Consider the following 72,089-nt stretch of genomic DNA (forward strand, 5'->3'; position numbering starts at 1 on the left):
GTGCAGATATATAAGACTTATCCTGAGATTGAGCTTTGTTAATGAGTTCATACATCATATCTGTTACTTTTGACATAGCAGATACTACCACTAATTTTCTCTCAGAATCATCATTGATTATTACATCTGCAACATTATTTATTCTCACTGAACTTCCCACACATGTCCCTCCAAATTTGTGAACAGACCAAGTTGAGCAATCACTTTTCCTGTTTGACTCCATACAGGGCCTAATGCATGAAAGCTCTACAAGTACCTGATCATCACAATAAATGTAACGAAAGATCATTATCCTTCACTCCTGAAAGACCAGGCAATATGAGATAGGAAAGTGCAAGGAAAAGTCTAGGATGCTAGTGCAAGAGCCGTACACAGCATTCTGTACATAAAAAAGTTAGCATAAACAAATTGCAAATCACGTTTTCAAAATCACAATTATCGAGTCTAAGCATAGAAATATTAAGGTTGTTGATCGTCATTCATGTCTTCTTTCAGCCATTAAGCTGATGTAACTCAAGAAGGGGATAGACATGCATTTTGGAGTAATATGAAACTATTTTTGATGCAATATATAACAACACTTTTAAATTAATAAAAATGTCTAGGAAGAAAATCCATCAATTGCACAGAACTCCATCATGAAAGTTATCCAATACAAATCAACAAGCAAGTAGCATATATCAAGAGTACCTTGTTGCTATAAAACTCATCCATTTGCCAACTTTCTTCCACATGTGCAACAGGCATACTCATACCTTGAAAAAAATAAGTCATAAGACACCAAAAGATAAAGATTCATCTTAGAAAAAAGAATCAACATGCACCTACCACAACCCTTCCCAGTAAATGCAATCCATGCTAGAGCAGAAAGACTGTCAACAGCAGAGTGATTAAAAAAATCAGATCTCCTTCCTTCTGTCAATGCGGCAGCTTTCGTGATCACTTCATTCAATGGGAGAATCCTAGTACTGTTAGTCCAGCTACCTGCAGAACACTGCATTCTTGTTTTGAAAAGTGGTCAATGCAATAGGCATTTGGGAAAAAAACTTCAAAGTAAACTAAATATGTTCGGCTAATTTTCCGAAGCTGTAGAGTTGATTCTCCCAACTGAGAAGGATTTCCTATTTCTTTATTTCTGGTAGAAAATGAATTCTAGCAGCACCGTCCACTAGAATCATACAACTATATTTTACTACGTACTCTTTTAACACCTCATCACTGATTTATCTACAATGACCTCACAAACCCAATTTCAAAATCAAAGCAACATATATTTTTCTATAATCCGTATTTCTCTCCCCCCCTACAAACAAAGCCAAATGAAAGAACATAGTACATGCATTTAGAGAAACACAAACTTAACAGCAAAATAACTCAATTATGAAAGAAGACTAGGATTACTTCCTGAAAGATGGCAACCCCAAATCCTCAACTGCATCAAGACCTACGCTACATTAGTCCATTCTGCATTCTTTCTAACAACTAAATATATTTTTTCTTTTGTTCCTCTCTTATTCATCTATTTGACTTCCCCCAAATCATGTTACATCCAAAAATCATGTCCCTGAACTTCCCACACATGTTCCTCCAAATATAAGTTTTTAATTTGTATGAACAAATTTCAAGTCTTGAATCTCTCAAACCTAGCAAAAATGTCGACATGCTTTTCACCGAAACATTGCAAGAAAAAAGATCCCATCTTATAAGGCTATGTGGTGAAGCTGAAGGGTATTTGGAGAGACACTACTCAGCTATCTTAGGCTCATACCAAAACCCTCTTGACCATCTCCATATTTTCCCTTACTATTCTAACTACATCAAACTTGGTCACCTTGAGTTTTCACTCCTTAGCCAACACTGCACTCATGTCCCTAGTAAAATTGCAATTTGACTCATTTCTATCAGCTAATAATCATGTACAACCTATTCCATCAGTTTAGGTAATTTACATCTAAAGTTGTCCCTATTAAATAAGCTATAATGAGATTTAATCCATCTTACAGCAGAAGAAGCAGAACATCACAGACCCACACAAAAAGGAAAGAAAAAAAAAAAAAAAAAACACATAGGCACAGCAGCAACGACCCCAAAGAACAACACACAAAGGGCCATAAAAAACACACCACCACAGGTCTCTCGTAATCTCGAAAACGACGTGAATGAAAACGAATGAAAACCCAAGCGAATGAAAACGAATGAACAAGAATGAAAACGAATGAAAACGAAAACGAATGAAATTTGGGGGAAGTTTGATTTATTCATACCTTTACCGAATGAAAACGAAGAGATTTGGAGGCGATTAAGCGTTCTGCAGGGTCGTCGGCCGTCTAGGGTTTGGAGAATGAAACCGAATGAAATTGGAGATTGGAGAATGGAGAGATTGGAGAATGATTGGGATTTGGCGCAGGAGTGTTTGATTTGAAGAAATTGGGACGATTTGAGGAACTGGGATGATTGGGACGATCGGAGGTTTAGATCGTTGCAGCTTCTTCGCGTACGTATGAACAAATGAACAAAATTAGGGATAATTGGGAATGAATGATAATATGAAAAAATTAATAACACTAATAGGGATTTCACTACCGGTGAATCCCAGATCGGTAGTGAAATATAATTAAAACAAATTTTAATGTAATTACGACATTGCCACCGTGTTTACTTTTCACTACTGATTTAAGAAAGCCAGTAGTGAAATCTCTTGTCTATGAACTTTTCACTACCGGTATTAAAATATCAGTAGTGGAATCCTTTGGTCAAATGTATTTCACTACTGGTATTCACATACCAGTAGTGGTATCTCTAAACCAAAAGTCATTTTTCTACTAGTGTATTGCCAACGTTACGAGAACCTATAGGGTCACATACAAAGGACAGATAGATGAGAGAAATAAATAAGTAAGACTTATTTATAAAATAATAAGCAGGACTTATTAGTAATTAAATAATTAAGTATGACTTATTATTTAATTTATGAAAAATAGAGAAATGCGGTCCACCGTAAGGTACGGTGCAGTGTTTGGCTTGATGACCACACAAGTGGTTCTATAAATAGAACCCTTGAGATGAAGTTTAAAAAAAAGGTTTTTAACCAAATTCATAAAGTGAAACCTAGCCGCCGCTCTCTAAACCCTATTCTCTCTGAATCTCTGGTGGAATTGGCTAGCACCGGTCATCGGAGAAGTTTTGTTCGTGTGGACTGAGTAGATGCATCGCTACTTTGCTTTGCTCGTGATTAGAAACAGTTTCTACCTCAAAGGTTCTGCACTTCAAGAGGTAAACACATAAACTTGTGGTTTTGTGTTCTTTGATTTGTGATTAATGGTTTAATCAAGATCCGTTCATCGGGATTGTTCCGCTAAGAGGATTAATTATTTTGAAAAACCCCTCTTAAATCCCTTCACTCAGAAGGATCTGGTTAGCAGTAAAACAAATTCAAAGTGAATTGTGTGCTTAGTGTTTGCTCGAAATAAAAGATGAGGGAAGAGAGAATCAACACACAACAATTATACTGGTTCACCCGCTAATAGTATGGGTTACGTCCAGTCCCTCACGCTCCGTGAGTATCCACTATAATCTTGAGATACTAGTAATCTCAAATTACAAACCTCCTTGATCTAAACCAAGATCAATAACCTTAAGCCCTACAAGCTTAATATCTACCTCAGTCCTACAAACTAAGGTGTCACTCAATCAATAGTTACGTATTGACTTGAGCCAATCTTTCTTTTACAATAAGTTGTTCAGATCACAAGCTTTCAAATGAAGAGAAAATCAAGTTGAGAAGCTAATAGAAGAATACACTCAGTTCACTCAATGATATACTGATCCAAGTATGTGATGTTAGAGAGCTGGAGTGAGAGTGGAAGAGTTTGATGACTTGGTCGAAAAAGACAAGTGTAGATGTTGAAATTTGTAGTTGAAACTCTTGAGATATTTTCTTGTTGAAATACTCAAAGGTTAATTTGAGAAGCAAATCAAAACAATCAATATACTCAGAAGTACTGATGAGAATGGAGAGCTTGAGTATGAGTGATGAAAGAAGAGCTTGGTACCTTGTACGAAAAAGACAAGTATAGAATGAATGTTGTAGTGTGAGCTCTCAAGTCTTCAAAGCACCCAAGTGTGCTATTTATAGATGTTGTTTGTCCTTTGTTTCGTTGTCTCCAAGTAAGTTTGAGTGGAGCCAAAGACTAGCCGTTAGTCCTTTAAAAATCTGATCAAAATATTATTCAAATGATATTTGATGAGAGAGAAGATGCTTCTTGAGAACATTCTTAGAATGATGATGTCATGAGGAGCGTGAGGTTGAGCATCTTTGAGCTGTATGAACTTGTTCTCCAAGAACAAGCACTGTTGAAGCCTTGGAAGATCAATTACAACAGCTGGATACAGCTGGAGAGAATCTTTCGATCAAGAGCAGAAAGTCTGCTTGATTCTGGAACGTTCTTAGATCGTTCTCCCAGAGTATTTTATGATTCTTGGCCTAGATCAAATAGAGAGATGTGCATTGCTTGTTTTGATTTCGTGGGCCTCAAGATATTCATGATGATCTTATGATGATAGCTGGTCTTCTTATCCTTTTACTATTCATGTGTACTTGTAAAAAGTACAAGTAGCTTTCCATTGTAGATCAATATCATAGTGAAATATATTTTATGAAGTCCTTTGAGAAGTACCATTTCAAACTTGTTGTCTCCTTTTCATTGGTCCATAAATGTCTTCAAATAATCTCTGAATAGAGCATGTGAGCTTGAGAAATAAATTGTCAAAGACATGTTCATGTTTATTCCTTAAACATGACCAAATAGGAAGCTTTCTTTTGCTATAATTTAATCCTTGCTTTAAATGACTTATATCCTGTAGAGATTCTTTTCAATAAAGTCCTTTGCAAAAGTGCTTATTTGTCTCTTGTTCAGATGATATCAATTAAGTGCTTATTGTTGATGTATAGCTTTGCACGTGAGAAAAAGTGCAGACTGGAGAATGTTCTCTGATCATTCTCATAAACTTGCAGTTTTCAGTAACTTCAAGTAGAGTGATATATAATGAATGAGCTTTTGTTCCTGTCTATATTAATCACTCAAGAGCACTTGTTAGATCACAATAAGTGCTTGTGTTGAAGTACTAACCTGGAAGAGTTTATTTCTTGAACTGGAGAATGTTCTCGGATCATGCTTGAAGCAGTATTCAACACTTTTCTTTAGGAGTGGGACATATAATCTTGTTGCTGCAAAACTTCCCATAATTCTTTTTGATGTTTTCACACATTGTTGTATGTTCATTGAGTATCTTTGAGATTCTTCAGTAAAGGCGTGAGTGTACTCATAATGAGAATGATTAAAACTTTTATGCCTTGTGCATAAGCTCCTTTGTAAAACTCATGGAAAATCATTCTCAAACATTGTCATCTTGAGAAGCTTTGGTAGGATGATACTTTGACGTTAATTGCAGTAGTAAATCCTCAAAGCATGTAGTACAAAACTCAATGTGAGTTTTGTCACACAACATCGATCCTTTTGTAGCTTGTAATCCTTTTGTAACATCTATCCATAGTATATTCTTTTGTAGCTTGTGATGCAGGTTTTTCCATTATGATTCTTCAACTACGATCATCATAATTTTCCTTGAATATTTAATTCTCATTGTAAACCTTGTGATGAAGATGAAGACTATTAATCATGAAGTTTACTTTCTTTGCTTGAACCTTAAATCAATCCTCGTAAACAACAGTCTTTAAAAAATCTTCTTGATGCTTGTGATACTACTTGTGATTATCTGATGATACTCCAAATCTTTCACTGTTTGAGTATATAAATGCACTTGTTGATGTGAGTGGCTTCTAGCTCGTCCACTTTTGCTAATATCTATCTTTCAACAAAAACTCAAGTGCAAACATCAGTAGATCACCATTCATAAAACTTAACATTTATTCCATAAGGTTTGTTGTCATTAAAACACTAAAATGAATTTTGCCTCAACAGTTGCCACTTGTTAACCACCTCAGCAATGTACTTGTACACATCCACGTAAGATGTGTACCGAAGAATTCACCTTTATTTAATAATTGAAATAATATTTAATGACGTTACATTTTCTATTGAATATTGAAATAAAAAATATTTATATTTGTATGTTACAAATTAGTAATATAATTTCTTATGTTATAAGAAAAAATTAATTAGGCTTAAATTCAGTTTTACCCCCCCTATTTTGAAAAATGCGGAATTTTACCCCCCCTATTTTAAAATGCGGAATTTTACCCCCCTATTTTATAATTTGTTGGATTTTGCCCCCCACCAAAATTTTGCACAAAATCTGCTTCTGAGCCTCAAGTTCAAAGCTTCGCACATAACTCAATTTGGATCAATAATTCACCAAACTGGTACCGAAACGACCGCAATCGAGTTAGTTTTCCACATAATGAAACTCCACTAAATTCGGAGTTACAGAGAGAGATTAATTACTGTTTTAGTGAAGGTCTGTTCAAATTAATTATCGTATGAAACTACTACTGGTATTTTCGTCATTCCTCTCACCCTGTAGCTCATTTTTTAATACTATTTACATGTATGGAAATCTAACGAAATTACCCTTGTTGGCATTTCAATTTCGTCGAATTTGGAGTTACGATGTGTTCGTTAGACGATGTTGAATTTGAAGATCACAAGTAGATTTCTGCAGAATTAGTAATTGGACAGACCTTCACTAAAACGGTAATTAATCTCTCTCTGTAACTCCAAATTTATTGGGGTTTGATTATGTGGAAAGCTAACTCGATTACCGTCATTTCGGTAGCCGTTTGGTGAATTATGGATCCAAATTGAGTTGTATGCGAAGCTTTGAAGTTGTGACTCGAAAGCAGATATTTTGCAGAATTTTGGGGGACATACATTCACTAAAACGGTAATTAATCTCTCTTTGTAACTCCAAATTCAGCGGGGTTTGATTATGTGGAAAGATAATTCGATTACGGTCATTTCGGTAGCCGTTTGGTGAATTATGGATCCAAATTGAGTTGTATGCGAAGCTTTGAAGTTGTGACTCGAAAGCAGATTTTTTGCAAAATTTTGGGGGACATACCTTCACTAAAACGGTAATTAATCTCTCTTTGTAACTCCAAATTCAGTGGGGTTTAATTATGTGGAAAGATAACTCGATTACGGTCATTTTGGTATCCTTTTGGTAAATTATTGATCAAAATTGAGTTGTGTGCGAAGCTTTAAAGTTGTGACTCGAAAGCAGAATTTTAGGGGGGGCAAAATCCAACAAATTATAAAACAGGGGGGGGTAAAAGTCCGCGTTTTAAAACAGGGGGGGTAAAATTCCGATTTAATCAAAACAGGGGGGGCAAAACTGCATTTAAGCCAATTAATTAATATCTTAAATGTTTCAATAAGCAAATGACGACATATCAAATTAAATATTTGTATGTTACAACTTCAATTCATTTTGTAGGTTATAAGAAAAAAATAATTAATACTTTAACCGTTTTGATATTTTTTATAAATGTTTCATAAAAATTCTTCGATTACGAACAACTTCTAATGATTATAATAAATATTTTTACATAATTGTAAATGTTTTGATATATTAAATTTATAACGGATATATCATTAACAATTGCTAATAAATTATGATAAAATCGTTTTTTTATTTTTTTATTACCATGATATTGGTACGAAGTTTCCACCGCCGTAAGCGATTACTAATGTCCGTCGAGGAACCTGTGGGGCACACAAGGTGTGTTCTCCCCTCCCAACCGAATTTTCTCCATACGCATGAGTCGGGAATCGAACCCCTGACCACATGCTTAAGGGGGTCAAGACCCTTACCACTTGGACCAATTCATTGTTGGTAAAATCATATTTTTTATAGAGAAATGCTACTTATCGCGAATAGGAGCATCACGAACGTGTAGCGAATGACGTGGCATCTTTTAGTCCACCGATTTGCATCATTTCCATTAATTTATTTTGCTTTTGTTTATCTCTTCTCTCATCCTCGTCTTCCAAAATTTCTTATTCTAAAATTTTTAACTAGTCATTTTCATCTCTTCTCCATAATTTCTCTCTTAATCTCTTGTAACCAATTGAGGTCTTTTTCTATTACCTCTTAAGGCTGACCTCTTTTCTCAACTTGGTTTTTCTTTTTCTTATTTGAAAGAACTGTTAAGATGGGGTTTTGGAAAGTGAAGATTTTGATAACAAACTACTCTTAGAAAGTCTTTGTTTTGAGGGTGTATCGGTGGAGATGAACTGGTTGGCTATTGAAGAAATCGAATTTGTTAAGTGGTCAAAAAATTGGTGGTTGAAGGTTCCTATTTCCTACTCTTTTGTTCAATGTTTGCTAGGATGTTCAATAAATTAAGCCCAAAACTTGCAGGAGTGTAGTTGATGGTGTTCTGTTGAAACTTTCAGAGCATATTGAAATCATTTTTGGTTCATGATGTTGCTAGCAGAAGGTTTGATGCATTTTTCTTGTAAATGGAGTCATAATGATTTGCATAAATTTGATTTTGTTTACCTGTTAACAATGATCTATTTCACGAGGCTGTATTTCTTGACAAAACAATGATGGGTGTATTTCTTGACAAAACAATGATGGGTATTTGCATAGATTGATATAGTTACTAGTAATATATAGGAGTACAGTAAAAACGAAAAAAGAAAATATTTCCTTCGTGAAAATTCGCGAGAAGTTCATTCGCGTTATATAGCAATGCTCTTTTTTATATGTCTTACTAAAGATACTATAAATATAAGTATTTTTTGCCACAACCAACTCCAAAAAGTCATTTGCTAGGTTATTTTTTGCCACAACCAACTCACAAAGTCATTTGCTAAGGTACTCAAAAATGGCTCCCAAAACAAACTTAATATTCGAAATCAACAAAGTTAGTGAGAGTTTGAACGTTAATGTTGTTCATGTAATTCGGATGTGGTTGGTTCATTATGTTTCAAGCAACCATGACCTATTTTCTTTGTATAAGAATTTTTGTATAATAAGTTTAATTTTCATTCACACTACTTCTCGGGTTTTTTTTATGTATTATATTAACAAATTGTTGTATTGTTCAGGGTAAAAAAAAATACACAGCACAATGTGTCGCACTTTAATTTTTAAGTTTGAAAAGGACCTTAAGGAAGATAATGTTTACTCGATTACTAATTTCGAAATTGTTGCAGATGGTGGATCATACCCGTACTACTAGACATGAGCATAAACTAAACTTTCAGTTCCACATGAAGGTTAAACTTACAACTCGAAAAAAATTCCTTTTAATATATATTTAACTGAAAGTCATATTATTGTGTTCGCTCCTGATTACTATACAAACTATCTTTATGGTAAGAAATTTTAGTATGTTATGTATCCTTTTTTTTTGTCATTATAAAATGATTTTCGCTTTATATCGATATTTGTGTATATAATCATATTTTGTAGACATAGCATGCTAACTGGCATTAGAATTCAAGGCCAGAGAAAGACTTAGTTGGGCACTGCCCCAACACATCATATTTGGGCACATTTAATCAAAATTTGACAGCACATTACTTTTTTTAAAAAATAAAATAAAAAGTGTTTTTCTTCTCTCTCCGGTCTCCCACTCTTCCTTCTTCTTCCTCCCTAATTTCTGCAACAAAAAAAAATGTTTCCATTTCTTCTAAACTTATCAAAATACATATCTTCCTTCTTTGGAGCTATAATGTAAAAAAAAGAAAAAAAACTTCTCCTGGATCTATCACGATCTCTCCTATCTCACTAGGAAAAACAATAATTTCATAAAATCAACAAAACATTTGAACAACAACAACACACTTTAATGGAAAAAGTTTGGAAAAAATAAGATTAACTTGATTTCATTCACCATTATGGGAAGTTAAATTTAATTCACCACTCAATTTTTTCAATCAAAGCTCGATTAACTTGATTTTATTATGCCAACTTTGCATCATATAATCAAAATCAAGAGACAAGAAGAGAACGAGATGCGAGAAAATAGATCAATTTTTATCCCTTTCATAAATGAATCAAATCAAAATATTTCTAATTCTATTTATAATATTTTTTAATCATCCCTTTCCCATTTTTTCAATACATTTTATCCAATCCCTCTTTTTCAAGATGCAGACTCAGATCCTTATTCAATAGATCTTACTTTTCCAAAGTTTTTCCATTTAATTGTGTTGTTGTTGCTGTTCAAATTTTTTGTTGATTTTTTAAAATTGTAGTTTTTCCTAGTGCAATATGAGAAATTGGAGATAAATATCCTTTGATAAGTTTTGTTGTTGCAGAGATTGAGGTGAAATGGAAACGGAAGACTGGAGAAGACAAGAAAAAACACGTTTTATTTCATTTTTTAAAAAAGTATTATTCTTTATGTGATGTAAAATTTTGATTAGATGTGCCTAAATGTGATGTGTTGGGGCTGTGCCCAACTAAGTCTATATCGTATAGATCATCTATAAATTTTTTAATTTTTTTTGAAAATCATTTGATATGTTATTAAGATCCATCAAGATTTACGTTATTTAATAAACCGTTAATTTTGATGTGTCTCAATAACATATCAAATGGTTTTCAATTTTTCTAAATTTTTCTATGATGATCTATATGATCTAAACTTTCAATCCAACGGTGAATTTTGTAAAATTCGTATTTGTTATAATGTTATTCATGTCTGTTCTATCATAAACCACTTGATGAAGTGATCCATATTAGAATTTAACTAGAATTCAAAAGAGTAACCGTCATGTTCTTCACGTCATACGAAATGTATCAATTTATACTTTTTATATTTTTTTTAATATACAACACGTCAAAAATTAACATTCTTTACTAATTGGTGTACCCATTTTATATAGGCTCAAAATAAAATGTTGTGTATGTGATGATTCGGACGGTGCAATGTTTTCCATATTTGATCGAGATATTTCTTCATTGCTCATTAGTACACTCTACCTAAAGTTAGTCAAAGCGGTGACATCGTATATGATTCATGTAAATTCTAATATGGATCACTTTATCAAGTGGTCCATGGTGGACCAGTCATGAATAACATTATAACGAATACGAATTTTACGAAATTTACCGTTGGATTGAAAATTTATATCATATAGATCATCCATAGAAAAATTTAGAAAAATTGAAAATCATTTGATATGTTATTGAGACATATCAAGATTAACGGTTTATTAAATAACGTAAATCTTGATTGGTCTCAATAACATATCAAATGATTTTCAAAAAAATTTTAAAAATTTATGGATGATCTATACTATATAAACTTTCAATCTAACAGTGAATTTCGTAAAATTCATATTCGATAAATCACTTGTCCACGATAGACCACTTATAAAGGTGATCCACCATAACATTAGCCATATTCATGCGGAGCGAATGGCCTTGCATGAAAAATGGAATATATTGTTCAAAGTACTATGCAAAGAGTCTACAAGCATCTACTACTATTGGTATCCTAAATATAAAAGCTGAGATACAGTGCAGGGGGTGTCAATTGAAAATAATGGTTGGAAATTGGATAATAGTTATGTTGTCCCATTTAATAATGAGGTATGAAGGTCATGTTAATGTTTTGAGTATTGTAACAAAATCAATAAAGTATTTGTTCAAATATGTCAGCAAGGAACCTGATGAGCAACTATTGGTGTATCTACGAAGTGGAATATTGAGTTTTTTTCTTCAGTTTTTTTTTCTTTTATCTAATTTCTTCTATTCTTGGTTTTTCATCAAGTAACTTCATTTCTTAGATATTTTTCATGCTTTGTTTATCAAAATTCAAAACACTGCTAAAATAACTAAAAACTATCTAAAAATATCATAAAAATTCATGTCATCAACGATATACTCGTGCACTCACGAGTGTATAAAGTTTTTGGCGTCGTTGTCAGGGACTTGTTGAAGGTTGGGGATATCATTTTTTTTTCGTTATAGTCTTTTTATTGAAAAACGGAAAATATATATAATTGTGGCTAACTCTTTCCATAACTCTTTTTTTTCAATTATTCCAGTTTACACTTGTTACCGGAAAACATAGGGCAAGTGTTTCGAAAATGTTCAGGTTTGCCACGGTTAAACCGTGACTAAATGTCCAAAACTCTTTTTTTTTTTAAAAGGTGTAAAATAAGAATATTGGTTTGTTTGTAGGGGTAAAGGGTTAAATGTAAAGGTAGAAGAAAAAAAATTTCACATTTAAATTCGGACTTTTTCGAACCAAACTAAAAAGTCCTAAAAAAATCATGCTAATATTTTAACACTCAAACTCTACATTTATTTAGATTTGATGAGGCCGACATTTGGCTAGCCTATTTCAACGGTTCTACATGCAATTGAGGCAAAAACAAGTTAAACCAAACACAATCTAAAATATTTTTCTATATATCTAATTGATGCATATGTCACTGTTATAAACCAAAAAATCATTTTTTATGTTCGATAAATAATTTATGCATTTATTTATGTTATAAACCAAATATATACTCTCTCTGGTCTTATATATAAGAAACATTTCACTTTTTAGATTCATTGTAAAATTAATGTATTTAGACTATATTATTATCTAGATACATCAATTTTACAAAAAATCTAAAAAGTCAACTTTTTCTTATATATAGGACTGGAGGGAGTATTAAAATATTGTCAAAACTCAAAAGTTAACAAAGACATTGAACTCAATCACTCAAGTGTTTAGGACAATTTTTTATCGGACTTTACTTTTTAGACGGCTGAACTCCAGATTATTGTATCAGATTCTTTGATACAAAGAAGCAAAGGTTAAAAAAAAAATATTCACTTGGAGCAGCAGCTGTTATGAGCATCAGCAACACCTACAACTGTCTGTTACCCGTTATCCCACGCGCCTCCCATCAACGCGCCACCCTCTCCCTCTCTTCAACTCCATTTCTCTCTCTTCCAAAAACCCGCCAACGCCTCTCTCTATCCGCCATGTCTTCTTCTTCCTTCACTGAACTCATTGACGATTCTCACTTCGACTCTCTCCTCTCTCCCGACGATCTCATCTCCATTTGCGGCTTCGGTTCTCTCCTCTCCGGTATGATAACTACCTTCATTTTCCTCTCTGATTCTCTATCCTTCATCGCTTAACATTTTCTTTGAATCGCAGAGCGAAGCGCGCGAAGCACTTTCCCTGATTTGATCAATTTCAGAATCGCTAAGTTGAATCACTTCCGTCGTGTTTTCGCTCATGTTGCTCCTGTTTTCTTTGAACGCGGCATTGCTAAACCTGAAACTATGGTTTGTTCATAATTTCTTACTTTTATTCTAAAGAATGAATATTGAAGAACAAACATTTAAAAAATCTGTGATTCGGTTTTAATGTCTGTTTGGATTGGCTTATTTGAGTTTATCTATAGACATAAGACTAAGTTTGAAAGAACTTAAAAGAAAACATCTTATGAAAATTTTTGTAAGTGTTGTTCAGCTTATTTTTATAAGAGTCTGGTTGGATTAACTTATTTTTGAGCTTATGAAAATAACTTGTGTAAATAAATAAATTTTTATCTTAATTCATAAGTTCATTAGCGAAAATTGTATCTTCATAATTGTTTTATCATAAACTACATTGACAAGCTTATGAGTAATACATAAAAGCTTATTTATTTGCATAAGTTGTTTTGTATAAGTTCAAAAATAAGTTAATTCAAACGGGCTCAGTCTTCAGTATAGCTTATGAAAACAGCTCATAGCATATGTAAATATAATTTATCCGTATTTTATTTTTTCCCTAAAAATAGCTTATGCATAAGCGCTTATCATGATAAACATTTGTACTATAAGCTGCAAATAAGCTGTTTATCCAAACAGGTCCGTTTATGCCTTGCTCAAATTGAAGTTTTTGATTTTATTTTTTGTTGATTAAAATGTCAATAGGAAATCTCAAGCTTGAGTGTGGAGGCATGTGAAGGAGAAACTCTTGTAGTAACAGTTTTTGAGATAAGAAAATCTGAGGTATAGTGATAGCATTGAGTTTTTCAATTTTATATTCTAGTCATTTTTTTAAGTGATTTTTTTTTTTAATTAACTGAGAAATTGCGCTAATGTTTTATTGATTTGGTTATATCAGATTCCAGATTTTATTAAGAGGGAGGTTGAATTTCGGTTTCTTGCTGTAAGTTAAATGTTCGATTTTGAGTTTTGTGCTATTAGTCCATTTAAATTGGTAATAAACATTTGTGAGACTGTTTAAGAGAACTTATAATTTATGACATGTTCATAAGCTATTTTTAGTTTATTTTTATACACTCTCCATGATATCTTATGAAAACCGCTTATAGCTCATACAAAAGTATAGAATGAACAGTTGTTTATCCGTTCTGGACTTATTTCTTGGTTGTCTTAAAAATTTGATTTTTTATGTGGTTTGAGATGCTCAATTCTTTGTTTGTCTTAGGTTCTTCCTGAAACACTTGATGGCAAGTCTTTTGATTTTCCGGCGGTATGTGGTGATCATTTTGTAGTGACTTTAAGCATAGATTCTATGGTTATTGCATCATAAGAACTAAGAACATTGGTTGTTTAATTTAATTAGAAAATGTGTAATTTTTTCAGGTCCTTTGTGCACGTTATAGTGATGAGGAATTTTTCAACATTAGATGTAAAGGTATTTCCTGCAATTATAGTGCTGTGGTCTGTGGTTGATTATTTTGTTTTAAAGAAAAAAGTTATTGTGAAAATCTTTTCAAGCATGCCCTTTGATATTGTCTTTTGTTCTCAATTTATGTAAGCTTGCATTTTGATTCTGTTCAGGTAACAAGGAAATTTTATTTCAGCAATATGGACGGTGGAATATTGATAAAATTTGGAGAGATGATGTTTTTCCTTGCCGAGTATATCTACGACACTGGTAAGCATTTTCTAGCATGTTTGGATGAGTTTGACAACCTTTTCTCCCGTTGCAGTGTCATTTGACCGTGATTTTATAGAAGCTAAGATTTATAGATTCCAGTAAATGTGAGTTTCAACTGTGAAAACCAAAGTATATAATTACCATATTTCTTCTTGGATTTCTTTCTGGTTACCATTCTTTTCTGGTTGAATATATTCCTTGCTATTGAATGTAGAATCCATAATCATGTTTGCAACTGGAAGAAATTTCTTCACCACACAAGTTACACATTCACAAGCAACATTGCTCTTTCTAGTTTCTGTTTTATTTTCTTTTGTTTTTGAGATACTACTTATGCTATTTTCCTCTCATGTATCTTGTTACATTTTCACATACCCTTCTTTTCAATATATTTTCAATCTTATAATCAACAAAATCTTTCTAGTATCAGTTTCAATGAAACCAAACAGTACCATGACTGAGCAAACCAATTTTTTTGTGTAGTGTGCTTGCAGCAAAGAATCTTGGGGATACAGCCTACAACAACTTTCTAGATCATACCTACCTTGCTGACCGGAAAACAACCATTCGCGAGTACTTAGCAACCACAGGTTCTGGCATAATGGAAGAGGAGCCCCCTGAATCCCTCAAGTTCCGCTATGGTGGTTGATTACTTCAACGTTCAGTTTTTGCTGTCATTTGAGATCTCATTGTCAAGGAATGGAAGATAGGCTTAAACATTTTCATGTCAATAGTAAAATAAAATATATACATTAATAATACATTCATGCTATTTCCTCTAATTTGTTGTAAATTTTGAATATCAAGCTTAAGAATAACATTAAACAGAACCCATAGGGTGTGTACAACTTTCTTCTTTAAGAAAGAAATATTCATCTCAGCTTCTACCTATTATGGTGTACATAATCAATGCTTCAATAATTCGTTGTGTGTATATACAGAAGGAAATAAATATCCTTTAAGACTCTCGACGATGGAAGCATTGAGATTAATATTTAAATTTAAATATAAAAAAAAAAAAAAACTGAATTCTGTATTCACTAATAACTTTCCAAAAGAACTTGTTTGTCACATTAAACTATTAGAACTACTATCTTTCTCTAGATCTCGGATTAATAATTCCATCATCTTCTTATACATTGGCATGTAATGGTCATTTATCATTGTTTTTGAAAGTCTGAGTTTGCTGTACAGCTTTCTCGGTGTTTCATATAAGCGGACATGTTCTTCTATAGGATCATCAGAATTTGAATCTGAATTATCAGAAGGCATAGGCATAGACACGATATGCATGATTGTGCCTGGGGGATAAAATTGATGATTATCTAAGTTATCTGATGTTGTGATTGAATTACTGCATTCTGCAGCATCGGCAAGTTGATTTTCTTCTTCAGTTATCTCTTTTGCTGCTGCTGCCTCTTCTTCCTGATCATGAATGTCAATGGTATCATCCTGTTTTTGAAGCTCCTTCTCCAGTTCATACCATAACTGCCCTTCTGTTATATCATCTACGGTGGATGTGGTAATGTCTTGATTAGAAGCAATGAGCTGTTCCTCCTCATCTGTGTCATCATGGCCTGATCCTCCGCTTGAGGAATTGTGTTCATCTGTAAGCACCGACGTTGTTGCTGTCTCTTCAGTCAAAAGAGACCCTGATATTCTCTCAGATAATAGAGAAACTTCAGTTACGTCTTCTGCATCAGAGTTTGGTGACGGACCAACATTTCGGCGGCGTGCACTCATGCAAGACCACGATGACAGCGATGAGCGAGTTCTGACAACAGCTTCTGCAACACTTTGTGCACGCTTCATCATAACCTGCTAATATAAAACACAGCCTTCATAAGATCAACGATACATTATGTATCAAAGAATTGCAAGATGCAAGATGGATAACTACAAAATACAAATCCCATGTAAATATGTAAGCGTCATGATCAATCAATCATCTCTTGATATTATGCACAGATAGATAAAATCCCAATTCAAAGTTATATCCCAAAGACTACTATGTGATGCATGCCGTGAATGTCAATTAGAGATCAGGGAGTATAGAAGATGAAGCTACCTGAGTGCCAGTGGTTACTGGCCACAGAATAGCACCAGCACCAGCTACCCTAGCTTTTGCACTAGATATAGTCGGTAGGCGAGATCCAAGTGCAGTTGCAGAGCGGTAGACAACATTGAGGACCTTCGTATGTTCAACCTGATCCCGTAAATCATTCAACCAAGAGGAGGCAGTGACCTGATGAAAACCAACTTAAGTAAGAGAAAGACAAACTACATCATACATTAAGTGGGGTCGACTACATGGACCAAACCAGGCCATAATATTCTATTGTCATTCCTATTTAATTAAATTTATATAATTTTTCTAAATTATTACTAGTCTGATTAACAAAGGAGGCTGTTTTGAAAAAAAATTGTTGAATAGGAGTGACAATAGAAACAGGAGTGGCAATAAACACTGCCCAAAATTGGTTATGAACATCTACATTAATGTTTTGAGTAAAACCTCATTTTCATGAGGCAGCCTTGACAAGATTTTTTACACTAGTACCAACACTGGGGGAATAGCACGAATAAAGGTCCTCGACTATTTTCAATTCACATTTATAGTTAATCTATAACTTGGACGACCACATTAGTCCCTCTGCTAGAGACTAACATGAAAAACATATAATATATCGAAGATCTTTACTCGTGGTTCTGTAGTGTAGGGATTAATATATAAAATCATACAAGATTAGGGCTGAAAATGACAATTTAAATGTTAATCATTAATGTTCATTAAAACCATCTCAAGATGGAAGCACAGCTGCACTACCTCAGATCGGAGGTCATCAATAGAGGAAGTTGAAAATGTAGGCACCAAGTCAGAACCATTTATGATGGTAGTGATAAAATGCTTTCCCGATTCTGCTAACTCCCATGTCATACAAGCAGCTGCAAATATGACAATTATGATACAAGGAATTAGCAATGGTACTATGACAATAGAAGAAATGATATTAGAGAAAATTCAATGTTTTTTATAAATTAGAATCATGGAGAAATATCATGGTTGCCCAAAAGTTTAAAAAGTATCACAGCATGAACAACATTCTTCACTCATCTCCTCTACAGTATGTATTTGAAAAAGAAACTAGTGACTTCATTTAAAATTTACAACTACCAACAGTCCAAAGTAGACATCCTTGCTTTTAAGTGTTAAAAATGCAGCAGAAAATCATCACTTTTGTCATCAAACAAATAAGAATATAGATATCAACTGCATACATACAGTACATACATACATGTCATGCTTCACAATACAAATGTGATGAAGTATTTTGAAATCTACATCATCATTGAGAATCAGTCATAGAACTTGTACAAAGAAACAATTACATACACAAAGTACATCTCATGTTTCACAATAAGAATGTGTTAAAATAAGTTTAAATGCCGAGAAAAAGTCAAAGAACATGTACAAAGCACAATTAATCAAGATTGTGTGATAGTCATAAAAATAAAATAATTTTTTTAATGAATTATGTCTTAGTCAACTGAATAAAAAATTCATAGATAAAGCAGTATAATGGCATACCTGGCGCAAATGTGACACAAGTGCTTGAGGAGAACTCTTTCTGCTCTCTAAGAATATATGTTAAGAGTGCAGCAGTACCACCACCAAGTGAATGTCCAACAACCTACTTATACAGGCATATATATGTTAGACACAGGATGAAAAAAATAAAAGAAAAAATGCATTTTTGTATTGAAAATTAAATTTTGAAAGAAAATGGAATATAAAGTGACATGGCATAATGTAAGAAATAAGAGAAATTTCTTATTTAAAAAAAAGAATATAAGAGCAATACCTTGACACTGAAGTCTGGACATTCACCAAGAGCCTTAAGTAGGGTAGGAGTACAGAGCTTTGCAATCCACCGAGCAGCAGCAACCATACCACAGTGCGCATATCCTAAAACCAAGTTGCTTATCCCACCATCATTTAAAACCGAATGATGGAAGGGTACGACAGCACCAGTTGCAGCTGTCAGTGTGTCTTTTATGCTATGAGTGCCCCGGATCAATAAAAGTAAACATTTTGACTGTGTATCACGTATAATTGTGAAAGCTGGCTTCAGAAGCTGCAGAAAGATACCATACCATAGGATCAAATTGCAGAAAAACTGATGAAAACATGCTGATATACTTTAGCGGCTGAAAGTGGAATTTAACACGGTCAAACTTGAGAGAAAATTTAAACGTCATATAACTACCATATCATACAGGACTAAGTGCTGGGTCGGTATTGCACATATGAGGATGATACGATGAATGAGTGGTCACGTGTGACAAGTTAGGATTAAGAATTAAATCATTAGAGAAAAAGTAAGGATAGCTGCAATTGAGAAAATATGACAAAGTGCGGATGGATGGTAATGTGTAGAGACTAGAGAAGCCCCATAGAAACAACCAATGAGGAGGGCGAACCAGATGAAAAATTGTCCAATAGTAGGATCCGTTCAAGATTTTCCTTATTACAAACAGAATAGTGAACAAGATAGCAGAGACCCAAAAAAAAAAAGCTTCAGCAAAGGAAGTTGAAACAAGGTAAAGTCGTAAAGATAAGAAAACAGGGTAACCTTGTTTTGTATAAAAAACTACATCCTGTGGACTCAACTCTGTTAAACTATAACTAATACATATTCCATTCAAAACTCAGGCCCCGAAACCCCATTTCCTTGAAATTGTACGATGTTGCCAAGGTAGTTCCAACATTAATAAATTGACAAAACTATCCCTGAAGTTGTAACTTTTGATCATTTTAGTCACACCCTCCTAATAGTATTGAGTTTCATTTTAACAAACAAATATGAGAACTAACTTGACAACATTCATAGATACTTTTTTAGTTACCAATTTCATATAGTAATTATTTAACTTCCGAGACTAATTTAAAATATTGTCTTTTTTTATATTAACCCTATGGTTCCCAAGGGAAGGAGGCCCCGATAATCCAGAGTTCGGCCCCGAGGGTAAGTAAAGTCTAGCCAAGAATTGTTCCCACCAGGAATCGAACTCGGGTTCTCCCGAACGATCCAAATTTAAAACATTGTCTTGACTAAATAACCAACAATTTCGAAATACGTTTTTGATAATTTTAGGAACCAACTTGCCAGCACAGTAGAATTTAAGGGACCAACAAGGAAATTAGCTCATTATATTAGTACAAGAGCACACCTAATTCTACTATCAAACACCAAAAGCCATGATGATATGTACAATATTTTGTACTTTCCATAAAAGGAAGAGAAAAAAAATAGTAGTCAAAACTAAAAATGAAGAAGCAAATGTCATTTTCATTAGTACTTCCTTCTAAACCATGATGAAAATGAAACCACAATCTTAAAACCTATATCAATGGCTAAGTCTGAGTCTGCATGAACCTATGATTTGTCTTTACTCCTGTCTCCACCCCTAATCCTCCCAAAAACATAAACTAGACAAAATAAATAAATAAATGCATAAAAACAAAATCTTACCCCAGCTTTAGGCTTCTGCATAAGAACATCTTCAAGAGTGAATCCAGCTGAATCTAAAAACACAGGAAATGGCTTCTTCGAAAAAAACATACATAATGTCAAAAGCCTCAAAAGCTCATACAATTCTGCAATAATTTCATCTCCTTTAAGTTGCACACAATCGCTTCCAGCATACACACTAGCAACTGCTAAATTACCCTGCAATTCAACCAATCATCATCACTCTCATCACTTACACAAATTTCAACAATAACCCAAAATTAAAAAATCACTTTTTCTTCAACCCCAACATAAAAAAATCACTTTTTCTACAACCCCAAAATACAAAATCACAAAAAAAGGCTTAAATTTCAGAAATTGAACCTGTTTTCTCATGAAATAATTGATCCCAAAAGCTAAGTCACCAATAGGCCATTTTCCAAGGGTTTCAGAATAAGTAAACCTTAAAGTTTCAGACAAAGTCCCAATCGATTCAAGCAAAGTCGCCGGCGCCTGAGCAGGTCGCCGTGAAATCCTTCTCCGACGAATCGATCTACTCGATTTCGATACATCTCCATCGGAATGATCATCTTCTTCTTCATCCTTCTTTGTCAATCTCCGACTCACGTAGTACAACATCACCGCAGCTCCGGCCGCCGTCGCCATTGTACCCGTCGCCATAGAAAACACCAATCGGTGTTTCAGATCAAGAAATCAAAAATCAACCCCAATTGAATTTTCTTGGATAGAAAAAATGGGGTTTCGAAAAAAATTAGAAATTTAGGGTTTTGGAATTTTGGGTTTGTGTGTGTTTGTATGAAATCGGAAACGCAACAGAGAAGAAATAGAGAGAATGGTGTTTTAATTTTCTCTTTATGTGAAAAGATTATTACCAGTTTGGAAGGAACACGGCAATCTGAACAGAAGCTTGGTGGCAATAGTGGATTTATGTGATGACAAAAATACCCTTGGTTGTTTGTGTAATTTGGGGTTACGGTGGGGGTAAAATGAGAAGAAAATTGTTCATGATGAAGTGAGAGAGTGGGCACGATAGGGATGATGACAGTAGAATAACAAGTAAAGAATTTGTTTTTATGACAAAAAAAGTAAAGAATTTGTTAACCAAATATATTTGTTGGTACAACGTTTTTGTTTTTAGAAATGATGTTTGAAACCAACGAGTTTTATAAACGAAGTTTTCTCTCCTTACCTCTCCTGAATTTTTTATATCCTTAATATTCTAATTTTGTCTTTGTAGAAAAATTCGATTCGCAGAAACCGAATTTTTATTAGTGAAAATTCAGAGTAAATTTTGGTTTTTAGAAACCGGAATTTGTTTTCAAGGCAAAAAAAAAAATTTCGGTTTCTACAAACCGAAGTTTTTTCAAAGACAAAATTGGAAATTCAGAGGATAAAAGATTCACAGGGGGTGGGGAGAGAAAACATCTTTATAACCTGAACCGACTATGAATCCGTTAAAGTAATAAGGGCATGTTTGGATAGATAGTTTATTTGTAGTTTAAAAGACAAGCGTTCATTAAAACCCACTTGGGTTGGTCTGGTGGTATTGACTTGGGACTTGAGAGTGTGCTCCTTCTTAAGGTTTCGGGTTCGATTCTCTCTGGTGCCAATTTGAGTGGGTTAATTTAGCTTCTTCAAGAAAAAACAAGTGTTCATCATGGTAAGTCGTTATGTATAATCTTGTATAAGTTATTTTAGGGAAAAAAAATTAAAATAAGGTAAGTTATTTTTACATATGTTTTCATAAGCTATAGAGAAAACTGAGACCATTTAGGCCTTGTTTGGATTAGCTTATGCAAACAGCTTATGTATTTTTTATGTATTATTATAAGTTTGTCAAGGTAGTTTATGATAAAATAGCTTATAAAAATACAATTTTCACTATTGTGGACTTATAAAACAACATAAAACCTAATTTGTATTGCATAAGCTGTTTGCATAAGCTCAAAAATAAGCTAATCCAAACGGGACCTTAATTGACTTATTTTTCAACTTATACAAAACAACTTATGAAAATAAATAAACTTTTATGTATTATTCGTAAGATTGTCAATGTAGTTTATGAAAAAACAGTTATAAAGATACAATTTTCGCTAGTGAACTTATGAATAAACATAAAACTTTATTTATTTGCATAAATTATTTTTGATAAGCTCAAAAATAAACTAATACAAATAAATTGTAAGAATTTTAGACTACGAGAAGTTTGATTTTATTTATTTATTATTCTTATCTACTTAATAAGTTCGGTTGAGAGAAAGAAAAAAAAACTACTCTGTACTTTACAACAATACGCAGATTATGGTGTCACATGAAAATTTTAGACATAATTAACTCAAAAATTGAGGAAAATGAAGAACTTACACTAATATCAATAACGTAAGAGATCAAGATAAAAGCTTTTGTATGTAGAATATCAACTTAAAACCTAAAATATTTATAATGGATTAAACATGCAACAGACCATAAATTTTATAAAGTCTATCAATATTAGATTTCCATTCTTATTCATGATTTTAAGTTAAAATAAAAACATTGTTGTATTGGTTGGGGTTTGAAACATAGATTTCTCCACACTATTAAGTGTGTAAGTCTAACCATTAAAACTACTAAAAAAAAATATTTGGTGTTAATCTTCTAAATTTTAAGGTAGAGGCTCTCTAGTAAATTGAAGTTCTGTGGGATGGTAAATAAAATTTAGAATGAAGATCTATTTTGATCCTTCATAATCTGTTGACTATCAAATTTATCTTTAATATAAAAATATTAGGGATTAATTAAAATTTACTTTTGTTAGGGATAAAAATGAGTCGTTAGAAAATTGTGAAGGATTAAAATGGATATTCACTCGAATAAAAATAAATAAATAAAAAACAATATTTATTTTAATCTTTTTTGTTGTCAAATAAATTTAATTAGTTTAGTCAAAATAACTTAATTATTTCAATTAAATATATTTAATTCTTTTTGGTCAAATAATGAATGTAATTATTTTTTTTGGGATTAATGAATGTAATTATTTTGGTCAAATAGTAATTTAATTTTTTTTTTTGTGAAAGTAATTTAATTATTATTATGGTTAAATCCAAAATACTTCCAAACGACTAATTTTAATTAATAAAAAAATCGCATTCTCTAAATTTTAAAAAATAAATAAATAGTAATTTAATTATTATATTTTTGGTAAAAAAAGTACTAAATCTTTTAAAAAGATTCTGCAGTTATTAAGGACAAAAGCGGTGGTTCTGCAGTTCGACTCACACGGGGGATGTATGCAGTGCAGTGCAGGTGCAACCGTGCAAAACAAAAGGATCTATCGGTGACTTACTGGATCCAATTCATCTATCATTGACCAAAAGATCGATGATGTATGGTTTCAGTGACAGTGGGGAACACTTACTTAATTAGTACAGTACTATTTAGACCTGTAAATTTTGTCTTGTCCCATTACCAAATTTGTTGGTTAGTTACTTAGGTGTTTTTGACTGAACTCTGTACTCCTTAAATACAAAAATTAGGTGATTTTGATGTGATTTGTTGGAGAAAAATGTTAGTATTTGTAAAAAAAAAAAAAAATTGTCTTAAAATACAATTCAAACACTTGTTAAATAAGAAATATACATATTTTTATAAAAAATGTCTCTTTTTTTAAAAATTTATATTTAAATAATGCCTTAAGGCGATTTGTTAACGCTTTCTAAGAGAATGGATTTTCATTTTCTCATGAAATAGTAAAGTGTTATATCTTATCATTCATCTATAATATGTAATAAGCCAGACTTATTTCCCTTTCTCTCTCTTCTCCTCATTCAACCTCATTCCTCACATTTAATGTTGATATACATATATTTATAATAAAATGGAATATGCCTTATATTCTTTTTTTTTAAAACAGTAATATTCTAATATGCCTTATTTCAAAAAGGAATGAAATATGCCTTATATTAAATTGCCTACTTAAAAAGGAAATAATTCATAATGAAATAATTCTAATTAATTAAAATATTCGATTTAAAAATAATAATAAAAATATTTCATTTATTATTATTTCAACTTCAAATATTTTATTTTTTGACTAACTTAAAATAATTTTAAAAACCAATTTTTATTTATTTATTTTTGTGGATGAAATGATTTAAACAAAATGAAAAAACGTGAAAATAATATTTTATATTTTTTTAAAATGAATCATGGCTTGACCAAAAAAAAAAAGAATCATGGAATTTTCTTTTTTGAAAAAGATGTGATAATATATGAATGTTTTTGATTGTTGATGAATCATGTAATTTATTATTTTGACTAATTGGTCATATTTGTTATTAATGATTTTAATTTCATATTAAAGACAAAATTATTCATATCTCCATTTTTCTCTCTATATATACTAGAACTTTCACCCATGCGGTGCATGGGTCTAATTATGTGTAATATGTAACAATAAAAAATAAAATACAAAAATTCTAAGGGCATTTTCAATAAGAGTAGTATATGGAATTTCATAGACTAATTATTCTATATTTGTTTATGTGCTTATTTTATATTTTATATATTTTTTAAATAATTTTTGAACCCCATCGTTTTGTTTACTTATTAAAAAAAATTCCTGATAACTAAAGGTTAAAAAATTGATGATAATTAAAGGTTAAAAAAAATAAATTAAAGACATAATCAAGAACATAAACTTAAGTAGACATCCATAAATAAATAAAAATTGTGATTAATTCTGCCGTTCAAATTTATTGAAAACAGGGTTAACATATTAGGATTCCTAAATTCTTTCATAATTGAAGAACATGTTTTAGCGGTTGAAATGTTTTATTGTAAGTAAGAGATACAGGTTCGATGACAAATCTGTATATTTTTAATATAAAGCTGCAATAAAAAAAAAATGAGGGGAAAAAAATTTTGGTTTAGGGTTAGCTTATGTTAGCAAGCTTATAATATAAGAGATTATCGGTTTTTAATTGTTTAAATTGTGCAATGAAAATTGATGGTGCTTAATTATCGTATGAAATCTTTCCTATGAAAGTTGATGGAGCTTAACACTTTGTGGACATAATTTAAATCACAATTGGTCTGCTAGTGCATATTATATCAATTGATCATCGGTTAATATTAAATCTGCAATATTAAAAACAAAATAATGAATGTGATTAGTGACATGACTATGGTTGTGTTTGGTTGTATTGCAAAAAAAAATGATTTAGTAGAATTGAGTTTGATAATAACTTTCCAAATTACACGTGATAATAACTTTCCAAATCTCACATGATAATTATTCTCTAAATTTATGATCCGGTAGAAAAAAAAATCATTGATCAGGAAAGACATAAAAATATTTCGTGATGAATAATATAGTCAACAATAATTTTGATATGATATACTTTTAAAATTGATGGTGCTTATCAATTATTGCACATAATTTTAATCACAATTGGTATACTTGCCATAATGGTTGGAAATATTGTCTTGCATTGAAGGGTTGTGGGTTTGAACCCTAGTCAAGACAAAATTGTATTATTTTTTAATAAAAATTGCAAGATAAAATGGAGGGAAAACAGGAAAAACAAATTAGGGTTTAGAATTTGCTTGTGTATACAAGCTTATAATATAAAAGATATGATCTTTGTGTGAATATTACAACTCACAATTTTTCAAATCTTTTCTTTTAGTTATTTCTCTTAGTTATTTTCATTGTTATTTATTTACTTGAATTACTTGAATTTTTAATTTATTCTCTCTTTTATGAATCATATTTGTTATCTTTATAATTTTCTTCAACTTTTTCTTCTTTATTCTATAATTTTGTTGATCATTCTCTCTTTTTCTATTTTTCAGGAATGTGATCATAAAGAAAGATATGGAACACGAGAAACAAAGTTGTTTTCATGGGAGAATGCAAGAATATTGAGAACATTTTGTTATTAATAAAATAAAATAATAGTGAATTATTGACAAAATAAATAGTAATTTTTTTTATATTGTAATTATTATTATTTTATAATAAAATGGAATATGCCTTATATTCTTTTTTTTAAAACAGTAATATTCTAATATGCCTTATTTCAAAAAGGAATGAAATATGCCTTATGTTAAATTGCCTACTTAAAAAGAAAATAATTCATAATGAAATAATTCTAATTAATTAAAATATTCGATTTAAAAATAATAATAAAAATATTTCATTTATTATTATTTCAACTTCAAATATTTTATTTTTTGACTAACTTCAAATAATTTTAAAAACCAATTTTTATTTATTTATTTATATTTGTGGATGAAATGATTTAAACAAAATGAAAAAACGTGAAAATAATATTTTATATTTTTTTAAAAATGAATCATGGCTTGACCAAAAAAAAAAAAGAATCATGAAATTTTCTTTTTTGAAAAAGATGTGATAATATATGAATGTTTTTGATTGTTGATGAATCATGTAATTTATTATTTTGACTAATTGGTCATATTTGTTATTAATGATTTTAATTTCATATTAAAGACAAAATTATTCATATCTCCATTTTTTTCTCTATATATATATGATCTTTGTGTAAATACTACAACTCACAATTTTTCAAATCTTTTCTTTTAGTTATTTCTTTTAGTCATTTTCATTGTTATTTATTTACTTGAATTACTTGAATTTTTAATTTATTCTCTCTTTTATGAATCATATTTTGTTGTCTTTATAATTTTCTTCAACTTTTTCTTCTTTATTCTATAATTTTGTTGATCATTCTATCTTCTTCTATTTTTCAGGAATGTGATCATAAAGAAAGATATGGAACACGAGAAACAAAGTTGTTTTCATGGGAGAATGCAAGAATATTGAGAACATTTTGTGGGGCCTCAAATTAACTTCTTAATTTGGATGCTAATAGTGTTTATTCTTTTGTTTGATAGTGTAATAATCCTATTAGTTGTCTTCATTGTTAATCATTTGTTGTAATGGGTTGAAGTACCTCTTCCTGCATCTTATTTTGATTTTGTCTATAAAAAAAAATAAACCATATTTGTTGTCAAATATTAATTAATAAAATTATTTATGTGTACATCGATCAATTTCTGGCGTTTTTTTTCTTCTTTGGTGCCTTAAAAAAAGGTTTCCTCTTTAATATTTGATTGAAAGTTTTCTCTTTACATTCAACTACTCACTCCGTCCCATATTATAAGAAAAAAAATCACTTTTTTATGTCCAAAATTATAAGCAAAAAAAACTAACTTTTATCATTTTCAAAATTTACTTTTATTTATTCTCATAAAATTAAATGCAAATTGCATTTAATTTACTCTCTCTCTTCTTTTCTCAATAATAAATAACCAAATAAAAATTCTTTTTACATATTCCCATGAAACTTATTTCAAGAAAAACACAAAAAATCATACTTCAAATCATCATATTCCACTTTTCTTAATAAGTGTGAAATTATTTTTTTTGCTTATATTATGGAATGGAGGGAGTATGATAGAAATTTGCATTTATTTTTTTTGCAAAAATTTGCATGTATAACAAGTTTTTTTTGCTAAAAAAATAAGTTTATTTTTCGGTACCAAAATATTATCACATATAACAAGCTAATTATTACTGACCACCATCATCTATGCGACATTTAATAGACCGGACAAATATATTTCCCTAAATAAAAAATTCTTATAGTTTTTTTGGTACAAAAAAATCTTATACTTTTTTCAGTCAAAAAAATCTTATACTTAATAGCGTAAAATAATCTTTTATAAACAAAATAAAAATTTGAAAGTCACAAGATAATGCATCATCTCCATTGATTTTGGTGTAATGAAAACCCCTTTAAATTAATTTGAATTGCTGGTAATTCTGCCGATTCAATGCACCAAAAAAATCAAAAGTTATCAATACTTAGGTATATGAACAATGGTGACTGTGTAATTGAAATCGGCGAGGAGAAGATATATTTTCAAACTTTGCTACGTTATATATTGAACAAGGAAACCAGAGAATTCAGTTTTTGAATTATTGAAATTGAAATCAATAGGATTGATCGAGTGAAAAGGATACACCGTAATTAAATAGAATTGTGTTAATTTAGAAACTATTATGAGCCTCAGATTAAATAAAATATACGGTTGAGATTTGGTGTCAAACTATTATGAGCCTTAGATTAAATAAAATATACGGTGCTTATAAAAAAAATATACGGTTGAGATTTGGTATCAAACTAAACTTTGGCACCTGTTGTCGACGAATCCTTACTCATTTTATAATATTATTGACTTTCTTCAAAAGATTATGCAAAGTTAAATTGAAATAATAAAAAAATTACTTAATATTTCGGCACTAGCATTTTCGGCATTTCTGCCAGTTGAGTTAGGATTTGTGGACTGAGAGCTCATATTTTTACTCATATATATTAATACATAGACCTATTTTTTGTATTTTTTATGGGGTCTATATATGTTTTTTATTTTATTTTTTATTTATACGAGATCTATTTTTTTAATTTATACATGGACTATATTTATATTAATATATTAATACGTGGTCTATTTTTATTTTATAATTTATATCGGGCCGGTATTTTTACTCATGTATTTATATGAGTACTATATTTTTATTCAAATATTAATACATAGACCTATTATTTTAAAACTTTATACAATATACAAGGTTCTATATTTATTTTTGTTCATGCATTTATTTTAGGGAGTATATATTTAGCTTATCTAGAGATAATTCTAGGTCTCAGGATTAGAATAGATGAGTATATATAGAAAGTGACGATTCTTTAGAAATGTAGAGTGGCCTATATAGGCCTAGGAATAACAACTTGGGGCGAGATATCCTCACCACGATGTGAAGATGACCGTTCCACCTATTTAGGGACATATATCTCACATGGACTATAATTTTGGTCCTCAATCTCCTGAGGTTTGACGGAGTTCCTGCTGACCCCTTCTTCCATTTAGGGAAATATCTTCATCAGACCCTCTATCCCGACGGACCTTTCATCATTTTTAGGCGAACAACCCACTTAGGCGAGTTAGGTCTTAGGCGATGATGCCCCGATATTTTGTCCAGTACAATTTTATTTTGAGGGTATTGATGTGGAAATTAACTAATATAAGATAATTTTTTTAGGTTATTTTTGTTTCATATTTATTTTACTATAGATATTATGAGATTAATTTAACTCTTTTTTTTTGTTTGCTTAGAGACCTTCAAGAGTATATATTTTACTCATATATTAAGGGACATGCGTTATTTTTCTATAATTTATATGAGGGTCTACTTTTTTATTTACTTACATGGGGTTATATTTATATTCATATATTAATACGGGGTCTATTTTTATTTTGTAATTTATGTAGATTTTTTTTGTAATTTATATGAGACTTATATTTTTACTCATATTATCAGGAGTCGGGATGACAATTTGACACATCCCCAATGGGCACCCACAAAAAAACCCACGACGGATAGGGTAAAAACCTGTATGTTGGGTACGGGCCCGAGTATAGGTAATTACCCATAAAAATGAGCGGGTATTGGTGCGGGTACGGGTACCTTAGTACCCACCTCGCGCCATACCCACAAAATATTTATTTTTTTTATTTTATTTATATTATTATATAATAATATATATGTATATCAATTTTAAAAAGTTATACTCTTATACATTTTTAATAAAAATGTTTATTTATAAGATTATGCAAATCCAATGTGAATATGTCAACAAATATATGAATTTTAACTTGAGGTTAGTAATGATTTTGTTTATAATTTTCTATTAAAATGATATGATTTTTTATAATTGATCAATTTATTTTTCGCAAAAATGCGGGTAACGGGTACGGGTATGGGTACTTAGGTGCCCATATGGTATGGGCACAGGTACAAAGGTTGTTACCCATGCAGGGTTTGGGGACGAGTATATGTATTTTTTTCAAACTGCGGGTATGGGGATGAGTACTATAGTACCCTACTCATACTCTACCAATTGTCATGCCTAATCAAGAGGATATTGACATGTACAATTAAATGATATAAGTTATACATGGTTCTATATTTATTTAATATTTTGTTTCATATTTATTTTACTAATGATATTATGAGGAATTTTTTTGTAATTTATATGAGGCTTATTTTTTTTACACATATATTAATATAAGGCTTATATTTTTACTCATATAATAATACAAGGGACTATTTTTATTTTTGTTAATTAATATGGGGACTACTATTCGGTTCAAACTTTAAAAAGTAAATTTTCACTTGAAGTGTTGTCTACTTAAACTTTGGTTAGTCTCTTCTACTTCAAATTCTATTGTGTAATATTTTTTGAGTTTAATGAAGATGCACTGACAGTGTAAAATAATTTTACACTATCATGTAATAAAAAAATTTCAATTTGACATGTCATATCAACAAAATGGGGTAAAGTGACGGAAAACATGGTTGTTATTGGTTGACAATATAAAATTATTTTACACCATTAGTGCATATTCATTTTTCTCATATTTTTTATGTCGTTTTCGTTTTCTTTTAAATTATGATTTTTTTTTCCAGTTTTCTTATGAACTTAAATCAAGCGAGTTTTAAAATCGGACTAAACCGGTTGGTCCGATCAGTTGAACGGTGTCTATGTCTGATCCATATCGGGTTGAAAACTGATATACTACAAAATTTTAAAATTGGAAAAATCGAAGAAAAAAATCGCCGTTTCGGTTTACGTCCCTTAGTTTTAATCTATTTCTTTTTGTCTTAATAAAATTTTAGCATAAAATTAAACAAAAAAAATAGCATAAAAAAATTAATTTCAAAATAAAGAATAATAATATATAAATCACACGATAATTGTTAAATTTGTAAAAATCAATTAGGCCTTTCTAGCCCGTGCTTGGGAGTAATTACCGATAGAAAATCAAGTTTTTGGCCAATGTAAGACCTCTATAAACAACATAAAGTTTCGTAAGCATCATGTCAGACGACTCACGAATGAAACCAGAAAAGTCTGGTAAGTAAAAATATAAATTGTATCTGATAAGACCCTCATAACTAGCTCTAATCGGGGAACCTAAACAACTACCGTCAACGTTGAGGACCACCAAGAGAAGTTTTCATTGTTCCATTTGATGAACCTGTACCAACGTGATTAGAGGAGAAAAAAGACGTGAAAATCTCGATCAAGCTCTGGATGTTGAAGGATAGCTGATTTAAGGACAAGATTCATTGTTTAAATAAATTAAATTATGATATCTCCATACACCAAACATCAGCCGAGAAGGAATTAGCTTGGGGACACATGGAGCCAACCTTGAGCCAATCATGTGCGTCAATTATAGAGAAGAAAGTTCAGTCATTGAATTCAATGTGGTGCCAAAGGTTTCTAGAGAATGTATAGTCCTGAACATAATGAAGGAAAGTCGTTTCCTGGAGGCCACATCGAGTAAAAATAAAGGAAGTGTCCAACTTCCGATGATTGAGTAAGGATAAAGCAGGAACCGAATTATGTCAGGCTAACCGTAAGAAAAATATGATATTCGCATGTAACTAATTTACTTTAAATAAAATGCAGAAAGTCAAAAGTTTAGAAATAAAAAGATGATCTTCGAATGTAACTACTCTACTTTATTTTATGTGCGCAGCAAATTTGAATTGTGTTAAATTGTTTTTGTAATAAAAATAAATTTAAATGTATATTGGTCTTCATATTTTCATAAAAGTAAAATTTAGATCCCTTATTAAAAAAAATGATTTTTTTGGCTTATTTGTTTTTTCCAAAATTTTAGTCATTATTTAATTATTGGCATTTTAATTTTTGAAGTAGCAAAATTTGTTACACATATTTTTAAAGACAAAAAAATTTGGTGACTTATTAAACATATATATATATATATATATATATATTAGTGTAATTTATCATTTTTTGTGTTAGATAATTATGAAATTTGAAATATTAAAATCTTAATTTTTATAGTCACTTTTTAACCCGTGCTTGGCACGGGTCCGGATACTAGTTGTGAGAAAATAACTTATGAAAAATTTCATAAGGTAAAAATCAGATTTTACTCTTGTCCGTAAATCATGCATGACAAGATTCATTTATTTTTTCTCGTTTTTGTCAAATAATTTAATTACATAACATATAAAAAAGACATGTACCAATGAAAAGTTGCAATGAAACATCAAACAAGTACTAGGTATTTCCTCTTTTTGTATACTGCTATTGAAAGATGACTTTTTATTGGTAATAGGTAAACTGTGCAGACAGACAATAAAAGCATGCATGGGAAAGTTAAAAAGAAAATATGGAAAAAGTAATAACAAGGGTATTTTAGGAAGATCAACTAAAATTATACATTGATATTCTAAAACGACTTACATTTTGGTACAAATTTTTTTCCAAAATGACTTGCATTTTGGAATGGAAGGAGTATTAGATAAAGTTATACCCTTAAGATGAATAAGTAGAATGTTTAAAGTTCAAACTCCAACTCCTATATATATATATAAAATGTAATGTCCCTATCAACTGACCTAAATTTACGAGGATAAACACACTCCATTTCCCTTTTTTAAAGCCATTAAAATTGAAAAATCTTCATGCATTTAAAATTGTACAATTATATAAAAATATGTTAAGTTAATGCCTTAAAAATGAAATATTTAACATTTTTAAAAAAACAACTTTATTTAGAATTCTTAAAGAATGATCCGTTCAGAAACTACATTCCACTCGCTTGGTTTCATAATCTATGTTCCGAATCAGAGCTTTATACACACCAGAACCCTCTACCGCTGGTAACCAAGCTTTTTGGAAGGCTCTTTGAAAAGTCCAGGTACCTCAATGTGTTAAAAATTTTCTCTGGAGAGTGGCTAGACATATCCTACCTACTAGGGAAAGATTGGATTAATCAAAAGGCATCTATTTAGATCCAACTTGTCCTCTTTGTCATGTTGAGAAAGAATCTCAAGACCACTTGTTCATGCACTGCCAGGTGATTCAAAGGCTTTGGTTTGTTTCTCCGCTTGGTTTACATGTCCCTCCGTTAATGAGTCTGTCTGATTGGGTGCATAAGTGGCTCACCAACTCCAACCTTCAAGCAGCTCAATTATTTAGTCTCACCCTCTGGCGCATTTGGAAAGGACGAAATGATGTTGTTTTTAATAATTCTCAATTCTGTCCTGTGAAAATTGCATCTGAAATTTCTGGTTTTGCAGCTGAGTTTAATGAAGCCTGCAATGTTTTTACAGGTGAGGGCAGCTCTGGTCTAAGCACTACTGCAGTTGATGGTTGGGTTTCTCCTGCTGTGGGGGTCACAAAAATTAACATTGATGCCGGTTGTTTTGATGATAATTATACTTGTTGGGGACTGATTTCTAGGAACTCTGAAGGTGGTGTGTTAGCAGCGATTACAAAGAGGGAAACAATTAATTCTACACCTCTATGGCAGAAGCTTTGGGGTTGCGATGGTGTCTCAATTGGATTTTTGAACAAAAATTGCAGGATGTGGTTGTGGAATTAGACTCGGAAGTTGTAGTGAAGTGTGCTTATGGGTCTTTTTGTAATGCATAAATTGATTTGATAATTGCTGACTGTCTTGACTTGTTAGGTAGATTGCTTAATGTTAGTATAGTTGCTGTTAAGAGGTGTAAGAATAGGGTTGCTTATGGCCTTGTAGGAATGGCTAGAAATGTAGGATCTATGTTGTGGTGGGGAAATGTCCCTGAACCTGTTGCCTCTATCATTTGTAATGATATTTTATTATTGCAATGAATGAGAAGTTTCATGTAAAAAAAAATATATTATGGGCCCTGACAAAACGAATGAAAAGTAACTTATTTCATTTAACATATATAATAGGAGTTTTAAAAAATATCAAAAAACTTCTATTTACATGGAAATTCATATGAAACGTTTTTTTTTTTTTTTTAGCATTTTAAGATGCAAAATCATTTATAATCACATCATTATCAATGTTCTCTAACATATCCTTCTTGAAATCTGGCACGCAGTGAACACAATGCTGCACAAGATGCTATAGCATATGTTGCAGCAAGACAGGCGCTGAATAAAATAAAGCAATAAACGACAGAATAATAAATAACACAGATAGTTTGTTAACCCAGTTCAATGCAACGTCACCTACTCTGGGGGATACCAATCCAGGAATGAATCCACTATAATAGCTCTAGTTCAAAGCCCTCGACCAACACCCGGTACTTGACTTATCGTCTAGACACTACCCGTGCAATCCTATCTAAGAACCTCTTAGATAATGAGACCCCGTCCCAAATTCCCTCTAACAACACGTACCATGTTGCTGTCAATAATAATAATCAAGATGAAGACACTCTCCTAGAAACTAGACCACACTCTTGCTTAAAAGCTCTTGAGTGAATCACACACGCTAACTCCGTACTTCAAAAGCTTAGGAGTAGCTTAAAATTAACAATAAAAACACAATCCTAAACTTGCATCAAAGTGACACAAGAAAGGCTGACAAAAGATACAAACTCTAAACCTTAAAAACTCACACTTTGTAAAATACACGGTTTAGAATACATGAGTAGAATAGCTTGAGGCTTCACATATTTATAGTCTTCAATTGTCTTGATGTGCAAGCCAGGTCTTCAGACAAATACAGCTGTAGGAATTGTGGCCAACCCTATATTATTTTCAGAAATATAATTTGTTTTGTTTCATGTGTGACCAAACAAAAAAAACGCAAAAATATAATATAATTATATTTTTGTTTTAAATAATATTCCTTCAACCGACTTCATGAAAACTTGTTGAGCAAGACTCGTTTTGCCCAGGCGCACGTGCTTGCATATATAATTGAAGCAAATCTTGACTGAGATTTGAAATAAAAATTTTGCACGAAAACAGAGCATCAGGATGATGTACGATGATGCTACAACATCTCAGTCCAGCATCTGGCTGGTTGGCTTTTGCAAAATGTAGCCAATCTCAAAAACCCAACACTTCTCAATTGACAAAGTTGCCAAACTGTTTAATCTCTTGTGACATCGATGATTTCAAGTAGATTTCTTTTATAACACTATTAAAATAGAATTTGGGCCTCTAAAATTTGGGGCCCTAGGTCGTACACTCCTAGTCTAAGTCGATGTTTTCTCTCTAGGCCTCCCATGTATCTTTTATACCCCCAAATATTCCAATTTTGCCCTTGCTAAAAACTTCAGTTCGCAGAAACCAACATTTTTTCTAGTTCAAATTCAGGAAAAATTTGGTTAACAGAAACCAAATTTTTTTTTTCAAGGCAAAAAAAATTCGGTTCGTAGCAACCAAAATTTTTATTGAAGGGCAAAAAAGTAAATTCCAAGAGGAAAAAGAACCATGGGGGGCCTAAAGAGAAAACATCGTCTAAGTCTAGGGCCGACCCTCTGCTTAGCCCCATTTGCATTTTTCTAGTTCAGACTCGCTATATTCCAACCCGTAAAACCTGCTTTAAGTTCATCCCTCTTATTTCATTGAGTCAATTTCAAATAGACTAAATTTTAAACCTATAAGAAAATGTTAATCCCTCTTATGTTTTTGTTGATTGTTTGTGTATTTTATAGAGATGTTTTCTCTCCCCCCTGTGAATCTTTTACCAAGGCCCAACAAGAGGTGGCCCAATATGATCCAATCCACAATTTCAAACAATGCAAGGCGGGACAAACTGTGATGGCGCCAATATTTTGAAATTGTGGCGTTAAGCAGAGGAAAATATCTCCTCCCCATGATCTTCCACTCTGACGACTCTTGAGGAAGAAGATAGCAACCACCCACCATGATCCACCGTGATAGAGGATAAGGAGAAAAATAACCACCCCCAATAGCTCCATTCACGGAGGAAGAAGGAGGTGGCCGAAAAACAGGGTAATGGAGCTTTTAGAAGAAGGAATGAAACTCTATAAATAGCATTGGTCATTCATGGTCAAAGGAGACACTTTTTTTTTATTCTCAAGCATATGGACCTTTCTTTGGTCTAAGCTTATGTAACATTATTCAATCAAATATCAATAATATAACCCCATTTGAGTGTTTACCAGAACATTATTGGGGAGTATAAAAGATTCACGGGGGATGGGGAGAGAAAACATCTTTTATAGATGGGTTAATATAATTATGGAAATTTGGGCCTTGTGGCCCAGTGCTATGGGCCTAGTTGCACACCCTTATCGCGGGCCATGATGCTATTCTTTAAAAAATACAAAAATTATATATATATATATATATATATATATATATATATATATATATATATATATATATATATATATATAGATTTAACCTTCCAAAAAAATTTCCTTCAAAATGCTTTCAAATTCAACTTGTAAACACACTAAGGAAAATAATTCACTACTAAACATGTATATTTTGATCATATGATTAATTTATAAACTATAAAATATTCATTGTAACTCAAAAATTAGTCTTGCGAAATAAAGCTTCAAATTAAGTTGTGCACGGTTCGCGACATGATTACACATCATAGACCGCACTGTAAAAGTATGCATTCACATCAACAATGTTAGAGCAACTCTTCTATGAACATAACCCCAAATATAGTTATCTTTCGCTCTGTGCATTTCCGAGCATCAACGAAAGAAGTTAAGTAAATTGGCTAGAAGTGTTAATAGTCATTACAACACTCGCTTAAAAGGTGTTCTTACATATCTAATTTTCAATGAAGTTTCTTTTATCAAAACTTTAGGGATTCTCTTTTATCTTCTTCTTGTTTTTTATGGGTATGGGGTGCGTCCTCCCATGTAGACATAACGTTTTTCCTTTTGGAGTATATTATTATGAGATTATGGTAGATGGTGATTGTCTTTGAAGTGTCAATGTATTTGAGATGTTTAAAAACCCTTTGATACCCTTTATTTTCTTAGCTTATCCAAAAAATAATATGATTTTGCTCGGAATGCATTTATTTTCTGGAAATTTATTAGCGTATACATTTCTTTCTACAGTCACGCAATTAGACACCACGAGTAGTTTAATCAAGATTGGACAATCCAAATTCAAGCTTGATATTCTAAATTATAAATGACAAAAAAAATCAAATATGTCTTTTTTTGAACCGCCCAATCAAGATCAGATGACCCATGTCGTCATGCCTACATGACTGTGGATTCTTGCTGATTGCAGGAAATCCGAGTTTGTGTATATCTATTCAAGTTGCACCAGATGTCTAGATCTGTTATGAGGTGATAAGTAAGCGAAATACTTGATTTGCATCCCATTCTTGTCCCAACTTTAGAATTCTAAGGAAAAAAGGATTTTTGATTCAGTGTTGTAATTATTGAGATATTGTTATGCTTAACCTGTCAATATAAGAATATGCAGAACCAAAATATTTTAGGTTTAACAAAAAGTGCTATCAAAGAACCATAAAAGTGCAATTAAAAGTTTAACGGGTTGGTCCTATATAATATGGCCATTATCATGACTTGCAAAATAGCATTATGGCAACTAATGCGAACACTACTGTAACGACCCAAATTTATTATTCATTATTTAAGTGTTTAATTATTTGGTGACGTGGTTTTTAAGTAAGATAGTAACTTTAAGTTATTTATCGAGTACTTTAGTTATTAAGCGAGTAGAGTAAGTTAACGTGTTATTGGGCCAAGCCAATTGGGCTTGAGGCCCAATGGGCCTTGTGAGCTTAGTGGGGGGGCGCCATATGGCCATGAGAGGGAGAGAGAATTCATTATTTTCTCTTTTGTTCTTGTGGGAGCTAGAGAGGAGGAAGAGAGTTTGGGAGCTAGGGCAAAGGAAAAGGGAGAGATTCAAGATCAATCTTCGAGTTTTCTTCGAATCCAGGTAAGAGAGTAGATTTCATATTCGTGGGTGACTCGAGGAAGGGGAGAATGTCGATTTCTCCTCACCCGAACTTCCTCCACCCCATTTTCGTTTTAGTTGTGAATGGATTTTCTTAATGGAAATCGATTCTAAGGTTCATAACATGTTTAATATGCTCTTATCATGATGTATGAACGAATTTAATGGTTAAAAACGAAGTTTATGAATGATTAAACTCAAGAACTTTGTGTTCTTGAGAGTTTTGAGTAAAAGTGTTAAATCATTACTTTTTCGTAGTAAAAATATTAGATCGGTGAAATGAACCGTCCTTTTGTGTTTAGATATGTTTGTTGCACTTGAATACAAACTCATTTGGGGTTTATAACATGAAAAATGGGATTTTTGGGTGATTTGGAGTGAAAAACGTGAGTTTTGAGCATTCTTGACAGGAGCTGTTCGCTACGGCTCGCTACAGCTCGCCACGAGCATGAGTTCCACTGGTGTGGTTCGCTACAGCTCGCTAAGCCTTCGCTCAGCGAACAGGGCAGGTTCGCTACGGCTCGCTAAGCCCTCGCTCAGCCACCGTGACAGCACAGCACTTTGCTGTTTTGAAATTTGAATGGCTTTGAGGGTTCTAATATGTTATATTATGTATTTTACCCAGTTTTTCACGCAGATTCCGATTCCGGAGTTTGTTTTATGATAAAATGTATGATTAATACACTTTACTTATATTTTTAGTATTATGTTAAAAATGTGAGTAAATGCATGTTATATGTTGATGATTGTTGATGATGTTTGTTTAAATATCAAAGAAGTATATTAAGGTGTTAACCAACTTAATAAAGAAGGATATTAGAATTATGTTATTCTAATAAAGACTATATTAAGGTATAGTGTTATCTTAATAAAGACGAAATGTTGGATAGTGTTCCACATTTATAAATGACGAGCTTAATGCTAAATGTGATTGTTGATGTGAGAATATTCATGAAAACATACATGCATTCATGAATTGTTGTTGTATATTGGATATTCCAATAAAGACGGATATCAGATTATATTTATCCGATAAAGACGAATATTAGAGGTGAGATACTCTAATAAAGACGATGGTACCACATGCATTAGATATGTCTAGGGGACATAGCATGAAGATTGTGGCATTAGATTGCATTAGGATATGTGTACATTATTTGATATTTGATATGTGACACATATGTTTGGAGTTTGTGATAATTGTCTATGTGTGTTAGACTTGATGTATGTGTTGATTGTCCGATGATTTTTAAATGTAATTGGCTTCAATATCTTGTGAATTATGATTGATATTTGGTTATAACCTTTCGTAGCTTATAATTGAATGAGGTTAATGATGTATGCTTATAAATGAAGTGCGAGAACAATTAGGTTGTAACTCCTAATTAGATGTGATAAATGAAGTATATGCATGATATATGAATATGCATGAATGATGGTGATGTATATGTATAATGTATGATTATGCATGTTTTTATGAAGAAGTGTTTAAGTACCATTTACTTACACTTGTATATTTTGAGTATGTTGTCTAACTCTCTTTTATGTGTTATGTGCTGGACCGTTGGGGGTCCAGATTCACAGGTTTTGTGATATTCGATGTCGAGTCGTCGGTGAAGCTCGGCTCTGATTGTGACACGGGAAAAGGGGTTTTATATTGTATATAGAGTCTCCTTATCTAGGTTGTTTTGTATAATCAATAAATATATTATTTGATTCAAAGATTTGTATAAACAAGCATTTTACTAATTAACTACATTAGTGTTATTTTGATTGAAGAGTGTAATGCTCGAACCATGACTTTTATAATAATAAACTTTGATTTTCCGCCGCGTATTTTGAAAAAGATTTTTACTAAAAGTAGAATTATATAAATAATGGGTTTGGGTGTTACAACTACCAACTAAAAAAAATTTTGATCATGGTTATCTTGTGAGAGATAAATGGTGAATAGGCATTTTAGAACCAAATGAAAATGAATATAAAATAATAAAGAAAATTTTGGCATATTCAGGGCCGGTTCACAGCTTGTCCTACCAACTCTATTTAGTCGGACCCATGCAGATTGAACCATTACTATGCCATTGAACCATTACAACATATATGATACTACTTTGTATCTCTCTAACAATGTTGTCACAATTTAGATGATACTACTTTCAACATGTTTCCTTCTGTTTTGCATTTTGTTCATGATGTTCTTGATAATTCATCTATTGAGAACATCAACAACAATTCCCCTATTCAGTTTTTACATGATTGTTGTTGGATTGTTGGAATGACCTATTGAGTCCTTATGTATTCATGGACAATATTATAGAGAAACTCTGTTGTATTTAGATGTGGCTTAACACATATTTGGGGATAGTTTTTACATGATTGTTGTTGGATTGTTGGAATGACCTATTGAGTCCTTATGTATTCATGGACAATATTATAGAGAAACTATGTTGTATTTAGATGTGGCTTACTACAAAATTATTATAAATTGTACAAAATTCTTTGTAGGAACACCATACAAGGGTGACGTTTTTCCTAGACGACATTTCAAAATGATTATCATTTTCAAGCCTAAGCATGTGGTCAGGTGTAACATCAGCTTCTTATGTTGGTAACAAAGGTTTTTCATCTGGAGACCAAGATTTTATTAAACCTGAGAAAAGAATTCAAAGGAAAATATAATAGAAAACAAAGTTATATTTCCTCATTATATTTTCAGATTGAAAAACTTAACAAATCTTTGGAGCTTCAGCTCTTGCACTAACGCATTGTTGGTTTAACGAACACAAAAACACACACACACAATGACACATTATACATAGATATTTATTTCTAATTGAAATATGCAAAGATAGAAATTGATGTAATGAGGTAATAAATCAGCGGGTCGAGGTCGAATGGTCCAATTGTGATCTAACGACTACCAATATGCTCATTGTGCGAATGCGTGGATTTGTGATGGCATGGAATCAAAATCCAATAAATAGTTAAGAGTATTATATGAAATGACAAATAATTTCATCAAAAATAACAAAATTTATTAGTTTTCTTAGTATATGACAACTAAAAAGTCACAGAAACCTGAACAAGAATGCTGAAGATCCATCTTAAAAGGAAACAAAGAGTGATCATTTTATAGTTTAACTAATCACCATATGAAGGAAGCATGGGAGAATCATGGAAAAAGCAAACACATGAACAAAAAATAAGCAGCTTACCAAAACTTGTTTTCCCTTTAACCATAATCTCCAAATATTTTCCTAATAGAATAAATGATATCAGCATAGAGCTGGTCTCAAAGAAATCTTTTCCATGAAATGTAGCTGAAGTCAAAGAGTACTTTCGCTTCCTCTAAGGCTAAACCAACTACTGCCTTTTTGACTCCTTCAGCCATTTGCAAAGACTTCTTCTTAAGATCATCGATGCCATTCGCGTCTATTTTTTCATCTTGAGACGAATGGTCCGTCAAATTTTTTAAAGAAACATAGTTTAGAAAACAAAATTCTAATTCCTCATTTTTTAAGATTAACAACTTAACAAACCTTTGAAACAAGTCATTGTAGTTCAACAACAATAACAAAACCTTAGCGAACACAAAACACACAATATATATACACACCAAATCTAAAATTTGAAGGTATATGTTTCATTTATTTCAATTTGAAATCTATCTTGAGAGAATAATAATAAGAGTTAATTAATGACCGATGTGGATAACATAAGTTGACAAAAGAAAAGGTATACTCACAACTTAGATATTAATTTGCGAAATTTCAAAATGATTTCACGCCGCAACAACTGTATTAGGCGTTGCAGCAACCACAATGACAACGATTGCAACAACCGCAACATTCACAATTTAAAACCATATCCACTATAAGACTAATGTTCGAGTTGGTAATGAGACATTTGCGTCTCTTTTATAATGATTTAGCTACCTTCTAAATAGGTGACTCGATCCAAGAATCAATTATTGAGAGAGGGTCATATCGACATTATTGCAGTTTTGGTCCCCCAAGTTTCACAATTGTGCGATTTTGGCCCCTCAGGTTTCAATTGTGCGATTTTAACCCCATAAGTTTGACAATTATGCGATTTTGGCCCTCCAAGTTTCAACTGTGCAATTTTGGCCCCCCAAGTTTATCCCCTTTTGCATTTGCTAGCCCCCCATTGACTTTTTTAACTAAAAATAGCTCACGTGGCATTTAAAAATTTAAAAAATAACATTAGTTTTAAAATAGAAAAAATGTATTAATTTATTTTTTATTAAACGTTTGAATAATTGTGTTTTTCTTTTTTTTTTTATTTTTTAAAAAAAACAATTTACAAAGTTTTAAAAATTAATTAAAAAATTAGTTCATTAAAAAAATAAGAATAATGCTAGCAACACACTCTTTAACAAACACACTCCAACACACTCTCTTTTATTGGTTGAAATTCACATGGGTCCCATAAAAAAATATGGACCCATATAAATTTTATGGGACCCATATAAATTTTAACCAATAGAAAGAGAGTGTGTTAGAGTGTGTTGCTAGCACTCCTCAATAAATAATTATTTTTAAATTTTTTTTTAAAAAATAATTATGCAACCTTTTATTAAAAAAATTAATACATTTTTAAAATTTTGAAACATATTTTAAATTTTATTTTTAAAATTATTTAATTTTAAAAATTTTATAACCTGTTTTTTTAAAAAACAATAATAATTAAACCTTTTAAAAATTAATACTTTTTTTTTTTAAAAAAATTCCACATAAGCAATATTTTGTCAAAAAAATCAACGGGGGCTAGCAAACTCAAAACGGGGTAAACTTGAGGGGCTAAAATGGCACAATTGGAACTTGGGGGCCAAAATGGCACAATTGGCAAACTTAAGGGGTTAAAATCGCACAATTGAAACCTGGGGGCCAAAATCGCACAATTGTGAAACTCAGACGGATTCTTTATAAGTTTGGATATTCCCATTTCCGTCCACTCTTTTCAAATAGAGAAAACACAAACCCAGACTCATACTCAATCGATTCAAATTATTACGATCAAAGAGACAAAGACGTTGGGGATAACCCATTTGGGTTGGTCTAGTGGTATTGACTTGAGATCTTAGAGTGTGCTTCTCTCATGGTCGTAGGTTCGATTTTTTCTGATGTCATTCGATGGACTAGTTCATACAAAACAAAAAAAAATTGACTTTAAATAGGCCTCCGTAAATGAGCCGTGGGATTAGTCTACTCAAATTAGTTAGTCATTGCGCCGAATACCTAATTGTTTTAAATAAATAAAAAAAATAATAAAAAAAGAAAAGAGACGTTGGGGCTAGTTGGTAAGTCTCGCGCCGTTACGCGTGTTTTATTTCTTTCTTGCTTTGATAATCAGTCACTTCAACTTCTTCACTCACTCACTCTCTCGTTCTCGCGCCGTTGCAACGTTTCTTTCTTTGAAATCTCAAACCCTAATTTCTTGTTTGTTCCACAATTTCTCAATCAATTGCTCATCAATTTCTCAATCTATTCCACAATTCAAACCCTAATTCACAACACCATGATCGATTTTGCTTCTCATCATCATCCAACCCTGTTTTTCAACAAGGGTGATCATCATCTCGATGATCTTCAAACTGATAAGAAGAAAACATTCAACTCTGCCAAAGCACACACAACCTCCAAACCTGTTCTTCAACCACCTCAAACAAACGATCAAAATCGCATCTTGAAGATCACCTTTTTCTCCTCTTCTGTTCGTAACAAGGAGAAACAACAACAGGAGAAACCTTATTTGTGTCGTGTTTGCGAAAGGGCTTTTACATCCAACCGAGCTTTGAATGGACATATGAGATGTCACAGTTCCAAGAAGGGTACTTCTCCATTTTTGACTTGTCAAGATGCTATTGACTTGTCAAGGTTTTTGCCCCCAAAAACCTACAAGACCCGTAAGCGTTCCAAGAGATTTGTCATTGATGATGATGTCCGTGAGGTTGCTCAATCATTGTTAGATATGTCTTGTGGGAAATCGTTATATTTTGATGCGGATAATCACGATAACAACGGTAAAAGATTGAAGCTTTCCGATGAAAAAGCAAGGTGTTGATGATCCTTTGTCTATTTGTGTTAATTGAATTGAATGAACAGGATTTTATCATCTTAATATTGTTATAAATTGTGCTGTTTCGATGTTTTGGTAGTGGAATTTATTCTTGTATATGAAGTATAGAATTGAAACACTTGAGTTTTTGTATGATGTTTTTATGTTTGAATTCATATTCTTACACTTGTTATTGTTTATTTCATGTGTCATTCTTTCATGAATTGATGAGCATAAAAGCAAAACCAATGATCCTTTGCCAAAGTCATCTAGATTGGTAATAATGGTTTCATTAAGGTAAGTTAATATTTTTGGATTATCACAAAAATCTACTGATGATCTCTCTGCTACTTTATTGATCATTTGGATTATAAGGTAAGTTAGCTTTCCATTAAGTTTTCTTATCCGATTCCGTCTAAGTAATTGATTGCTAACTATTCATATTTGCTGTTCATTTTGGTTTTAATCTTTAACACTTCTTGATGTATTCTATTCAACCATCACTATGTCATTTGTTAGTACGAATCAGTTATACTCTTTTCTAACTTCAACGTTATCCATCGTTCTCTCTTTATCCTTGGTGTTTTCTTTTTTCAAAGCACTTGTAACTATACTTGTGAAATTTCACCAGTGAAACATTACAGAGATGGAACCGTCAAATAGATAGGAAAGAGGGGAAAAATTGTGTGTAAAAATGTTTATATATTCTCTCTTTTTTTCATCAAATCTGGCGTGTTGAGTAAATCTAACTGTAAAATTTTACTGCAACACCGGTGAGGGACTTAGTTGAGCCCTCACCCTAGAAGCCACCTTGTTTTCGTGTGGGTGATGTTGTCAATTTTTTTGAATTACCTTTTAGTCTCTAAACCAGTTATTTTGTGCATGTGGCTTATCCTTTTTTTTCCATTTATATATTCAATCTGCTTAGATTTTTATTTTCCTTTTTTTTCTATATTAAGTCTTTTATTTTTGGTGCAATGCTTAATACACTCACATTTATATCAATATTCGAGATGAAAACGATATTTTCTGCAGTTTCTTAAAATTTTTAATAGGGTTGTCGATTTCTTTTCACTTTTTTGTTATTCTGGATTTAAAATCTCCCTTTCAAATATTATTGTTTGTATCTTTTTGTATGTAATGGTGGGTGTCTCATAAACAGATTTTGAAGCACGAGTGGCCAGCAAGATGGCGAAGCTTCATTCCTGATGTTGTCTCAGCAGCTAAAACTAGTGAAACAATCTGCGAGAATTGCATGGCTATACTGAAAGTAGGTTTATCCCTGTTTTCATTAGATTTTATTTCTTATGTCTATGACTAAGTTAAAAAATGTCTGTTCTGCTTTTGAGTGAAGAGGTTTTTGATTTTTCAAGAGGAGAAATGACACAGCAGAAGATAAAAGAGCTTAAACAAAACATTCATTGAACAGGTAGCTGTTAACTGCTTAATGTATTCTTTCCTGCTTTCCATTTCACCTATCTTTCTTTTAAGTTGAGTGTCTGAAAGATTATAAGGTAAGTTAATAATGGTTTCATTAAGGTAAGTTAATATTTTTGGATTATCACAAAATCTACTGATGATCTCTCTGCTACTTTATTGATCATTTGGATTATAAGGTAAGTTAGCTTTCCATTAAGTTTTCTTATCCGATTCCATCTAAGTAATTGATTGCTAACTATTCATTTTTGCTGGTCATTTTAGATTTAATCTTTAACACTTCTTGATGCATTCTATTCCACCATCACTATATGTCATTTGTTAGACACAAAATTTGCAAAGTTTTGTTCTGCCAAAGACAGGTTGGTATGGTTATTGAGCAAGCTTCAAGGACGCCACTAGCACCGTTCAGGAAAAACCCCTAGATTTTGACATTCAGTTCTTGCCATACCTCTCCAGGTTCCTCCATCTTCTCATTTCACTTGTTGTGTTTCTTCGTCTTCTTTAATTGTTATTGCTGTGTCGATTCAAACTTATTTATTTACTGAGCTTAGGTTAATCACTGTAATATGTTCAATTTACGCGCGTGGGTGAATATGAAGCCTTTCTTTGCTTTTAGGTACGCCAAATTTATAATGTTGCCCAACCTTTCATTTCAATTTTATCGATTATTAAGTCAATGATCCTCATTGGTGGAGTGGAAGTAAAAACTGACATGAAGAAAATTGAGGAACAAGGAGCAAACATCTTGATCAGCAGGCCTGGTCGATTACACGACATGATGAATTGGACGGATGTTTTGGATTTCAAAAGTTGAGGTATATCTTTCACTATTTATACAACATACATGCAGATACATGCTGTAAAAGAATTTTCTGGATTTATTATGCGATCATATTGTACAAATTAATTAATTCATGTTGTAGCTTCATGCTTTAAGATCCCTTATTTTCTACTGCATTTGTGTATTAGTAGAAGTAGGGTTTAATTGTAATTGTGCCTACAAATGTTGATTTTGGATGAGGTTGTTAGATTCTTAGATATGGGGTTCATGACGCAGATAAATGCTTATTCTCTGCTACTCAAACTAAGGTTGCTGAAGAGCGTGATAAAACAGGATTGAGGTACTCTCTGAGGGTTGGAGTTTGAGTAGAAACAAAAACAACAAATGGGCAATGGCATGCAACATCAAAACAAAGAGTCTTCAAAGACACTTTCGTGTCTTCACATTGAGGTATTGCATATAAAGCATGTCATTGAACTGGAGATTAGATTTGTGACTTTTATGGCTAGTGATTTCATTCTTTCATTTTAGTAGTAGAATCACTACAATTTTTTTGCAACACTCATAATTCAATTCATATTATTGTAGTTATTTCAATAAAAAAAGGGTTAATGATGCAGTGCCAATTTCTACAAGTCATGGGCGTGAAGAGATTTAGTTTAGGCTTTTCCTTTGTTTGTTTTCATATTTGATAACTATTTGAGTGGTTTGTTTATTCTATTGTATGGTTGTAATGGACTAAATTCGATTGCTAATTCAAAATAAATTCACCAATTTCAGAAAATGGAAGCGAAGTGATTGGTATTTCATGTTTTAATCACCTTGTATGCATTCACATTGTTGACATGCTAAGCATATTAGGCTATGAGTTGTATGATATTAAGGCTAGTGGAGTGAAAGGTAAGTCCACATCTCCATTCCATTTCTTACCTGGAGCTCCTTAGTTCTTTGCAACCTAGAGCTGTAAATTGGGGTCTTGTAACAAAGGGAGTAACTTGTATGTTTTTCTTTTACTTGTTCAATTTTGGCTTGAATTTAATCCCTGTTTCCAGACTGAACATGTTTCCTCCAGAACTTAATTTGGATTATTTATAATAGCATTTATGCCTTGTATTTTTGGCTTCATACTTCAGCATTACATTAAAGTTTTTTGATGTGACTTCCTTGTAAAGCTTGTTAGTGTGAGTGAGGTAAAAAGAATTTGAAACATACACCTTGAGCTGAGCTACTAATAATAGTTTTATAAGGGCAATTTTGCATGTAGAAAAATACACTAGAATTGGTTATTGTGATAGAAAGACTGTTCTTTTGCTCTCTACCATGCATTCTTGCTATTCAGATTAAGCGTATTGTCATGCTGTATTTGTAATTTATGAGTATGTAATGAATTTTATTATTTTCTTTTTAGGAATGGTAGAGATTAAGATGTTAACTGATTATGCAAGTGAAGAGCCTAATTTGTGCGAATGGATGCAAGAGGATAAAGAACTGTCTACTCATGGCCATTATTATCTTTACTACGAGATTGGAGAAATTGATAAATAGCTTTATTTGGTCAGGGGATATCACTCAAAGGAAGCTGGCAGTTGTTAGTTGGAAGAACGTGTGCAAGCCTTTTAATCATGGTGGTTGTGGCCACAAGTCTTTATTTACTCTCAATGAAGCCTCAAATTTAAAGCTTTGTTAGGACATGTTACATTCACAGGAACATTGGGCTATATTACTGAGAAGCTCGGTCTGTAGAGATAAACAATGCATCAATCACCACATTTTTTCATCCTTATGGAGTAGCTTCAAGTCGGAGTTCTAGCTTTTTACTATAAATTTCTGGAATGACAGATGGTGTGATAAACAATCTTTGGCTCAAACATTACACATACCTGTCAATCTTCATCAGTTTCTTTCTGCTACTGTTGCAGACTTTATTCATGATCACCATTATTGATAGACTTTATTCCTTTTTGATCTGGAAGTTATGTTCCCTAATCTCAGACACATTATTGATAGGGTTTCAATCCCAATGGAGCATAAGCCTGATGTATTCCCCAAATACTTCTTTCCCTCTCATCGCATCTCAGTTTTCCTTCCTCTCTCTCAAATCACAACCAAACACTCATTTTCCCTCTCTTTTCTCTCCGATCAAAATGGCACGTACAAAACAAACCGCTCGCAAATCCACCGGAGGAAAAGCACCAAGGAAACAACTAGCAACAAAAGCTGCACGGAAATCTGCTCCGGGGACCGGAGGAGTGAAGAAACCTCACAGATTTCGTCCAGGAACAGTTGCTTTAAGAGAGATCAGAAAGTATCAAAAGAGCACAGAGCTTCTCATTAGGAAACTTCCATTCCAAAGATTGGTCAGAGAAATCGCTCAGGATTTCAAAACTGATCTACGATTCCAAAGTAGTGTTGTTTCTGCTCTTCAAGAAGCTGTTGAAGCTTATCTTGTTGGTTTGTTTGAAGATACTAATCTTAGTTCTATTCATGCTAAGAGAGTTACTATTATGCCTAAGGATATTCAACTTGCTCGTAGGATTAGAGGCGAGAGGGCTTAGATTTGATTTGTTAGGGTTTGGTTCTTGATTAGATTTCTGTTACAGTTCTGTTCTTGATTAGATTTCTGTTAGGGTTTGAATCTTGGCTAATCATGTTCTTGTAAGAAAGTTTCGATCTAATTTAGAATGTAATCAGGTTTTAATTTGAATTGAATGGGTTAACAGTCTTTGTTTCAGAAATTATAATTTTTGAAGTTCATGTTTTCTCTTATCTTTGTTTAATTACTTTTGTTTTAATTGTTTATGATTTTTTCAAGTTCTTATTTTGCTGTATTTGTGCAATCTACTAGTTTCTTGTTTTAATTTGCTTCTGGACATAATCAATACAAACCAGTTTATTGCTCAAATTTTACACTTCATGGTTGATAGTGGAATCGTGCATTTCCAGAATCTAAGACAAGTTTTGAACTTATTATTTCATGAAAATAATGTAACTTGAGCAGTCGTGAACTATGAAACATATACACCCATTGGATCAGGTGTGTCTTGGTACTGGACACACAATATCTCACATTGACACATACGATTATATTGAATTACTGGTATATCATTTTCTCAAATTATTATCTATGTCGACATATAAGTGTTTGTGTCATATCTGTTGTTAGTGTTTATGCTTCCAAGGTCTTGAACAATACAAACAATTGTAGCTCATAGTTGGTCATTCTACTTCGACTTAAATTTCTTTCTAGTGAAAATAATGATTTTTAAAAAGGTAATGGAGTAAGAATTTTCGGCTGATATGCACTAACTGATAAAAGGTTGATGTGAAAATCAGGGATATGCATAACATTGTGCATAAAAATGTCATGAGCTAGCTTTGCAGTTCCAATAGCAACAACAGGAATGATACTTTTATTTGTTGGAAGGGTAACATTCCTATTTGAAACAAGATTATAGGAAGTAGAAGAATCAAGTGTACATGCTATCCTATATGAGCATTGGCACCAGAATTAATAATCCAGATGTCGAAGACATGTTGAACATTTTAAGAATAACAGCAAAAAACTTACCAGCAAAAGAATCAACAGCTGAAGTAGGTGCTACAAGATGTAAGTGATTCACCAACTGAGTGTGTTGGTGAGCATTTGAGCTGAAAAGGTGTTATGGGATCCATAGAAACCTGATTGACATTATCAGATGCAGACATCCTGCAGGTGTCTTCTTGTAATTTGGTGGAAAACCATGAAGTTTGTAGCATTTGATTATAGGATGACAAAGAAGTCCACAATGTGAGCAAAGAGATCTATATTTAACAGCAAAGGTGCATGAGAATCCTGCAATTCAACTATAACAAGATTACAAGAGCAGAGGAGGCACCAAATTGCCATTGTGTTTCATCTTGAAGCACAAGAGAAAATTTTGGTCATGGGAGGGAAAGGGTCCAAGGAAAGAATCTGACCCCGAATCGCAACAAAACAGTGGAGCAATGAAGAAAAGTGGATTGCATTTCCCGCGAAAGGGAATTTAGAAGCCAAGAGGCAACTATATTGTTGTTGCGTTGCCATGCGATGTATAATAATTATTGACATATTATTATGCTTACCTGTCAATATAAGATTATGCAGAACCGTAATATTTTAGTTTTAACAAAAAATGCTATCAATGAACCATACAAGTGCAATTAAAAATTTAAGGGGTTTGTGTGTTAAGACTTGAAGCATTTGGTTCATAAGATAGAATTAGGCTTCAACGTTGGTCCTATATAATATGGCCATTATCATGAGTTGCAAAATATATAGCATTATGGCAACTAATTACGAACACTACAACGAAAAAAATTCGGATCATGGTTATCTTGTGAGAGATAAATGGTGGGTAACCATTTTAGAACCAAATGAAAATGAATATAAAACAATAAAGAAAATTTTGGCATATTCAGGGCCGGTCCAACCAACTCTATGTAGTCAGACTTAGGGACAGAGCTAGAAGGGGGACCAACAGAGGCCACAGTACCCCCTAAATATTTTTGAATATTTTTTTATACTACAATGGCATAATTTTACTTTTGGTCCTCCTATTCTATTAAACTCATAAAAATGGTCACTTTTTTTAGTCAAACATTTGGCTCTATTTTCATACTTGGTGTATATTTGATCCGAAAACATATGTTTTTCCAACTAAAAATAGTATTTTTGTACAAGAAAAGGTGATTTATTTCCCCAATAATGAATTCAATAAAAAAAAAAATCTTTTTTGAGATTAAAACTCGCCTTTTTTGATGTAAAAAGTTACAATTTTTTTTCCATCTGGTAAGGTAAAGTTGGAATTTTAAAGACAAAGTGCATAGATTAAGACCAAAATTACAAACATATAAAAATAAAGGCCAAAAAGTTCTACTTAAAAAAATGGTCTATAAAATGTGATTCACAATATTAGCTTTAAACTTATCTTATAACTTCTTATATATATTGTGCTTTCAAAATTTAGTGTTTTCTTTACTAACTTTTATTTTTAAAAACTCGGCCCCTTTAAGCTAAAATCGTGGCTCCGTCCCCGGTCGGACCCATGCAGATGAGTAAAAAACACCACTATGTCATTGAACCATTACAATATATATGATATATGATACTATTTTGTATCTCTCTAACAATGTTGTCACAAATTAGATGTTACTCCTTTCAACATGTTTCTTTCTGTTAAGCATTCTGTTCATGATGTTCCTCACAATTCATCTATTGACAACATTAACACCAATTCCCATAATCCAAAATTTCAAAGCTCCTACTAGGAATTCAACTAGTATTAAACATTCTCATACTTAAACAAGTTGTTAAACACAAATGTCAGCTGGTTGTGGCGGATTACCTAGAAATTCGGATGGCCGGTGTAGTGCGTATCTAGCGAAACTTTGGGATTTTATGATGGTTTTTGTCTTGCGCGTAACAGAGGTGCCACAAAGGTGCAAATTCATATTTTTTTAGTGAAGAATTTAAAATTTGTTTACCAAAAAAACCAAGAAGTTGATATTTGATCAAAGAAATACCTAGTAATTAATTTGTTAGTAGCCATAAAAATTGGGCGGGGATGAGTTTTGTCTTTTCCGTTCCTTGAATCCGATGGGGGTTTAGATATTCCTGTATCCATCCTCAACTTTAACGGTGTTGAAAAATAGAACATCATTCATGCAGAGGCCAAGGAGTTGTCGAGTTGGGTTGGTATGGTGGGACCAAGGAGTGTGCTCCTTCTTAAAGTCTCAAGTTCGACTCTCTCTGGGGTCAATTTGGATGAACTAATTTAACTTCTTCAAAATAAAGAACATCATTCCTCCATGAACTTGAACTATATTTTGATAAAAAAATTATTAATAAAATATAAAAATAAAAAACTACAAATTATATCTTTTTAAGCAAAAACTAGTTAAAAGATCCATGCATTCGCACAAGTCTTTTGACTTTTATTCGATATTTAAGTTTTACATTATATTAAGGCAAATATTTATTTAGAATGAAATATTTAAAATTTAAGTGAAACTTGTGTTGTGTTATTTCTTGTAAAATTTATTGAATGGAAAAATTAACAATGACAAATAATGATCCCGTGTATATTTTTTAATAAAAATAATTAGAAATTTAATTAGGAATATTTAGGATAATTTAGTAAATTTGATAGTAATTAACTTTATTATATTTGTTTATAATAACTTTTATATTATTTTATAATAACTTTATTATTATATTGCTCAAAAGAAAAACTTTATTATTATATTTTTTTTATAATAACTTTATTATATTATTATTAAAAATTAAGAGTAAATTTGGTGGTAATATTGTTTATTTATGAGAAATATAGTTTTTTTTTTTTTTTTCAAAAATATTGTTTATGTTTCAATTTTTTATATATCTATTTATGCATATTCATCTTATTCCTATTTTTAAGCATAAATATATTATTCTATTTTGTTCCTATTTATAATTTGTTTTATTCATATTTTTAAGCATATTATTTTTTTATTGTATTTATCGTATATATATATATATAGGGGGCTGCTAACTTAGACCTAGTTGGGTCTAAGTTAGCAAGGTGCACCTTTTCAGTTGGACAAAAATACCCATTCTTTTTAATTAATAAACCAAATTACCATCAATGGACGCGGATCCAGTGTCGCGCGCGTACCGAAGGACCATGGTTACTGTTCTGGTAAAAAACGAGGGGGTTTGTATTATTGATCAAATGGTGTGATTACACTCAGTTCAATCCCAACAACCCTGGGAGTTTAATAAGTCAGAATTTGATCTCTTTACAAATGAGAGTATGGAGCTATTTATAGAGCTTCTAGTCTTCTTCTCCAAGCAAGGGTTCCTAAAAATCCGGTCCTTAGCATCCTCTTCGGCGGTATAGCGTGAAAATAGGGATGAGAACCTTGGTCTCCAAGCTGTGGCAGTTGCGGGAAGTTTATTTCTTCCTTCTTAAGTTAGCGGTTGATACAAGGAAGGAGAAGATATTTACAGTAACACAGAATCCACCCTTTTTGGCGTTGCCTTAGAGTTGCAGGTCACGCCCTAGCTTCTAATCGCCTATTGGGTATTTTAGGGCTTACTTGATTTGGGCTTATCATCCTTTTTACTCTAATTGGGCTTACTGGATATTTTCTTAAGCCCATTGCCCAGTCCACAGCCCCCCAAGCACGAGGTCCAGAGGAATGAAGTGCTTGAGTAGGATTCGAATTTTCCCTCTAAAACCTGTAGCGCGGGAAGAATTTCATCACGTTCCTCCCCACTTTCTGGCGCACGTTCTTGTACTCCTGGACCATATCTATCAACCGCTTCTCCATTCACTGATACCACGATGGGATATTTTCTCTATAAAATGGAGCATTTGATAGAATCAACTCGTCACATTCTCACCTGCTCTCTTGAAAGTTTTCCTTCTGCAGTATGTCTCCTAAAAGCCTTCCCTTTGAATGTGGTCAGTCTCCCGCTTCCCCCGTCATTAAACGACTCCGCCGTATGCTGAACCTGAGTACGGAGGACTTAATGGACGATTTTGGTGAATTCTCGGAGTTTGTCAAAGAACTTAATGATTATTGCTGGAGGTTGACCAAGGAAGAGAAACGTTTTCTTGACAGTGTGCTGCGTCTGGAGAAGGAACTGAAGGATAGTGCATCCTTTGTGATCGCTGTGGAAAATGTGAAGGAGTGCCACGCCGAAGTCACTGAAGCTGTTGACAGCCAGATAGAAATTACGAAAGAGACTATGGGTGTGCAGGAGGAAATCTTGGGGATATGCTTCAATGAGGAGCGCAGAGTGGATGATCGTCTGGCGATGCTGAATAAGGAGATGAAGCCGCTGGTGAAGAGGAAGAGGGCTCTTCAAGGCGAGATTAGGGATGACATTGCTAAGTTGATTACCCGGCGCCATTCTTTGGTGGACCTTCTGGACAAACAAGGCGAACTAAGAGAGGATCTGAAGCCCATTGACGAAAATATGGTGAAGGCGAAGAGGGTGAAACGGGCATTGGAGGAAATGCACCGTATCGCCGTTGCCGATGCTGGTGAATTGGGGAGCTCTACCATGCCATGAAGTCTTTTATTTGCTCATCTTTCCGTTTTGTGCTTTTCTTCCTAGTATTTGTAATTTGCTTCCGCATTTTGGGATCTTTGTTATTTTCATTCTGTTTCGTTGCTTCCGTTGTATTTATAAGAATTTGAATATTTAAGCAATTTCCTTTCCTTATGTGTTGCTCTTCTGTTCTTATTAGTACCGCCTTCCTTTGCAGTCTTCAATAACTAAAATGGGTCAAATTTTGACTTCTTGGAAACGTAAAAGTGACATTTTTCGAGATGGTCAAAACTCGGTGGTTGCAACCGTTCAAGCATTTATTACTACCGTTAATAACGATGTTAAGGTTAAACATTGACTATAAATATCACCTGCTAAAAACTCGAATTTTTATCATCTTGTTTTGAATTTTTAAGATGGAAAATAATAATGCGAAAAAACCTGTTGCCAGAAGTACTCCGCCTCAGCGGAGGAAGAAAAGAGTTGAGGTTTCAACCTCTAACTCCACTCGCTCCCGAAGGTCTAAGGATGTCAAAAAGGTGGAGGTTATCGTTCTTTCCTCGGATACCTCCGATTCTGGTAGTGGTGATGAGGATTACGTTTCGTTTCTGGAGACCTATGTTCCTCCTGAGCTTCATGCTTCTTCGTCCAGTGAAGAAGAGGGATCTCGGATTACCGTGGAATCAAAGATGACGCTTCCTGAGCCTATGCAGAAGGATTCGGAGTCTGATTGATAGGATTTTAGGATTTTTCCATGTAGCCTTGATTTCTCCTCGTTGTACTTTTTATTTGCTGCTAATAATAAAGATTGTCTTTCTTGCTTTGAGTATAATGCTTTACTTTTATTTTTTCTTGACCTTTTGGCTTCTCCTCGTTGGGCCTTGTTTTGGATATCTTCGCTGCGCCCTACGGGCGAATCAAACTTTTCCGGCGAGATAATTTGTCCTGGCGTGGCCCCTCCTTTAAAGGCGTTATAGTTAGTTATCTCGCCTGTAGGCGTTGTAATAAAACATCTGACGATAAATCTTCTATGATTTACTCTTGGGATGTGCGCTTTGACACGTACGCGATCCGACGACTCGTATGACAACTACTCGTTCGAACCTTACAACTTCAAATTGACTGTTCGGAATAAAGTCTTATAAATAAGGGTTTAGCTCTTTCTTTTTCCTTTACTTCTTCTGCAAAATTTTCTACTCCCATTCCGATCCAGTTTACGCTCTCTTCTCCATTCTCTTGATAAAGGTTTTCAACGGTCTTCGTTTTAGGACGGCTTATCTCCCTGCTTCGAGGTCTTCATCCGTTTCATAAGGTATTTCACTTCATACCTTTCCTCTTTTCGTTAGTTAGGTCTGTTCTGAGTAGGAACCCTAATTTCTCTAATTAGGTTTAGAACAGATGGTTATTTTAAGGGAGTTAGATGAGGATGAGGGGAGAGTTCCTATTTCTTCTCCTAGTTATCTCGAGTGGGCGCAACAAGTTCACGCCCACTATACTAGGGCTAACGGCGTTCTTAATAGCCGGGGGTTTTATTCGGAATTGTGGGGCTTTGATGTTGGGAGTAGTAGTAGTGACAGCGATAGCAGTAGTGATAGTAGTAATGACAGTGATTGTGTCATAATCTCCCCTTCCTCTTTCACAGGAAAGCGGAAGAATCCCTGCCGAGATCTGGTCGTTGCTGACTACATTCCAGTCACCATGGAAGTTTCTTCAAAGTATACTAGTGTGGAAATGGTGAGGAGCTTTAGGAAAGCTGTCAAACTCTCTGACTCCCTTCCTCGTGAAGATTTGATTATAACCGAGCCTGTCAAGGAGGGCGAGTTCGTGTTTTCCAAGAATGATACCCCGCCAGATTATTTCTACCTTTATACTGGCGTGATCCAGCCCCTCAATATTTGGTTGCCTTTCTCTTCTTTCGAGGCGGAGATGTTGAAGGTTCTTAACGTCGCCCCCACCCAGCTTCATCCTAATAGTTGGGCCTTTATAAAAGCTTTTGAGGTAATGTGTTCAGGTTTTAACCTGGATCCCTCTGTTGGCGTTTTCTTCTCTTTTTACCAAATAAAGAACCTAAAACCTCAATCTCTAGTTTCTCTTAGTAGCCAACCCAACCGTCGTCTTCTAAGTTTATATGCCTCCAATTTCAAAAACTTTAAAGACTCTTTTCTTCGGGTTCGCAATGATGAGAAATTTTCTGACTTGATGTATGATGAGGTTGATGATCCTCTATTCCCTTTCTACTGGACTGATAACCCTAGGCTTATCAAGGGTGCTATCTTTGAAGCCTTATGCTCCTTGACTCCTATGCTCTTATGGATACCGCCGATATTCTTAGGTGTGAGGGTAATAGTGAAGCCCTGACAGAGTATTTACGTAAGTAACGCATTTGGTATTTTTCTACTTCTGTTTAATGTTGATCTCGCCTTATTATTAACTTGCCTTTTTTTTTTTTTTTTTTTTTTTTTTTACTTTGCAGAGAGGATGAGGACTATCTCTAATGAAGAGAGATTGGCGTTTTTGGCAAAAGTTCGCCAGCAGAAGGCCAATCCCGCCCTTGCCGTGGTTGACCCGTTGAAGCAGCTACAGGTGGAGGAAGCTGCTGCCAAAGAAGGGCGAAGTAAGAAGAAGCACGAAGGGCGGATCCGTGTCGAGATCCCGGGGAAAGCAACTCCTGGAGCCAAGGAAACCGAGGGTGTCGCTCCTCCTCCTCCCAAAAAACAGAGGGTCGAGAGTACTACTCAAACGGTTAAGGACGCCTCCAAAGGCAAAGGCGTGGCTTCTAGTTCTTCTCAGCCTCCCTCTCAAGACGCCGATGCCGATGCTTCTCTTACCTGGAGTTCTTTTGATCCCTTCGATTTCATTGAAAGGGGAGTGACTATGGTTGGCGATATGACTCGCTTCACCAACACTCCTACTGAGGATTTGAGGAAGAAAGCTTTGGAGTACGAGGTTAAGGGCACTCTTCTCAACTACTTGCTGACAAATCGCCAAGAACAAGAGGTCCAAGAGGCGAAGCAGAAGGTGAAGCTGGTTGATGATAATCTCGCTGACATTGAGAAGAGGTATTCCGAAACTAAGGCAAAGATGGAAGGCGACATTAAGAAGCTGAAAGAAGAACGGGAGGGCGAGGCAGAGAGGCTGAGGAAAGAGTATGAGGAGAAGCTGGCCAAGATTAAAGAGAGCTATGCCGCTTCTGAGACCAAGCTTAAAGAGAATGCTGTTGCTCAGGACGAGAAACTTTCTAAGCTTTCCAAAGAGAAGGATGAGGCGGTACTGTCTGTTGGGACCTTAGCTGATGAGAAGGTAAGGTTGGAGAACGACATCAATGAGCTTCAACTCTGTGCAGCCAACCAATATGATGAAGGCTTCGCCTTTGCGATCGAGCAGGTTAAGTTGCTCTTTCCTGATTTGGATGCTGAGCGCCTGGGCGAGGCCGATGCAATGAAGCAGATAGTTGACGGAAAGCTCGTCCCTTATGTTCCTCCTCAGTGAATGACCTTTTTTTTTTTGTTGTAATAGATTAAATTTTGCCCTTATGTGGCTTTTGTGACTATTCTGTATGCCCCTTTGTGGCCTGAACAATTTACCCTTTATTGGGTTTCTATTAATCCCTTTATTTGCAATGCTCTTCTTTCTTCATAATTTTGCGGATGAATTTTGCATTACGTTGTGAGGTAACGCCTTCTGTTATTCTCACCTAGGAAACTTTGTCCCTACACCAGTTATATCTTCAACATTCTATAATAATTGTGAATCGATAAAAAATACTTTATACCTGTTGTCATTTGGCGTTATAATGAATCGCCTTGCCTTGGTTGTGTGTAAGCTTCTTCTGGCGGTGTTGATAATTTCGCCTTTCTTTGCTGTATCTTTTTCTGACGCACCCAACTCGTAAGACTTACAGGTAACGCCAAGGCTTTGCAACCTTTTTAACTTTTCTTTTTCTGACGTACCCAACTCGTAAGACTTACAGGTAACGCCAAGGCTTTGCAACCTTTTTAACTTTTCTTTTTCTGACGTACCCAACTCGTAAGACTTACAGGTAACGCCAAGGCCTTTCAACCTTGTTTAATTTTGCTTTTTCTGACGTACCCAACTCGTAAGACTTACAGGTGACGCCAAGGCCTTTCAACCTTGTTTAATTTTTCTTTTTCTGACGTACCCAACTCGTAAGACTTACAGGTAACGCCAAGGCCTTTCAACCTTGTTTAATTTTGCTTTTTCTGACGTACCCAACTCGTAAGACTTACAGGTAACGCCAAGGCCTTTCACCCTTGTTTAATTTTGCTTTTTCTGACGTACCCAACTCGTAAGACTTACAGGTAACGCCAAGGCCTTTCAACCTTGTTTAATTTTTCTTTTTCTGACGTACCCAACTCGTAAGACTTACAGGTAACGCCAAGGCCTTTCAACCTTGTTTAATTTTGCTTTTTCTGACGTACCCAACTCGTAAGACTTACAGGTAACGCCAAGGCCTTTCAACCTTGTTTAATTTTGCTTTTTCTGACGTACCCAACTCGTAAGACTTACAGGTGACGCCAAGGCCTTTCAACCTTGTTTAATTTTGCTTTTTCTGACGTACCCAACTCGTAAGACTTACAGGTGACGCCAAGGCCTTTCAACCTTGTTTAATTTTGCTTTTTCTGACGTACCCAACTCGTAAGACTTACAGGTAACGCCAAGGCCTTTCAACCTTGTTTAATTTTGCTTTTTCTGACGTACCCAACTCGTAAGACTTCCAGGTAACGCCAAGGCCTTTCAACCTTGTTTAATTTTGCTTTTTCTGACGTACCCAACTCGTAAGACTTACAGGTAACGCCAAGGCCTTTCAACCTTGTTTAATTTTGCTTTTTCTGACGTACCCAACTCGTAAGACTTACAGGTAACGCCAAGGCCTTTCAACCTTGTTTAATTTTGCTTTTTCTGACGTACCCAACTCGTAAGACTTACAGGTAACGCCAAGGCCTTTCAACCTTGTTTTTGGTTCAGCGCTCACATCTGAGTTGATCTTTAATAAAGATTCAGAGCTCAAGTTTGAGATAACCATTTTTTGTTGGTTCAGAGCCCGTAACTTAATCAGGTTGACCTTTATTGACGCAAATATTTTGGCATGTGTAAGGAGATAAATACGATTAGAATTTTGAAATTCAATGAGCCTCGATAAAAACCCCAGTTAAAACAGGGGAAAAGAGTGTCTCATTGTCTTTTTATTCATTTATGAAAACGGTTCTTATACATCATTAAAAATATTGCTAAAAGAAGAGAATGGTTTTACTTATTCTTCCACCAGAAACGTGTTGCCCCGCGGTTAGCTGTAGTAGAACTTTAAGTTTGCTATGTTCCACGTTCTGGGGAGGATTCTTCCTTCCATGGTCTCTAGACGATATGCTCCTCCTTCGAAAGCTTCTTGCACCCGAAAGGGGCCTTCCCAGTTTGCCGCGAACTTTCCTCCTTTATCCTTTCCCATAGGTCTTTTCAGCACTAGATCGCCCACTTGGAAACTCCTTTGTTTGACTCTCGTATTATAACGCCTAGCGGCCCTTTGCTTTATGGCGAATTCTCTGAAGTGCGCTCTTTCTCTTCTTTCCTCGATCATGTCTAGGTTCTCTTCCAAAGCTCTGTCGTTCTCTTCCTGCGTCGTGGTTTCTCTGCGCCAACTAGGGGGATTTATTTCCACCGGGATCATCGCGTCTGAACCATAGACCATTGTAAATGGCGCTTCTCCTGTCGAGGATTGGGGAGTGGTGTGATACGACCAGAGGATGGGTGAGATGTGGGCTACCCAAGCTTCGCCTTTACTATCTAGCCTCCTTTTTAAGGCTCTTAGTATCACCTTATTTGCTGACTCTGCTTGTCCATTAGCTTGTGGATGCTCCACTGATATAAAGGTGTTTTTGATTCCTTTGCTTCGACAGAACTCTACGACCTTTTCGCTGGCGAACTGTGTACCGTTATCGGATACGATATATTTGGGCAGTCCAAATCTGCAGATGATTTTCTTCCAATAAAAGATTTTTACCTGTTCCGCCGAGATGCTGGATACCGGTTCTGCTTCAATCCATTTTGTAAAGTAGTCCACGGCGACGATGATCCATCGCGCTTGTTTATAGCCAACTGGAAACGGACCCACGATATCTACACCCCACATGAAAAAGGGCCATGGGGATAATACTGACTTTAGTGGCTCCCCCGGAACGTGATGCAGGTTGGCGTGTCTTTGGCATTTGTCACAGTTTCTTACATACATGGCGGTATCGTCATGTATATCTGGCCAATAAAATCCTGCTCTTAATATCTTTCCTGCTAATGCTCTTGAACCGATATGACTACCACATGATCCTTCGTGTACTTCAGACATGATGCGCTTGGCTTCTTCGGTACTGACGCATAAAAGGAGGGGGGACGCGAATCCCCTCTTATATAGCTTATCCCCTACCATTGAATACCATGCTGCCATTTTCCTCAATTTAAAAGCCTTTTCCCTTTCTTTCGGGAGTTCATCCTTTTGGAGGTACCGGATAATGGGCGATCTCCAGTCTTCTTCTTCTATTACCATCATCATCTTTTCCCCGCTGATGCTGGGGCTTTTTATAGTCTCTTGGATAACGGTTCTATGACTTCCTGGTTTTTTGGTGCTCGCTAGCTTTGACAATAGATCTGCTCTCATGTTTTGTTCACGGGGAACGTAAACTAATTCGAAAGAATCGAAATGCTTAGCTAGGTTTTGAACTTTTTCCACGTATTTGATTAACTGCGGTTCTTTCGTTTGAAACTTCCCTGATACTTGGTTGGTTACCAGCTGGGAATCGCTCATGGCCCTCAACTCTTTTACCTCCATATCGCTTGCTAACTTCATTCCTGCTATCAAAGCTTCGTATTCTGCTTGGTTGTTGCTGGCTTTGAAGGCGAAACGCAGTGATTGTTCTATCATAACGCCATCTGGTCCTTCCAGTACTATTCCGGCTCCACTTCCTCGCACATTGGAGGCCCCGTCAACTGAGAGTGTCCAAGACGCCGTTTTCTCTGTTGTTGGCGGAGTAGACATTTCCAATACAAAATCAGCTAGTCTTTGTGACTTAATGGCCCCTCTAGGCGAGAAGGTGATGTCAAATTCTGATAATTCAACTGACCATGCTACCATCCTCCCTGCCAAGTCTGGCTTTCGGAGGACGTTCTTGATAGGGTAATCTGTTTTAACAACTACCTGGTGGCTTTGAAAGTACTGCCTTAATTTTCTGGCTGTGACAACTACCGCGAGAGATAACCTCTCTATTCTTTGATACCTTGTTTCTGCTCCCCTCAGGGTTCTACTTACGAAATATATAGGTTTTTCTTCGCCCTCTATTTCCTGAACTAGAGCTGTACTCATGGCTCTATCCGAAACTGCGAGATATAGGTTGAAATTCCTGGCACACAGTGGACAGGTGTTGCTCAAGGTGTAGCAACACTTGTCTGTTGTAGACAGATGTTGTCACTGGTGCGCCAACACTTGTCTATAAACAGAGTAAATAACATAAAACAACACAAGCAGTAAAATAAATAACACACGAGAGTTGTTAACCCAGTTCAGCCTAAAGCCTACTCTGGGGGATACCAATCCAGGAATGAAGTCCACTATCAGCAGTATTACTTCGAAGCTAAACTCACCCGTTTACAACTTCTCACTTAATCACTACCCAATGACCCTTCTACCTAGGAACTCCTAGATATGAGACCCCGTCCCAATTCCCACCTTAGCAACACAGACAGCGCTGCTATTCAATTCCACAAAACACAACAGGTGGAGACACACTCCTAAGAAACTAGGATTCACTCTTGCTTAAAAGCTTGCGAGTAAACCACACAACACAATAGAACAATCTCCGTACTTCAAAGCTTAGGAGAAGTTCACACTTACAACTCAATAACACTCAGGTCCTAAGCTTGCATCAATGAGACACAAGATAGGCTCACAATTAACACTCTAAAATCCCTAAAACACACGCTTTGTAAGAACACGATTTTAGATGCTTGAAACCATATGCTTGCCTTCGTATTTATAGTAGTAGAACGACTTGGGCTTCAAGAAAAATTAGGGCTTCTAGAATTACGGCAGCTGTGATATATTTCTGAAAATAATAGTTATATTTTTGAAACCGCAAAAATATATTTTCCAAAAATATAATTCCTTTGGAAAATAAAACTAGGGTTTAGCTGCCTCATGAAACACATTAAACACGTGCGCCTTCTTCTGTAAGAAACCTTGACATAATTCTTCCAACAGATCTTCAAAAGATTGAGTAGAAAATAATAACATCCAGCTGGCGCGCGCAGAACAGAGTCAGGTGTTGTTCCAAAGTGTCACAACATTTGTCACAACACTTGGGGTCAGCACACTTGTCTCAACACTTGGCTAAAATATGTTTTTGCAAAATGTAGCCAATATAAAAACCCAACAATCTCCCCCTTTGGCAAATTTTGGCTAAAACAATATTAGACCAGTATATAGAGAGATACAGTATTACCTTTCCTTCGAGTCAACATGATCACACAACTAGGAAAGAAGGTAACACATAATAAAAACTACTTCCAGAAGAGTTAAGTAGTATCAGAGGCAATGCAACAGCGGAATAAAACACAACTAGCCTCATGGAACAACACAAGGGAGAAATAAACTCCCATAGTAGATGCTAAGAGGTAGGAGAAATAAACTCCTAATAGTTTAAGGCGCATTTCATCAACATAAGAACAACAGGGAAAAATAAATTCCCATACACAACTGAGAAAAATAAATTCTCAGTCATAAGAGATAGTGGACTCAATAGTTAGGTGCCATAACACTTGGCACAACATTTGTCATCAAACACATTCAGGCGATCAAGAGATAATATCACTCACACTCCCCCTGAATTCATGCATACACACACCAGATAGAGAAAGAATATTTACTACTCCCCCTCAGTACATGCATATTACTCACACTCCCCCTTAATACGAGTATACGAACATTTCATGCAAAAACAGTCATCAGTCACCAGATGTGAGAACATCTGACCACACACTTGTCACACACACACACTACTCCCCCTTTTTAGCCACAATTTAGACAACCATCAGGAATAGGAAATCATCAGAAATATCATAGTGTACCAGAGCATAGAGAATATCAGTGTGCAGTTATTACAGACCATAGAGCACACACAGGTGCTAGACATTCAGGGCCTTGCCCAAAAAGAAACAACAGAAGAAACACCAAAAGTACATCAGAAATATCATAAGAAAAACATCAGAAATTATATTGAAGAACTTTCATCAGAGTCCTCCATCACATCCTCAGAACATCCTCAGACTCACTAGCCTCTTTTCCTTCTTGTCCATCTGGCTCACCCTCAGCCATTTCAGCAGCTTCCTCAGCCTTGAGTGCCTCAATCACACGGTCTATTTTCAGCTTCCTGGCCTCAAGTGCTCTGCTGGTCTCAGTCAAGTCTGCAATCATCTGCTTCCTAGAGAGTACACCAGCCTGGACAGATGTGCCAACACCTGCTGCAACATTCGTCCCATCCAGCAGCCTCTGCTCAATTACCAACACCCCTTTCCTTTTGCAAGGAACATCAGAACTTCTCAAAATATCTGGGTGTTGCTCTAGTATTATATTGCATAGCAGAGTGGGAAGAGCAACTGGTTTCTCAACAGCATATGTTAAAGCATGGCTCAAAGTTTCTTGAAAGAAATAAGCTCCATAGTCAAAATTAGCCTTGGTACCCACAGCATAAATGAACTTACCCAATCCTCTTGCTACATCACCTGAGTGGGTTGTAGGCACCCAATTATGGGCAGCAATCCTATTCAAAACAGCATAAAATGGAGAGAGGGAAGTTGCAGACAACTTAGCCTTGCTTGGCCATACCTTGATTCTTCCACCAGTGAGGACCTTGCAGACCTCATTATCTGTGGCTTTTAGAGGAGCCACTTCATCAGAACTTCTTTGCAGATATTGATTAATCACAATTGGTGAGAAATTTACACACTTTCCACGTACAAACACCTGCCTGTATTCAGGACTTGCTGGATCATTACAGTTTGCAGCCACATTAATCAAAAATTCCTTGACAAGCCTGTCATAGCACTTGTCCAAACCAACCACTGTTTTCATCAAACCTGCATATTCAAGAGCTTCAACAACAAGAGGACATTCAAGAATATCATTCTTTAAATTCCTTTCCAGAGCTAACCTCCTGTGATACACAAACTTCCATCTTGCAGACCCATTTTCCAGATGGAATGAAACATTATCCAAAGGAGCATAGGGAACAGTTTGAGGAACCTTCTTCCTTCCTATACTCTTCCTGGATGTGCTGCCAGATGCAGCAACATCTGTCTCTGGCTCAAACTCAGAATCACTTGTTGGTGGAGCTTTCCTTTTTCTAGTCTCAGTTCTAGGAACCACCTTACTTACAGGTTTTGGAGGTCCATATAGGGGCTTTTTACCAGTAGCCTTTCCAGCCTTAGAGGGTTTTGGTGTTTGGACAGGTGTACTAGCAGTCTCTACACCTTTATTAACCCTACTTCTAGTCCTCCTAGCCACACTTGCCTCAGAGTTTGTAGGAACAGCCTTATCACTAGCAGTTGTTTCAGTTTCATTGACAATTATAACCTCAGGAGTTTCTTTCACAACTTTATCAGGATCAGCTTCTTTATCAGTATCCTTAGGTGGGGGACTCTCATCAGACTCAGAATAGTCCACCAGATTTTCTTGTGCCAAAGATGTGGTAACATCTGCCACCACTTTTGGCGCAGCGCCATGTGTTGCAACACTTGGCGCAACATGAGTCTCAGGAGCAGTTTTCTTAATGGACTCATCAGCAACATCATTATTGGTCTCAGTAGAAGCACCAATATTATCATCAGCAGCAACAGGGGAGTTAGGAACACTTTTCCCCAAATTTCCAGATATCTCAGGGGTCTCTACACCTAGGGTTTCACCAGGATTTGGAATATTAAGGTTTTGATTAAGAGAATTCTTACCAGATGCATCGACATTAACCTCTGCAGCTTTTACGACAGGAGTAGCAACACCACTCGATGGAAGTGGTTCAACATGCAATTCAGACATTGTAAAACTTCTCCTTGATTCAGACTTCGATTTCTTGCTCTTACGCTTTGAACTTCTAATTGCAGCAGGAGAGGAAGGATTTGTATTCGTTCGCGATGATTTATCCTTCTTTGCCACGGATTTTCTCCTTATCTTTGGACTTGTGGCAGGTATGGTGTTGAGAGGAATCGCATTTATCGCCACTTGTGGTGACGGAACATCTTCATTCTTCGTTGGTGAGGATTTTCCAGAATCAGTCATGATTATTGAGTAAGATTTTCTGAGAAATCTAAAGATTAGAACAAAATTGGTGAAGAAGTTGGAGAGATTTTGAGCGAGAGAAGATGCAGTTCTGTTTGTGTTTGGAACGAACACAGGAAGTTGAGCAGTTGGTTGCGTGTTTTGGAAATAAAATAAATGTTGTAATGATTTCCCTTTGTAAACGTGCAGAGAGTGTAGGAGGGAAGATAAAGTAACTGTTGTACACTCTCCTTGCAATAACTGCTATTGATTTTCAAATAGGCAAATTCCTAATTTGCCCCTCAATTTTTCAAATTGACTTGCATCCAAAGCTTTAGTAAGAATGTCTGCTAGTTGTTCTTCCGATGCAATGTGCTCAAGTGTAACAATTTTTTCTTCTACAAGCTCTCTTATAAAATGATGACGTATATCAATATGCTTAGTCCTACTGTGTTGAATAGGATTTTTAGAAATGTTTATAGCACTAAGATTGTCACAATAGAGTGTCATGACATCTTGCTCCACACTATACTCCTTCAACATTTGTCTCATCCATAACAATTGAGAGCAACTACTCCCAGCTGCTATATATTCTGCCTCAGCTGTTGATAGAGACACGCTATTTTGCTTCTTACTAAACCAAGATACTAGATTGTTTCCCAAGAAGAAACATGCACCAGAGGTGCTCTTTCTATCATCAGCACTTCCAGCCCAATCTGCATCACAATATCCAATTAAGGTAGAATCATTACCATGAGAGTATAGAATTCCATAGCCACATGTGCCATTAACATATTTGAAGATCCTCTTTACTTGAGTCAGATGACTCATCTTGGGTTCAGATTGATATCTAGCACAAACTCCAACTGCAAACATGATATCAGGCCTGCTAGCTGTGAGATATAGTAAGCTCCCAATCATACTTCTATAGAGACTTTGATCCACATCAACCCCTTTCTCATCTTTGGTAAGCTTCAAGTGTGTAGGTGCAGGTGTCCTTTTGTGACTGCCACCTTCCATACCAAATTTCTTCACAATGTTTCTTGCATATTTTTCTTGAGAGATAAATATGGTGTCTTCCATTTGTTTGACCTGAAGACCTAAAAAATAAGTTAGCTCACCTACAAGACTCATTTCAAATTCAGATTGCATTTGATGCACAAAGTGTTCCACCATTTGTCGCGACATTCCACCAAATACAATATCATCCACATATATCTGAGCTATCATTAGCTTCCCTTTCTCTTCTCTTACAAACAAGGTTTTATCATTTCCACCCTTCTTGTATCCATGGCTGACAAGAAATTCAGTCAATCTTTCATACCATGCTCTAGGGGCTTGTTTCAATCCATAAAGTGCTTTCTTTAGTTTGTAAACATGGTTAGGAAAGCTTGGATCTACAAACCCTTTTGGTTGCTCAACATATACTTCTTCATTTAGATAGCCATTTAGGAATGCACTTTTTACATCCATTTGATATAGCTTGAATTTTAAAATGCATGCCACAGCCAAGAGTAATCTTATGGACTCCAAGCGAGCAACTGGAGCAAAAGTCTCATCAAAATCTACTCCTTCTATCTGGGTGTATCCTTGTGCTACAAGTCTGGCTTTATTTCTAGTAATATCACCATTTTCATCAGTTTTGTTTTTGTACACCCACTTTGTACCAATAACATTTATACCATCTGGTCTAGGTACTAGATCCCATACCTCACTTCTTTTGAACTGGGTTAGTTCCTCCTGCATAGCATTGATCCAGTATTCATCAGTCAAAGCTTCTTTAACATTCTTTGGTTCAATCTTTGATATGAAGCATGAATTGGAAATTGCTTCTTTTGATCTTCTTGTTGCAATTCCTTGATTTGGATTTCCAATGACAAGTTCCAGAGGATGATTCTTCTGTGTTCTAGTAGATGGTCCCTTGTTTGGTCTAGGAACCTCTGTAGTAGACTCAGAATGTTGATCAGGTTCAGGTTCAGTTTGATCATCATCAGGTGTTGGGACAGGTGTTATGACATCTGTCTCTTCAGCTGGATCTGCACTTGTTGTATCACTGTCATCAACAACAACATTAATTGATTCCATCATAGTTCTTGTTCTGGAGTTAAAAACCCTGTATGCTCTGCTGTTGGTTGAGTAGCCTAAAAATATCCCCTCATCACTTTTGGGATCCAATTTTCTCCTAGGTTCTCTATCTGCTAAGATATAACATTTTGACCCAAACACATGGAAGTACTTCACAGTAGGCTTCCTATTCTTCCATAGTTCATATAATGTTGTAGCAGTACCTTTCCTCAATGTTACTCTATTGTGAATGTAACATGCTGTATTCATGGCTTCAGCCCAGAACTTGTAAGGAACATTTTTGGCATGCAACATTACTCTAGCAGATTCTTGTAAGGTTCTATTCTTTCTTTCAACCACACCATTTTGTTGAGGTGTAATTGGTGAAGAGAATTCATGAATTATTCCTTCAGTAGCACAAAAATCAGCAAATTTAGAGTTTTCAAATTCCTTACCATGGTCACTTCTGATTCTTACAATACCACAGTCTTTCTCTTTTTGAAGTTGTACACAAAGGTTTTTGAATTCTTCAAAAGTCTCAGATTTTTCCCTAATGAAATTCACCCAAGTATACCTAGAGAAGTCATCAACAATAACAAGAACATATTTCTTACCTCCAAGACTCTCAACTTGTATGGGCCCCATCAGATCCATGTGTAGTAACTCAAGAACTCTAGAGGTGGACAAGTGTTGCAACTTTTGGTGCGACACTTTGGTTTGCTTCCCAATCTGACATTCACCACAGATATTGCCTTCCTGTATCTGTAAGATTGGTAGTCCTCTGACAGCTTCTTCTGATATGACTCTCTTCATGCTCTTCAGGTTAAGGTGTCCTAATTTTTGATGCCACAGCTTAACCTCTTCATTTTTAGTTAAGAGACATGTAGATACATTACCTTCTTCAAGAGGGATCCACAAGTAGCAGTTGTCTTTTGATCTAACACCCCTCATAAGGATGTCTCCTTCATTATTGCTGACCAAACATTCATTTTTTGTAAAGTTGACTTTCATGCCTTGATCACATAGTTGGCTTATACTGATTAGATTGGCAGTTAGTCCTTTTACAAGGAGAACATTTTCAAGTTTTGGTAGACCATGGTCAATCAGTCTTCCAATACCTTTGATTTCACCCTTTGCTCCATCTCCAAATGTCACAAAACTTGTGGCATAGGATTTTACTTCCTTTAAATATTTTTCAACACCAGTCATGTGTCTGGAACAACCACTATCAAAGTACCAATCTTCTTTTGATGATGCTCTGAGAGATGTATGGGCAATCAAACTTTTCCCACTGCTTTCAGCTGTATACTCCTTGGTATTGGTTGCATCATCTTTTTGCTTCCATTCCATCTTTGTTTTAGTGATGGATTGATCAGGTTCTTGTGGAATTTCACTTGGATAACCATACAGTTTGTAGCAATAAGGCCTTATGTGCCCCTTTCTTCCACAGTGATGACATCTCCATGAATGGTACCTGCTTCTTGGTCTAGGTATAAACCTAGGTCTCTGCCATCTTTGCTGATGTGGTGCCACATGTGGCAACACTTGTCTCTGCTGTCTAGGTGACAGGTGTGGCGACATCCTGTCATGCATTTTTGGAGAAGGTTGTTTACTTGTCTCAGGCATATATTTCCCTTCTTTGTTGTAATCCATAATCCTATTAACATTTTTGTATTCATACCCAATGCCTGTTTTGGATCTACTAGGAGCAGGCAAAGTTTCCAGGATTTCATCTAGATCACTTCCTTTGAATAGCCTAAGAACATGCTTCTTTAAATTCTCAAGATGAGAGTTTAATTCAGTTACCTCTTCATTCAGATGGGCTATCTCAGTCAGTTGTTTGATCTTGTCAGCTTCTAAGTTGATGATAGTTGCCTTCTGTTCCTCAATGATCTTTAAACTATCTTCCCATTTAGTACTAAATTCAGAGATTCTAGACAAGTTAGCAGCTCTCTCAGTTTGCAACTTAGTGATTGTCTCTTTTTGCTCTTCAGAGACTTTGCAGACTTCTGCACTCTTCAGACACAGCTTTTTATATGATTCAGCAAGTTCATCAAAAGTTAGTTCTTCTTCACATGATTCAGTGTCAGATGTGCAAACACTTGTCAATACATGTATAGCTTTTGCAGTATCGGCTTCTCCTTCAGAATCTTCATCTGACCAAGTTACAGTTAGCCCCTTCTTTTGTTTCTTCAGAAAGGTTCCACATTCACTTCTAATGTGACCAAACCCCTCACATTCATGGCATTGAACACCTTTATTTGGAGCTGATTTCTCATCTGTCACAGGTTTTCTGAAATTCCTGTAAGTGTTGCGACCAATGTCAGCTGCACCTGTCTTAGAGCGTTTGTCCATTCTCTTTAGCACCTTATTAAATTGTTTTCCCAAAAGAACCATTGCATCAGAGATGCTTTGTTCAGATTCTGTGTCACTCAGTTGATCTTCTTCTTCAGCATTTGAAACAAAAGCAATACTTTTGTTTTTCTTATCCATCTTTTCATTTGTGGCTACCTCATAGGTTTGTAGTGAACCAACCAGTTCATCTAGCTTCATATCTGTGATATCCTTTGCTTCTTCTATAGCTGTGACTTTCATGTCAAACATCTTAGGTAGAGACCTGAGCATTTTTCTTACCAGCTTTTCTTCAGGTATCTTTTCACCCAAGGCATCAAATTGATTGTCAAAATCAAGTATGGTCATGTGAAAATCTTGAATGGTTTCATCATCATTCATTCTTAGATTCTCAAACTTAGTTGTTAGGAGTTGTAGCTTAGATAGCTTCACTTTAGAGGTACCTTCATGAACAGTCTCAAGAATTGTCCAAGCTTCCTTAGCACAAACACACTTTTTGATGAGTCTGAATATGTGCTTGTCAACACCATTATATAGCGCATATAAAGCCTTTGAGTTTGCAAGAGCAAGCTCATCTTCTTCTTTGGACCATTCTTCAGCAGATTTCAACTCAAGAGTTGGTTTACCATCTTTGTCCATCTTCACAGGTGGAGTCCATCCTCTCAGAATTGCCTTCCATGTCTTGCTATCAATTTGTTTTAGGAAGGCCATCATGCGGGACTTCCAATAGTCATAGTTTGAAGCGCCAACCAAGAGAGGTGGTCTGGTAACAAAACCTCCTTCTTTGTCCATCCTTGCCAGAAACGATTTCCCTGGAGCTCACCCTAAAATTCAGAACAGGGTGCCTGCTCTGATGCCAATTGAAATTCCTGGCACACAGTGGACAGGTGTTGCTCAAGGTGTAGCAACACTTGTCTGTTGTAGACAGATGTTGTCACTGGTGCGCCAACACTTGTCTATAAACAGAGTAAATAACATAAAACAACACAAGCAGTAAAATAAATAACACACGAGAGTTGTTAACCCAGTTCAGCCTAAAGCCTACTCTGGGGGATACCAATCCAGGAATGAAGTCCACTATCAGCAGTATTACTTCGAAGCTAAACTCACCCGTTTACAACTTCTCACTTAATCACTACCCAATGACCCTTCTACCTAGGAACTCCTAGATATGAGACCCCGTCCCAATTCCCACCTTAGCAACACAGACAGCGCTGCTATTCAATTCCACAAAACACAACAGGTGGAGACACACTCCTAAGAAACTAGGATTCACTCTTGCTTAAAAGCTTGCGAGTAAACCACACAACACAATAGAACAATCTCCGTACTTCAAAGCTTAGGAGAAGTTCACACTTACAACTCAATAACACTCAGGTCCTAAGCTTGCATCAATGAGACACAAGATAGGCTCACAATTAACACTCTAAAATCCCTAAAACACACGCTTTGTAAGAACACGATTTTAGATGCTTGAAACCATATGCTTGCCTTCGTATTTATAGTAGTAGAACGACTTGGGCTTCAAGAAAAATTAGGGCTTCTAGAATTACGGCAGCTGTGATATATTTCTGAAAATAATAGTTATATTTTTGAAACCGCAAAAATATATTTTCCAAAAATATAATTCCTTTGGAAAATAAAACTAGGGTTTAGCTGCCTCATGAAACACATTAAACACGTGCGCCTTCTTCTGTAAGAAACCTTGACATAATTCTTCCAACAGATCTTCAAAAGATTGAGTAGAAAATA

General features: G+C 34.4%; 4 protein-coding genes, 1 long non-coding RNA gene and 1 pseudogene across 7 annotated transcripts in view; 4 read left to right on the forward strand and 2 right to left on the reverse strand.

Moving 5' to 3' along the window:
- The window catches only part of LOC123883811 (bifunctional aspartokinase/homoserine dehydrogenase 2, chloroplastic-like), a 3,185-nt gene extending 377 nt beyond the window's left edge, over positions 1 to 2,808 (reverse strand). Inside the window, exons 1-3 of the mRNA XM_045932746.1 lie at positions 829 to 2,808; positions 691 to 755; positions 1 to 256 (exon numbers count right to left, since the gene is read on the reverse strand). The exon at positions 1 to 256 is cut by the window's left edge and continues 377 nt beyond it. Of these exons, the coding sequence (XP_045788702.1) occupies positions 1 to 256; positions 691 to 755; positions 829 to 1,000 (493 nt within the window). The 5' untranslated portion in view covers positions 1,001 to 2,808. The remainder of the gene's footprint in view (positions 257 to 690; positions 756 to 828) is intronic.
- A 9,963-nt stretch (positions 2,809 to 12,771) lies between these two features.
- LOC123883813 lies at positions 12,772 to 15,778 on the forward strand. The gene is made up of 8 exons (XM_045932749.1): positions 12,772 to 13,072; positions 13,145 to 13,275; positions 13,912 to 13,989; positions 14,105 to 14,149; positions 14,432 to 14,476; positions 14,590 to 14,641; positions 14,788 to 14,884; positions 15,371 to 15,778. Exons 1-8 carry the CDS (start codon positions 12,832 to 12,834, stop codon positions 15,534 to 15,536), a joined length of 855 nt encoding a protein of 284 aa, XP_045788705.1. The 5' UTR covers positions 12,772 to 12,831; the 3' UTR covers positions 15,537 to 15,778.
- Positions 15,779 to 15,903: 125 nt separating this feature from the next.
- On the reverse strand, positions 15,904 to 21,556 carry LOC123883812. 2 transcript variants are annotated; one of them, XM_045932748.1, is made up of 7 exons: positions 20,785 to 21,556; positions 20,422 to 20,619; positions 18,751 to 19,023; positions 18,477 to 18,579; positions 17,715 to 17,833; positions 16,956 to 17,132; positions 15,904 to 16,705 (listed from the first exon to the last, which is right to left on the reverse strand). In XM_045932748.1, exons 1-7 carry the CDS (start codon positions 21,079 to 21,081, stop codon positions 15,956 to 15,958), a joined length of 1,917 nt encoding a protein of 638 aa, XP_045788704.1. In that variant the 5' UTR covers positions 21,082 to 21,556; the 3' UTR covers positions 15,904 to 15,955. The 2 variants fall into 2 exon arrangements, with proteins under 2 accessions (XP_045788704.1, XP_045788703.1); XM_045932747.1 differs by having other exon boundaries at positions 15,904 to 16,708; positions 20,785 to 21,313.
- An 8,718-nt stretch (positions 21,557 to 30,274) lies between these two features.
- On the forward strand, positions 30,275 to 34,175 carry LOC123886658 (annotated as a pseudogene).
- Positions 34,176 to 43,635: 9,460 nt separating this feature from the next.
- Positions 43,636 to 48,064, forward strand: LOC123883816. Of its 2 annotated transcripts, none has more exons than XR_006800466.1 (4): positions 43,636 to 46,232; positions 46,393 to 46,591; positions 46,834 to 47,007; positions 47,966 to 48,064. It is a non-coding gene; the product is annotated as an uncharacterized LOC123883816 (long non-coding RNA). The 2 variants fall into 2 exon arrangements; XR_006800465.1 differs by lacking the exon at positions 47,966 to 48,064 and adding an exon at positions 47,338 to 47,474.
- A 551-nt stretch (positions 48,065 to 48,615) lies between these two features.
- Positions 48,616 to 49,149, forward strand: LOC123883814 (histone H3.2-like). Its single transcript, XM_045932750.1, has one exon. The coding sequence runs from the start codon at positions 48,702 to 48,704 to the stop codon at positions 49,110 to 49,112; it is 411 nt and encodes a 136-aa protein (XP_045788706.1). The 5' UTR covers positions 48,616 to 48,701; the 3' UTR covers positions 49,113 to 49,149.
- Positions 49,150 to 72,089: the final 22,940 nt, after the last annotated feature.

This window comes from Trifolium pratense, linkage group LG5 (assembly GCF_020283565.1).
Source record: "Trifolium pratense cultivar HEN17-A07 linkage group LG5, ARS_RC_1.1, whole genome shotgun sequence".
Classification (NCBI taxonomy): domain Eukaryota; kingdom Viridiplantae; phylum Streptophyta; class Magnoliopsida; order Fabales; family Fabaceae; genus Trifolium; species Trifolium pratense.

Coding starts and splice junctions, on each gene's coding strand:
- LOC123883813 (XM_045932749.1), top strand. CDS start 12,832: ATGAGCATCAGCAACACCTACAACTGTCTGTTACCCGTTATCCCACGC. Junction 13,073..13,144: donor CTTCGGTTCTCTCCTCTCCG/GTATGATAACTA, acceptor TTTGAATCGCAG/AGCGAAGCGCGCGAAGCACT. Junction 13,276..13,911: donor TTGCTAAACCTGAAACTATG/GTTTGTTCATAA, acceptor AAATGTCAATAG/GAAATCTCAAGCTTGAGTGT.
- LOC123883812 (XM_045932747.1), bottom strand. CDS start 21,081: ATGGCGACGGGTACAATGGCGACGGCGGCCGGAGCTGCGGTGATGTTG. Junction 19,024..20,421: donor TGCAGAAGCCTAAAGCTGGG/GTAAGATTTTGT, acceptor ATCTTTCTGCAG/CTTCTGAAGCCAGCTTTCAC. Junction 16,709..16,955: donor CAGTAACCACTGGCACTCAG/GTAGCTTCATCT, acceptor GTTTTATATTAG/CAGGTTATGATGAAGCGTGC.
- LOC123883814 (XM_045932750.1), top strand. CDS start 48,702: ATGGCACGTACAAAACAAACCGCTCGCAAATCCACCGGAGGAAAAGCA.